Consider the following 72,089-nt stretch of genomic DNA (forward strand, 5'->3'; position numbering starts at 1 on the left):
TATCTTTTCGATTTGAGCATGGAACTAGCCATTCCGATTACCGGCCGCTTTCTCGTGAGTGATAGTGAATAAACACGTATCGAGGATAAAATGCCTAGCATGGAAGATACTGACCGCCCCATGTCACCACATGAGCGGTTCGGGCATACAAAACAGATTATTACTTGAAGGTTTAGAGAGTGGCACATGCAAATTTACTTGGAACAGCAGGTAGATACCGCATATAGGTAGGTATGGTGGACTCATATGGAACAACTTTGGGTTTATGGAAATGGATGCACAAGCAGTATTCCCTCTTAGTACAAGTGAAGGCTAGCAAAAGACTGGGAAGCGACCAACTAGAGAGCGACAACAGTCATCAATATGCATTGAAATTAACCAACATTGAGTGCAAGCATGAGTAGGACATAAATCACCATAAACATGAATATCATAGAGACTATGTTGATTTTGTTTCAACTACACACGTAAACATGCGCCAAGTCAAACCACTTGAGCCATTCAAAGGAGGATACCATCCTATCATACTATATCATAATCATCTTGAAATTCATGTTGGCATCCGAGACAAACCATTATAAGCTCCTAGCTAATTAAGCATGGCATCAGAAACTATGATCTCTAAGTTGTCATTGCAAACGTGTTTCTCTCATAATAATGCTGAATTAGGAACGATGAGCTAGTCATATTTACAAAAACAAAATAGATCGAGTTCATACCAGCTTTTCCAGGCTCAGCCACTTCATCATATATCGTCATTATTTCCTTTCACTTGCACGACCGAATGATGTGAATAATAATGAGAGTGTTCGTGCATTGGACTAAGCTGGAATCTGCAAGCAAACTCATAGAAGAAGACAAAGTAATATGGCTCTTTGACAAATAAACAATAATGCATACGAGAGCCACTAAAAAATGTAACCATGGTCTTCTACCTTGACCCAAAGAAAAAGAAAACTATTTACATGGGAAAGCTCCCAACAAGCAAAAGAATAATGAGAAATCTTTTTGGGTTTTCTTTCTAAATACCACTAAGCAAGCTGGAAAGTATACTTACAACTATTTTTTTTTTGTTGTTCTCAATCTAAACAAACACACGAGAAGAAAGTGAGAAAAAGAAATAAACTAGCATGGATGATACAGTGGCAAGGTGTGAACACCGACTATCAAAGTGAAAGTGTGAGCATGAATGTAAAGTCGGCGAGAAACACGTACTCCCCCAAGCTTAGGCTTTTGGCCTAAGTTGGTCTACTCCCATGGAGGGAAATAACCGTCTCCGGGGTACTCCAGAGTGTACTGAGGGTGCCACTGCTGGGTGAGCTCCTCTGGCTCCCACTGATAAACTGGCGTTTGGTACTCGACTGGTAGCTCGAGCACAGGCGCGTGTGGTGGCGCTATGCCCCAATATGTGTAGATGTCTGAGAGCATAATAATGTACCTGCCTAGATGAAGATTGAACAAAGAACGAGCAAGCAAAGTAATAGTCTCACGAGTACCCTGACTAAATACCAAGTTATAAATCATCCTCTTATTTATATATTTATCAAGAAAGTCATGGCGAACCATGCTATCATAATCTAGATATCTCTCAGGAAGAAGCATCTCTTCTTCCTCGGACAGTCTAATAGGTATCTCAAAATGTTTAGCAAGACGGGTAGCATAGATACCTCCATAAACAGCGCCTTTAGTACGGTTCGTGATCAACCGTTGAGCCACTATAGCTCCCAAGCTATAATTTTTATCATTATAAAGAGCTTCGTGCAAAACCGCAAGATCTGGGGAGCTAAGGGCCCCAGCTTTCCCATGGCCAATCAAACATTTTACCACAAATAATGAGAGATACCGAAGCACGGGAAAATGTACGCTAGCAACTCTAGCGCAAGACACTCGTCTCTCCTCTCCTACAGCAATAGTTTCAATGAAAGCCTCCAAGTCCCGTGGACGAGGTTCATGAATATCCCCAACATAAGGTAATTTGCAAACATTGCAAAAATCCTGAAGTGACATGTGATGGGGGATATCATATAACTTGAACTCATCCATAGGAGGACTCTTCCTTGGATAGAAATTAAAGCTTTGCACGAAAATATTAGTGAGGAGGAGGTATTGTGGATACTTATCTTCAACAAATGCGGTAAGGCCTACGTTCTCCACCAAGTAATGAAAATCCTCATAAATACCGGCGGCACGTAAGAACACAACGCTTGGCCACTATTACGCTCGAACTTCTGCAACTCGGGGGACCGGATACTTGGGTTTCCTCTTCTCATTTTCATCATCCTTGGGGTCACGGCTTGAAGAGCCTCTTAGGAACCTCCTCATATTTTCATTTTTCTTTCTCTGAATATTTCTAAAATTTTAGTGACTCAAAAGAAAAGTGAACAAGGCTCAACGAAACTCATAGCAACTACTCCTACAAGTGCCTAGAGGCCATATCATGCATCAAAACTACTTGGGACCAACTAAAATTAACATGCAAAGCTCAAGAACACGGTCACCAAGGCAGCAAAAATATGCAACGAATAAAACACTAGAGCAAAAACTAATTGGACCAATGGAGGAGTCACATACCAAGGAACAATTCCCCCAAAACAGTTTGGTGAAAGGGGCTTTGCACAAGGAGATCGAAAAACGCAACAAGAAGAGCAAGAACACGGGTTTGAGCTGTGGAATGATTTTCTGGAGGTAGGAGAAGGAGATGGGAGCTGGAATAAGTGGAGGGGGGCCATGTGGGACCCACAAGCCTGGCAAGCGCGGCCAGGGGGTGCCCGTGCCTCCTGGGCTTGTGGCCCACTGGTGCATCCCCCTAACTAGCTCTCTATCTCAGAATTTTTCAAAAATTCCAGAAAAAATCATACTTAATTTTCACGGCATTTGAAGAACTTTTATTTTCGTGACACTTTTCCAACGGACGCAAAACGCAGAAAACAGGGAAAACTAAAGCTAAATCTATCATTTTTCTTCTAAACAGCGCAAAATAAAAGTGCGGAACAAAAGGCTGTGACTCTTAGATTCATCCATCTCATGGTCATCAAAAGAAATCCGTCAATGAGGTTGATCAAGTCTCCTTGACAAACTTTTTTTGAATCACATAAAATCGGAGAATTTTCGAATAATCACTAGGTTAACTCAATGGGGATGTGCATATCCCCAACAAGTAAATCATACTTCATCTTGACAGTAGGTATAGGGCATTCAAAGCTCCCAATAAGGATTGATGAAGTTTTTTCAATAGCATTGATACAATGAACTTGATATTGTTTCTTCGGAAAGTGCACCATATGCTCATTACCATTGACATGGAAAGTGACATTGCCTTTGTTGCAATCAATAACAGCCCCTGCAGTGTTTAAAAATGGTCTTCCAAGGATGACCACCATGGCATCATCCTCGGGAATATCCATAATAACAAAGTCCGTTAAGATAGTAACGTTAGCAACTACAACAGGCACATCCTCGCAAATGCCGATAGGAAAAGCAATTGATTTGTCGGCCATTTGCAAAGACATTTCAGTAGGTGTCTACTTATCCAATTCAAGTCTACCATAAAGAGAGAGAGGCATAACACTAACACCGGCTCCAAGATTGCATAAAGCAGTTCTAACGTAGTTTCCTTTAATGGAGCAAGGTATAGTGGGCACTCCGGGATCACCTAATTTCTTAGGAGTTCCACCCTTGAAGGTGTAATTACCGAGCATGGTGGAAATCTCAACCTCAGGAATCCTCCTTTTATTAGTCACAATATCTTTCATGTACTTAGCATAAGGAGACATTTTGAGCATATCTGTCAAACGCATTTGCAGAAAGACAGGTCTAATCATTTCAACAAAGCGCTCAAAATCCTCATCATCCTTTTTCTTGGATGGTTTGGGAGGAAAGGGCATGGGTTTCTGAACCCATGGTTCCCTTTCTTTACCATACTTCCTAACAATGAAGTTGTTCTTATCATATCTCCTATTCTTAGGTTGTGGGTTATCAAGATCAACAGGTTCAATCTCCACATCCTTATCATTGCTAGGTTGAGCAACAACATGAACACCACTATCAATGTTATCATTAGGCTCATGTTCATCACCAGATTGTGTTTCGGCATCAGAAACAGAGATATCATTTGGATTCTCATGTGTAACAGCAGCAGGTTTGCTAGCATGCAAGTTCCTATCATCTTTCTTTTTCTTCCTATTACTAGGATGACTAGGTGCCTGAGTGCTAAGTCCTTGAGAATCTTGTTCAATTCTCTTAGGATGACCCTCAGGATACAAAGGTTCATAGGTCATTCTACCACCTCTAGTGATAACTCTAACAGACTTGTCATTCAACTCATTGAGCAAGTCATTTTGAGCCTTAAGTACTTGTTCTACTTGAGTAGTGACCATAGAGGCATGTTTACTCAAAAGCTTAAGATCATTGACATTTCTATCCACACAAGCACTTATATGATCAATCATACGAGAATTTTTCCTCAATTGTCTTCTAACATAATCATTGAAACTTCGTTGTTTGGCAACAAAGTTATCAAATTCATCTAAGCATAAGCTAGCAGGTTTATCAAAAGGAATATCACTCTCATTGAATCTACGAAGAGAATTTACCTCTACTACCTGTGTCGGGTTATCAAGACCATGTATTTCTTCTATAGGTGGTAGATTCTTAACATCTTCAGATTTAATACCTTTCTCTTGCATAGATTTCTTGGCTTCTTGCATATCTTCGGGACTGAGGAATAGAATACCTCTTTTCTTCGGAGTTGGCTTCGGAGGTGGTTCGGGAATAGTCCAAGCATTATCATTGCTCAAGATATTATTCAATAGAATCTCAGCTTGTTCCACAGTTTGTTCCCTGAAAACACAACCAACACAACTATCTAGGTGGTCCCTAGACACATCGGTTAGTCCATTATAAAAGATATCAAGTATTTCATTTTTCTCAAGTGGGTGACCAGGCAAAGCATTAATTAGCTGGACAAGCCTCCCCCAAGCTTGTGGGAGACTCTCTTCTTCAACTTGCACAAAGTTATATATATCCTGCAAGGCAGCTTGTTTCTTATGGGTAGGAAAATATTTCTCAGAAAAGTAGTAGATCATATCCTGGGGACTACACACACAACGAGGAACAAGAGAAGTGAACCAAGTCTTAGCATCACCCTTTGGCGAGAAAGCAAACAACTTAAGGATATAGTAGTGGCGGATCTTTTCCTCACTCGTGAATAGGGTGGCTATATCGTGCAGTTTGGTAAGATGTGCTACAACCGTTTCAGACTAATAACCATGAAAAGAATCAGATTCGATCAAAGTGATTAACTCGAGATCGACAGAGAATTCATAATCCTTATGAGTAACAAAGATAGGCGAAGTAACAAACTTAGGATCGTATTTCATCTAGCGTTCAGAGATTTTTATTTCCACTTGCGCGATAAATTCTCAAGATCATAGTTATCCTTACAAGCAAGAAAGTCCTCAGCTACCTCTCCCTCCATAACATAACCCTCAGGTATATCAGGAAATTCATATCTAGGAGAGCTAGTTCTAACAGGTGAAACAGTAGGTTCTACATCAATAATTTCAGCAGTTTCAGAAGTATCATCACATTCAGCAGCAACTCTAGCAATTTGTGCATCAAGGAGTGCACCCAGTGGCAAAGCAGTATCAAGCAAAGCATCATCATAAGCATCATGGACAGCAGAAGCAACATCATCAAGCACAGGCGACACATCAGAATTTCTAGTAGGTGGTGGTATCGCAAACTTACTCATAACTGAAGGTGAATCAAGTGCACAGCTAGATGGCAGTTCCTTACCTGTCCTCGTAGTTGAGGGCAAAACTTTAGTTTTTGGATCTCTCGGATTCCTCATAGTGATCAACAGACGTAAATCCCAAGTGACTCAGAGAATAGAGCTAGGCCTCCCCGACAACGGCGCCAGAAAATAGTCTTGATAACCCACAAGTATAGGGGATCGCAACAATTTTCGAGTGTAGAGTATTCAACCCAAATTTGTTGATTCGACACAAGGGGAAGCCAAATAATATTATCGAGTATTATCAGTTGAGTTGTCAATTCAACCACACCTTAAATACTTAGTATCTGCAGCAAAGTTTCAGTAGAAAAGTAGTGTGATAGCAATGGTAGCAACGGTAACAGTAGCAACAGTAGCAACAGTGACAGCAGTAGCGGTAAAGTAACGCAGCAAGGACCAGTAGGAAAAACTCGTAGGCATTGGATCGGTGATGGATAATTATGTCAGATGACATTCATCATGTATCAGTTATAACATGGGGTGATATGTAACTAGCTCCAGTTCGTCAATGTAATGTAGGCATGGATTCCGTATATTGTCATACGTGCTTATGGAAAAGAACTTGCATGACATCTATTTTCCATCCCTCCCGTGGCAGCGGGGTCCTAATGGAAACTAAGGGATATTAAGGTCTCCTTTTAATAGAGAACCGGAACAAAGCATTAGCACTTAGTGAATACATGAACTCCTCATACTATGGTCATCTCCGGGAGTGGTTCCGGCTATTGTCACTCCGGGGTTGCCGGGTCATAACACATAGTAGGTGACTACAACTTGCAAGATAGGATCAAGAACACACATATATTGATGAAAACATAATAGGTTCAGATCTGAAATCATGGCACTCGGGCCCTAGTGACAAGCAATAAGCATAGCAAAGTAGTAGCAAGATCAATCTCAGAACATAGTGGATACTAGGGATCAAACCCCATCAAAACTAACTCGATTACATGATAGATCTCATCCAACCCATCACCGTCCAGCAAGCCTACGATGAGATTACTCACGAACGGTGAAGAGCATCATGGAATTTTCGATGAAGGATGGTTGATGATGATGACGGCGTCGATCTCCCCTCTCCCGAGCCCAGAACGGACTCCAGATGTGCCCTCCAGAGGAAGAACAGGTGGTGGCGGCGGCTCCGTGTCGTGAAACGCGATGAACTCTTCTCTCTTAATTTTTCTAGGTGAGAGAGACTATATAGAGCTGGAGTTGGAGGCGGCGGAGGCACGAGGGCCTCACAAGCCTACCAAGCGCAACCAGGGGGGCCGCGCCTCCTGTGCTTGTGGGCTTCTGGCTCCGTCCCTCCAGGTAATTCTTGCGCCAGTAATTTTTATATATTCCACAAAAAATCCTCGTAAATTTCCAGGTCATTCCAAGAACTTCTATTTCTGCGTAAAAACAACACCATGGCAATTCTGCTGAAAACAGCGTCACTCCGGGTTAGTTCCATTCAAATCATGCCAATTAGAGTCCAAAACAAGGGCAAAAGAGTTTGGAAAAGTAGATACGATGGAGACGTATGAGTCCCATGTGTTGTTCTTGCTGGGCAGAGGCGGCATCTGGAGGCGTCTCCTGCGAGGAACGCATGACCGGAGACTTTTTGCAATCATCCGTCGGACGTTCCAGCTCCGGCAAATCAGGCATCATCAAGTCATCTGCACGCTCATAATCTGAGTCATACTGCTGAGCATCGTCACAACCGGTATTGATATACTGGTAAGGGTCGTCATCATCACTCTCCTTCATGACATCATCATCATTTGCTTCTTCAACAGGGGCGACGTCATCTCGCACTAATGGAGGCTCTCCGTCACCGCGTCGTCCGCTATCTCCCCCCACGCCAGGTGCAGGTAATAGGGTAGGTGGGGTGGTGTTCATACCTTGTTGAGGAGTTGTCGTTGGTGTGTTACAGGGTGCCTCGACACGAAGGTGACTCTTCGGCCAAGGCAAGACCCACCTCTTGCATGCGCTAATCAGTTGAGGGGGCTCGTCATCACTGGTTGGTACCGGTGGAGCCAAATTCTCGAAGCCCGCGTTGACACTGGCCATGCAAACTTTGAAGACGCCATGGGGCATCTATTTGTTGTGGAGCATGCGGTCCTTCGGCTTGATGATTGTTGCATTTCCCACGTCCACCTTCTGGCCATTGATATCGTACAGTAGGGTGCAAGGGGTTTCGTCGGCCTGCGAAGACATGACTACGATGTCAGACATCCGAAAGGCAACTGAAACGGAAGACTACATAGATATGCTTGTGAAGAGTGTATGACGCGTAATTACCGTGATGGCATCGAGCTCAGCCAAAGACAAAGCCCCGCTGAGCACGCCAGAGACGGAGGACGGGCTGCTATGAACCAGAGCGAGACCAGGTACGGGAGCATTTGCAGTTGCGTGAGCAGGTGCTGGTGGTGCGATGTTCGCCAAATTTCTCCCGACAAAGCTGAGTAGTGGAAAGTATTTTGGCCCTTTTTCCGGATTCCTCCTCACATACTCAAAAACCGTCGGAACCAATTGGCCCAAGGAAGCTGCCCCAGCTGCATTGAACTTATGGTCGACTACCTTGGTCAACTCTTCTTTGGTCTGATCGACCGCCCGCGCGACCTTCTCGTCGATGGTCAGTTGAGTATGCTCCCGTCTCTTCTTTCTTTCCTCCGGCCTCTCGTGGTAGCATTTCTTCCATGAGGCGCCATCTCCAACGCCGTGCACACGTCCACCGGACGGATGTTTGTCCACCGAGACATTTTTCAGTATGTTCAGGGCCCGGTTGAATGGGTTGTCCCACTTGGCCCTCGCCGACGACTGAGACGACTCGTCGCTTTCAGCTGCCTTTTGGTGCTTCTCTTTCTGCAAAGGGAACGTGGAGGGTTTATAAATGTGACAAAACTTGTTGTCGAATTGATTGGAAGCTAATTAATATAAGGTGGTAATAGAACAATTACTAGTAGTCTCATGAACTCCCTCGTGGTCGGGTCTGTGTAAAAGACCTTATTGACAGGGTACCACTGGTGTCGGACCCTGATCTAGTCACGCTCCCGTGGGTCGGTGAACTCCACCAAGGGGTCTAGGATTCCGTGACTTTCATGTTCGGCGTCCTCCTTGGCCCATGTGATCATCTTCCCCTCGTAACCACGGCTTCCGAGGTGGTGGACAGGCGTGTTCCTAGCTTGGAGCACCTTTATTTTCTCCGACTTTTGTTGGGCTTCTTCTGTAGCGCAAGTCTCTTTGAATTTTTCGAAGTCCCCTTCCGTTATTGACAGATTGTGAGCATGAATATTGGACCACAGTTCATTCTTCGGAATGGCTTTTTCCACTTGTACTTTCCAGGCGGACAAGGCATTGGTGAACGTCACCATTGCCTTGCTGTTTATATTTGTCATGTTTTTGTCATTCCACAGAAGTTCTACCTCTTCATCCCGGCCGGTTTACAGGAACCTGTTGTGCAACTTTGTTAGGAGCATGTGCTCCATATATGGTATCTTATTTAACTTTTCGTCGTTGATGTTGGCGGTTTCCCTGAGGATGCATCCAAGTTGATTGTCATAGCACTTGCGCGTTTTCTGTGGTTGTGTTGTCTCTAATTTTGTGGGGTGCATCGTCATGACCATGATTTGTCCGCTTCCGAGCTCGTTTGGTTTTCTTGCCCTCTTCGGCTTCGGTCCTTCACCGACTAAGTCGGCATCGTTGCTCGACTTGTGGGCGGTGTCGGTGCCGGTGCCACTATCGGTGGCGGTGACAGCGTCGATGTCGAGGTTGGTCTCACTGCCACCCTGCGTCCCCAACGTGCATTGGTCCAGGTAATTGAAATAATCATCCGCTTCCTGAAAATAGTCATCTCCGGTGTGACTAGAATCCCCGGCTTTGTCGTGGCTAGATATATTAATTTCCTACGAGTATTTAATTATAATAGTTTAATTCTAGGCCGAATAACATGAATAATAAAAAGGGACCTATATTTGGTCGGAATGTTGATTCATTCCCATTTTCGGCAATTCCCACGCACTCCATATGTCCTAGTTTCTAGCACTAGTCATCCCGAAATACACGGGAATTTTTGGCATGACCTTTGCTAAAAAGTGGACATACGGAACGCCTGAAATTTGCCGGAATGGAAATGATTCAACATTCCGGCAAAACATAGGCCACTCGGACATTCTAACAAAACGGAGAAAAATTCAGAATATATGATCAGATTTATAGTTCACACCTAGAACTGAAATCTCAAGAGAGCACGAGCTGAACTTCACAAAAATATGGCAAGTATGCACAGAAAATGGATATAGAAAAACATCAGGTCAAGATTTCTAGCAAGCCAAGTGTCAACAAGAGTTCATGTCATATATAAACAGAATTAACCTAAATAATTATAAAATGGAATTAACCGAAATAATTCTAAAACAAAATTAACCTAAATAATTCTAAAACGGAATTAACCTAAAACAACACTATTAGTCTCTTCTTCTTTTCCTCCTCTTCTTCCTCTCCTCCTTTTCTTCCCGGGCACTCCATATGTCCTAGTTTCTAGCACTAATCATGCCGAAATTCACGCAAATTTTCGGCATGACCTTTGCTAAAAAGTGGACATATTGAGCGCGTGATATTTGCTGGAACGGAAATGAATCAACATTCGCGCAAAACATAGGCCACTCGTACATTCTGACAATACTTGCCACAAACTTAGCACAAATGGAGCACATTAGATTACCTAATAACAATAGCAATTAAATGACAAAAAAATAAAAAAATAGAAATCCCCTCCCCTCCTCCTCTTCTTCTCCTGATCTTCCTCTCCTCCTCTTCTTCTCCTCCTCATCTTCTTCCTCTCATCCTCCTCTTCTTTTCTTCTCCTCCTCCTCTTCTTTTCTTATCCTCTTCTAATTCTCCTCTTTTTCTTCTACTTCTCCTCTTCTTCTATTTTTCCTCTTCTTCCCCTCTCCTCCTCTTATTATTATCTTTCTTCTTCTTTTCCTCCTTTTCTTCCTCTCCTCCTCTTCCTCTAATAATTCTAAAACAGAATTAACCTAAAACCTAATTCTAAATATTACAAACCCTAATAATTATAACAAAAAAACAAAATTAAAAAAAATCATCTCCTTCCTCATCCTCTTCTTCTTCTCCTTCTTATTCTTCGTTTCCTCCTCTTCTTCCTCTAATGGCAACAGGGAGTATCTACGTCATTGTCCATTATCCCTCTAATGGCAACCGGGAATATCTACGTCATCATTACGTGACAGTCATGAGACTTCATCCCACTGAACCTTTTCTTCTTGGTGTCTAGAAATCTGCTTATCTTCCCACAGTAACCGAAACTGAATTTGATTCCTGTAAGGCACTTGATGAATGGATCGATCTCCTTCGGACTTAAGGTGAAGAAAGAAGGGGGGCAACAATTTTTTTCCTTCTTGTTGACTTTTCTTCCCCTTGGCCCCATCGTCATCTCCGTCTCCGTCTCCTCCATCGACTTTTTACGGGGCATGTGGAGATCCCCCTGATCTCCAAATCCTCGAAGTCTTTCCTTGCCTTCGACCCATCCTTGGTCTTCTCCAGCATGTTCATCAGTGTGCCAAGCAAGCTTTCGAGGACATTCTTCGTTATATGCATTTGATCAAGGCAATGAGGTGTGTCGTGATTGGGCCAGTACTCCAAGTCCTAGAAAACAAACCTCGTTTTCCATACCTTGAGCAGCGAATCCGGCGCCTTTTCCATCTTTCCCGACGCGGGGCACTATTGCGAGTTATTCAACAGCTCGTCAATTTCGGCACCGCTCCTCTTACGTGGAGGTCCTCGATGCTCAGCCAAACCATTGAATAGATCTCCACGTTTTCTCCACGGGTCATCCTTTTCGAGCCATCTACGATGCCCCATGTACATGATTTTCCCAGACCCGCCATCTTTCGTTGACGTAAGATGCTGAGACGTTGTATCATCCATGCACCTCGTGCATCCGCTGTATCCGTGGCACACCTGGCCTGAGGTGTACCCGTAACCGAGATAGTCGTGCACTGTCATCATCAGCGCAGCTCTCATATAGAAATAATATCTTGTGTTGGCGTCCCATGTCTTGACCGACGATTTCCATAACATATCTAGCTCCTCTTTCAGAAGCCCCATATATAGGTTAATATTATTTCCTGGTTGTTTTGGCCCTTGAATCAGCATGCTCATGCATATGTACTTTCTCTTCATGCACTTCCATGGGGGGAGGTTGTACATCCATACAAAGACGCGCCATGTGTTGTGGTTGGTGCTCTGGTTTCCAAACAGATTCATGCCATCGGTAAATGCACCAAACACGATGTTCCTTGCATCTTCTTCGAAAAAATGACATTCGGCATTGAGTACTCTCCACTTGCTACCATCTGCGAGGTGTCTCAGCTTTGGATCATCTCCATCATCGGGCTTCTTCCTCTCTGCATGCCAGCGCATGAGCTTTGCTTCCTTAGGATCTAAAAAATACCGCTGCAGACGGGGAGTGATCGGAAAGTACCATACAACTTTCTGAGGAGATTTCTTTCATGCCTTCTTGTATCGAGAAGCATTGCACACAGGACACGTGGTTTTTTTGTGTGCTCACCCCGATGAATGATGCAATCATTGGTGCATGCGTGGTAATTAATGTGCGGCAGATCCAGAGTGCAAACGATTTTCTTGGCCTCGTCGACACTAGTAGGGAACATGTTCCGTGTGGGAAGAACTTTATTTTGTAGATACTTCAAGTGCTCATCGAGGCTTTTGTTTTTCCATTTGTTTTTGGCCTTCTTCTTTAGAAGCTCGAGCGTGAAACTCAAGCGGGTAACCTCGGGGTCGCAACCGTCATATAATGGAGTCTTCGAGTCTACTTCAAGTTGCGCCATCTTGGCCTCCTCTCTAGAAGCAACCGTGTAACTATTCGTACTCTTGCGAAGGAGGTCTCGAACATGAGGGTCCTGCATGACTGAACTTAGTAGTGTCAAAGGTTGCGACGTTTCCATCGACTCTTCTCCACCATGTCCGGACTCTGCTTCTTCGTCGTGTCTAGAATCTTCTCCGACGCCATGTCCGGACTCTTCCCCGCCGCCGTGTTCGGACTCTTCACTGTCGTCTTGTCCGGCGCCATCGTCTTCGTGTCGATCAGTCATCTCTTCGTCTAGACTCATGTCGTTATTCCCTGCCATGTGGACGTCCTCATCATCATCTTCACTTATCCAAATAGTATAAACATCCATGAAACCATTGATCAGCAAGTGGGCCTTCAAACTGCCATGATCAAAAGGGTCCAAAATTAATTCTTCTTCGCATCTTGTACACGGACATCTAATCCCAGTCCGTTTATTTGCATGCATGCCCATGACCGCAGATTGCAAGTATCGCTCCACCTTCCTACCACTCACCTTCATGATTGCAAGGTATAACAAGCAAAAGGGTCATAAAAATGCATGCATATAAAATTTTGGCATGACCTTGCCTAAAAATAGGAGATATCGAGTTTGCTTGAAATTCGTCGAAACGGAAATAAATCGACATTTCGGCAAAACATAAGCAACTCACGGGTCATGTCACTCACACAAATCCCTTCGTATCGCAAACAGACATATTCCCATTATTGAAATGCACAACTTTTTACTAACCTATATATATCCCGAGAGAGATTGTGCACGGCTAAATAGTGGAGAAGTAGCAATGGTGGAGAAGTAACTTAGAGAGAGGAAAGGAGAAAGGAGGGGATAGGGCAAAGGGGGGAGGAAGGGGAGAGGAGTGTGTGTGGGTGAAATGAGGGCAACTATGGTGGAGGAAAGGAGAAAGGAGGGGATAGGGCAAAGGGGGAGGAAGGGGGAGAGGGTGTGTGTGGATGATAGGTAGAAGGAAGAGAGAAGAAGGGCAAGAATGGTGGAGAAGTAACAATGGAGGAGGAAAGGAGAAAGGAGGGCAAAGGGAGAGGAAGGGGGAGAGGGGCTATGTGTGTGGGTGAAAAGCTGCCCACATCCACGTGTAGCAGTAGCGCTGGTTTCCGAACCAGCGCTACTGCTATTGCACTTAGCAGTAGCGCTTTTCCCTAGCCAGCGTTGCTACTACAGCTGCTGTCCATGGCCTTGTTGGGCCCCTTTTAGCAGTAGCGCTGGTTCCAGGGAAGCGCTACTGCTACGGAACTTAGAAGTAGCGCTTTTTTACAATCCAGCACTACCACTACAGTTACTGTGGGTGGCCCCGTTGGGCCCCGTTTAGCAGTAGCGCTGCAAAGGCATCCATTGCTACTACTACGGACGTTAGCAGTAGCGCATAGTGTTTCCAACGCTACTGCTAAGTAGCAGCAACACGTGATGTTTTCCAGCGCTACTACTAGGCTCCTACCTATAAGGTTTTCCCTACTAGTGAACAATCACATCAAGCATCACAAGCACTCACAAAAAATTTAATTGGCCCTAATTTTTTAGATAAGTTAATTTAGTCAGGAGAGTCAAACGGAGGGTGTGACATACGATCAAATGCTATGCTTACAGTTTGGGTCTTTCCCATCACATCATTCTCCTAATGATGTGACCCCATTATCAAATGAGAACTCATGTCTATGGTTAGGAAACCTTAACCATCTTTGATCAACGAGCTACTATATTAGAGGCTCACTAGGGATGCGATGTTGTCTATGTATCCATACGTGTATGTGAGTTTCCTATCAATACAATTCTAGCATGGATAATAAGCGATTATAATCAACAGGGAAATATGATAATAACCAATTTATTATTGCCTCTAGGGCGTATTCCCAATAGTTTTTCCTAATGGCATCTCTCATGTAGTAGGCATACAGTTGGTAAAAAAATTATTGTTGGGCAATTGATAGAAAAGCGCATAGTTATGCGATATTGACGACAATAATCATGTATATATAGGCATCACGCCCATACGCAAATAGGCCGACTCCTGCCTCCACCTATTACTATTACTCCACCCATCGACCGCTATCAAGCATGCATCTAGAGTATTAAGTAAAAAAAGAGTAATGCTTGGAGAACAACGACATGATGTAGACAAAGAGAACTCAATCAATATGAATTAACCACATCATTTTATCCTTAGTGGCAACAATACAAAGACGTGTCCTTATCCATTTCTTTCACTGGGATACAGAACTCCACCAGATTGAACCCAGTACAATGCACCCCTCTCACTGAAGAAATATCAATCTAGTTGCCAAACTATTTCAATAGATCAGTGAGATTTAAGAAGCTATAATAATCGTGCAACTAAGAATCATGATAGACTTCAGACAAGACAAACTATCTTTATCATGAATAATCTGAACATAAACCCACAATTCATCGAATCCCAACAAACGCATCGCACAAAAGAATTACATCGGATAGATCAAAGCGAAGATGCAATGATCATTGTATTGACGATCAAGAGAGAGAGATAGTCATCTAGGTAATAACTACGGAGCAGTAGGTGTGTGGTAAACTACTGACGCATCACCATGAGAGTAGCAAGGTTGATGTAGAGGTCCTCTGTGAACGATCCCCCTCTGATAGGGCACCGGAACAGGGCTCCAGATGGGCACACGGTGGAACAGGGACATGTGGCGGTGAAAAAGTGTTTCTGGTGCCTCTCTAAGATTTTTTAGATTTATTAGAATTTATAGGACGGTGAGGGACGTCACGAGGCGCCAGGGGGCCACCACGCAACAGGGCGTGCCCTGATGTGAGGTGGCCTCCTCGTGTGGCCACTGGTCTCCTCCTGAAGCTTACAGGTCGTCTTTTTGTCCAGAAAAAATCATCAAAAAGTTTTGGGGCAATTGGACTTCGTTTGGTACTATAAACCTGAAAAATCCAAGACATGGAAAAAACAACAACTCGCACTAGGCACTGGATTAATAGGTTAGTACCCAAAAATAATATTAATTAGTAAATAAATACCCAAAAAGTATCCTAGAATGATAATAACATAGCATGGACAATTAAAAATCATAGATACGTTGGAGACGTATCACAAATCAGAAGCTCGATAATGACATCATTGTGGCATCTCTCTCCACCACGCAGGCGGACCACATCACACGCTAAGCCACTAAAGCAGAGCGTCGTGCCTGCGACGAGTGTTGTGCTGCGCACATGGTGCAATTGCCCCCCCCCCCCACCACCACACACACACAAACAAAAACACGAGATTATCGAACTTTCGTTTGACGATGACGAGAACTGGTCCTACTACAGTTCAGATTAGTGTGCCAGAGTAATCGCTAGCAAGTGCAGTCTTCCTTAACAAATTCAATTATCTTTCATTCAGCTAGTTCAATTAGTGTACGTTCAGTAAGTTCAGTCATCATCAGCTTCAATTATGTCCATTCCAATTTACAATTGAGTTTAATGTATAATGTCTTATCTATGATTTTGTTTTCAAGCATAAATCCAGTTTTAATGTCTGTCATATCCAGGAGGTGTCAAATTGCAAACCGAGTGGCGACAGGGACACGGGAGGGGGAGTAGCAACTGAGAACTACTGGATTTCGTTGGGGCCGCTGTCAGCAGGGACTATTTTGCATAAAAAACAAGTTCAAGGGGGGTCCATGCAAAAAAGCACGCGTGCGACGCTCCACCCCCCCCCCCTCTCAGCCCTATGCTTGAGTGGCATGCCACGCCAGCGGCGGATGCGCGTGCAGTCGACCAGAGTGACCGGATCTGCACCTAAACACAAGTTAATTAGCCAGAAAACTGTATTTTTTAAGTTGTATCACCAAACTGCACATTAGACGTAAGTTTAGTGACTACCAATGATATTACCTCTTTTTTTGCCTAACTCCTTTAATATCAGGATTTTATAGCGGAAAAGGGAGCTGTTGGAGATGCTCTTAGGGCAGGAAGCCTAACACCGTACATCAAACTAGACATTCCAAATGTTTGGGGGCATGTTTGGACGTGTGCGCAGACATCAGTTGTGGACCAGGTTATGAACCTGGTGCACCAATTGTCCGCCCAGGTTCGGCCTCCTTCATTTGACATGCACATGTAGATCAATAGCAAGTGATCATTTGTATAACTAGATACAAACATATGCAGTCACAACCAAAAAGCACCCAAATATCAACAAGTTCTTACATTCCATAGATCAAAAAAAATCGTTGAAACATATCTAACATGTGATCTAGTTTTGACAGTCCCATCCCGATATATTTAATGGTAAAATGGATTTTACATTGCACCGACTGTTTCGGATACAAAACATTTTGTGTTTTCAAAACGGGAAGAAGTTGTGATGACATCAACTTTCGTTAGTGCACGTGGGAAGAAGGTAGGAAAACCCATGTTTATGTCCGATAACTTATGTGTAAACAATATGTGTATCTTATATATTGCATACCCGTTAACTTATGTACTGCATCTTGATAACTTTTGATCCAAAATAAAAATCGTCGAATCATGTCAACATGAGATTTATTTTCGGAGATGTGGTAGCGGCAAATTTAGTTGATGAAAACGGAGTTTTGAGCTAGAAGACATTTTAAAACATCAAAGTAGGGACATGACAATCTAGGACAACATCAACTTTTATCATCTAATACGTGCATGCATCTGCATGTGGAGATGAGTGGTGTTCATATGAATCTCCAAATTCGAAATGTTCCCATACAATCACAGTCCTCTAATCTTATTTGGGATCGTGCCTCCTACACGCTTTCAAAAGGGATCCCTCCGTAAGTAGACTTGGACCAGGCGTGGTTGCACTAGACTAGATCCATATCATGAGCTCACTCACCTCCCGACGCGGGATCAGAATCAGATTAAGTCATCAAGCCATGAACCAGTTCACACCGCCTGTCTCGATCGACAACGATAAGACGACGCCGACGTGGGTGGTGGTACTAACAAAGATAGCCATCGATGTCTAACGTCCCGTCCCTTAATGCCCAAGGAAGACCCGAACGAGTAAGAGTAACCAAGTCCAGGTCTTCAAGTCAGTCTCCCCTTTATATTTTTTGTCATTTCTTGTACGGCACATCAGAGGAGCACGCGCATGCAGGAAACTCAAACTTGTTTAGCGCAGGGAATCGTTGAGGACACGGACGGATTCCATACGTTTTCGAGCCCCGTCAGTTGCTTTCGCTTTGCCTCTTTCACGGATTTTTATTCCTATGCGTTTTATTTATACGGTAGCACAGAAGATTGAGTGGATGGATGGATGAAGATGGTTATCCTGCAATTCTGCCTCGGTGCCCAAAAAGCGATGTGCTGAACCTCACACCGATTTCTACTAATGGTAATCGGAGCGGTGCTTCTTCTCTCTCTAAAAGTTTTAGAGGAAGAAGCTGATCGAAGAAGCTGATCGTGCGTGCCAGCTTTGTTTTTATGCGCACTCGTCCCAGAAAGAATCGGTATCGGTACCTAGGTAGGCAGGGGTTTTATATTCCGGCTGGCGGGCGGGCGGATTTTATTCGGGGAACAAAATATCCTGCATCCATCGTGTCATCCTATCTGATCGAAATGCAAGCCGAGAAATTCCGCACCGATGGATCGCTGCTTCCACGTATAGTGCTCCCAACTGATTAAGGTGCTCTGGGTTTTTTTATTTTCTCGCTGCTGCGGCCGGAGATGTTGATCCGGCATGATGATGCAGTGCAATGGACGAGACCAATGAGCCGTCCTTGTCCCTAGCACCGAATCGTCAATGTCGCTGGTTGTGTCCAACCAGCCGAGGTGGCCGCCATCGGGATCACACGGCAGGACAGATATAAGATGACGGGCGCATGGGCCCCCTCCCCTCATCAGAAAAACGAAAATAAACCAAAGCTTAACTGCAAGTCTTGTCCTCAGTCCACGGTAGCCATTCACATTCATCGCTCCCTCCCTCCCTCCCTCCCTCCCTCTCTTTCTTGGGCCTATATAAATAGGAAGGAGGCCACCTCTTCTCCCTCCCTCTCCTACCCTACCCTACCCCGGCCGTACCTCACGAAAGCTGCCCCTGCAACCATAAACGCCACACCCAGAGAGAAGATGTGAGCGCGTTAATGCCTAGGCTCGTACGCTACGACTACGAGCATCTCCATATCCACTGGTAGATATAAAGCACACCGCGGAGGCCGACCGTCTCACTTCATCCCACTCCCTCCCATCCACCTGCAGCTAGCTAAGCTAGCACCGGCCGCGCGCGCTGCGGATCATAATAAGCTTCCATGGAGCCGCCACCTTCTCCGCTGGGCGCCGGCGCCGTCTGCTGCATGTGCGGCGACCGCGGCCTGCCGCACGAGCTGCTCCGCTGCAAGCTCTGCCGCGTCCGCCTGCAGCACAGGTACGTACGTGCCTTGCGCGCGCGCTCGATCCAGTTTTTTCCCTACTATCGATCGACCTGATTCTGATCTGGGCGTGTGTTTGTCATGCATGTGTATGTGTAGATACTGCAGCGAGCTGTACCCGAGGGCCACGGCGTACAGGAGGTGCAACTGGTGCCTGAGGGAGCCCGCAGAAGCCCACGCCCAACCCCACGCTCAACCGGTGGCTAGCAAGAAGGCGGAGAAGCGGAGGATGGTGGCGTCGACGGAGACGTCGACCTCCGACGAGGAGGAGCGGCGGCACCACAACGAGGCCGGATGCGCCACTGCAACGAGGTCGAGGAGATCGCCCGCGGAGGTCGGTAAGCCGGTCAAGAAGCCCAAGGTCGACGAGAGGCCGCCGCTGCCGCCGTCGCCAGGCGCGGGAGCGAAGGGGAACAGCGGCGACAAGAAGCCGATGCAGGCCGGGAAGCTGGCGCGGCCGGGTAGGGTCAAGGTGAGGAGGTACAAGCTCCTGGCAGAGGTGATTAGCTGCTAGCCAGGATCATAGAATCAAAAGGGGAAGTAGCCAAATAACTAGCTAGGCACCGTCGACATTGGTGTCGATCTAGCATGTAAATATCGTTTGCCCGTCTTGTACGGGGTTTTCCTCTCTTTTTGGGGAGAGAGTCTACTACCGTGCTAGTGCTGTACAAATCTTAAGCCTTGTCGGTTTTAATTATATATCAAGTTGACGTGCATATATAGAAGGGACGGTTTGACTTTACGTCGGGACGGCGGCCCAGATGAGCCGGTACAACTGTTGCATATGGTTGCTTTGTGAAGCATAGATTGGAGGTGGCAGTGAGCGGTGTTATGTCGGGCGACGGCCTCAAGATGAGTTGGTGCAACATTCATGTTTTGCGAACGGTTACCCTGTGTCATATAGGTTGTAGGTGATTAGGCCGTGCGGCGTTGTAACTCAAGTGTGAGTGGTGGTATTTGGGGAGGCGGTCCTTGAAGGTGAGGTCGGTAAACCCGTCAAGAAGCCCAAGGTCGACGAGAAGCCACCATTGCCCTTGCCGCTCGGGATGGCAAAAAAAAGGGGAACAACAGGGATAAGAAGCCGATGTAGGCTAGAAAGTTGGCGCGGCCGGGTAGGGTCAAGGTGAGGAGGTACAAGCTCCTCTTAAAGGTGAGAATAAAAGGTGAATTAGCCAGCCACCATTAACATTGGTGCCGATGAATGTATATATCGTTTACTTGTCATATGCTCCCTTCGTTCGGAATTATTTATCGTTCAAATAAATAAAAATAGATGTATCTATAACTAAAATACGGTTAGTTACATCTATTTCTTTGTCGAGCATTTCTACAAAGGCAGTACATGTTTCCCCTCCTCTTTTCCTTTTTAGAGAGTCCAGTAGGTGCGAGTGGTGTACAAATAATAGAGTTTCTATGTACTTTTTCTCTTTTATACAACATGGGTATGTGTGATAATATTGTTAGCGAGCTTGTCGTCTTAGCGTTTTAGAGAGTGAAAGAGATCTGATTTTATCTCGAGACGGCAACATATCACCATATTCTACGAACGGTTGCCCCATGTAGCATACATTATAGGTGGTAGCGGATGGTGGGATGCCAATGGCGAACCTGAAAGGTGGTATTGGTGCACCATGCCTAGGGGCAGCGGAGCGGAAGGGTGGTGGCCTTGAGAGTTTAACAACGTCGTGGTTGTGTGGACGACGAGGTAGCGCGTAGTGCTGGTCATCGGTGTATCGAGCATCACATTACATACAAATTGTGTCTAGCTTGTGGAGTGCATGCGCCTTCATTGCCGTGAGAGCATCGCGAGTTTGCTCCTTCAGTAGCAGTCATGACTTCTTATATCGTACAATTGTTGAGGGGCTTCGATGGAGTGAGTCGTGTTTGGTTTATGTGTGCTCGGTTGTAGCGTTTTTGTTGTGTTTATTGCACTGCCGATATGCAGCAATTTAGGCCTTATTGGACGTTTGAGGCTTTGAGTGTAGATTGGCCATGCATGTACCAGTTTTTTTACTGTTTCCCCTAATTTTAACTAGATTATATTCCCTTCTTACTTACTAAAAAGTTAAATATTTTAATTGTTTTAAAATGTGGATGGAGGCATGGAAGATTATCGTATGAGTGTATTCACTCCGCATTAAGATCTCTCGCTCATGAACTTACATGTTAACTATTAGGGCTCACATAAACCGCCAAAGTACTACTTCATAGCACTTTAATTACCCTGATTTTCGGCACTCCTTGAGGTAATGTGGATGATGGAATCTTCTTCTTCCTCTAGCCCACCTCAAGGGTTCTTTTGGTGATATAGGTGTTCACCACTGCCCTCTCCATTATATTGTTAGTGATGTTCCCAGAATCAAGCTTTTGAAGCCCTATGTCCTTGATCCATCCTTCTCTGCCAAGGGACAGGGACGGAGCTGGTACAGTAGCACTGGGATCAGTTGACCCCAATGAAATTCTAAGATCCTTTCATCAATTAGTACTAACTACTACTTATTTTAGTAATATGACCCCTTTAAATTATAGATAACTAAAAGATGACCTCAATGAAAAAAAAATCTAGCTTCGTCCCTGCCAAGGGATGATGACTTGAGAGGGGCATGGAGGTGAGGGGGTGGGGAGGTGGTGTATGATGTGCAGCTTAACATAGACAGGCGGGCGTCCTTCCTAGATATAGGGTCACCAAATCAAATGGAAACATGAGGCCTCGGGGATTTACACTGCCAACTCAGCATACAAATCTCAATTCCTAGGACGGACATCGTCGGAAATTAGCAACTTTACATGGAAAACTTGGGCACCGCAAAGGCTCAAGATATTCATATGGCTGCTGACAAAAAATAGGCTTTGGTGCAACAACAGATTGCAGAGGAGGGGCTGGCAAAACAGCTATTTCTGCCGGCTATGCCTCAGAAATCTAGAATCAGCAACTCATCTTTTCTGGGAATGCAACGTGGCAACAACAGTATGGATGGAGGCAGCATCTCGCATCGGATGCGCCTCACTAAGCCCAACAATTTGGACTCACAAAAGAACAACCAGAGAGATCATCTCCAAGATGATATGCAAGGCAAGACCAGAGTACAAAAAAGGAACCAGAACAATGATCGTGTTGATTCTGTCAGAAATCTGGAAAGAAAGAAACGAGTGCATTTTTAGAAACAAAACAGCAAGAGCAGCAAACATATCCACCTCCATCACAACAACTCTTGAGTTTTGGAGGCAAGCAGGAGCAGTTTTTCTAGAGCACCCGTTTGGGGAAATTACGTGAGGAGTCCGGCGCCTGTGCCAGGCTACCTTTTTTCACCCTCTTTTTTGGAAGATTTTCCTGTTATGTCTTTTGGTCTACTGATCAACCCCACCTTTTGTATTTCCGTCATGCTATCTGCTATCTCAATACATGCCAGCCATCAGCTGGATCTTTAAAGAAAAAAAGATATAGGGTCACACTTTGATACTAGAGTTTTTATGTACAAAATATATATAGCTTAAATATGATCACTCATAATCATTCTCCAAAACTATTGACGGGCAAAACTAGTTAGACGATGAAAATTGGTGCCACGCTTGAGGTAGCATTGCTACACTTTCATGAGTCAATGGCATGTGAGGTACAATTTGCATGAAGGAATCTTGTCACGACCATGGCCGCGCATCAACACAGCGGTTAACTCGGTTAAACTTGTCTAATTCGTCAGAGTGACCGAGCTGATCGGTTGCACTGGACTTGGAATCCGATAGAGTGAGCTCATTCGTTTTCATGTGTGCGCATGGACGACAGGGCTGATTTGCCCTTATGGCCAATCTGTCAAGAAGTTGGACACTAGTGCCCGATCAGAAGTTGAACCCCAGATGTCACGTCAGATCAGTCCTGTAGGCACTCCATCAAACGGCATGGGGGGAGCCACGCAAAAAAGAGAGAAAAGGAAAGACAGCATGGGGAGAAGCATTCGATGCCGTGTTGAACCATGAAAGCCGACGTGGTTGGCCGCGGGTTGCCATCAGCCAGGATGACAGGATGCATCCGCGACGGATCTAAGCGATGCCGTGGAACCCGGCGTAGAGGCGCACGTAGTAGGCCTACTTATACGTAGGTTGGTGGTATGGCAAGGCTGTCCTGGTGTCCCACGCGACAAAAGGAACGCGCTGGCGCCGCATGCACTGCAGCGTATCCGATCGCGGATGCTGGGGTGATCGGCCGTGCGCTTCTCCGATCTTTCCCTCCAATCATTTCGATCACGGAAATCGTTCCGCTTCCGCGCTGATCCGTCGCTCGCGTGCTGATTTTCTTTTGGAAAAAAGTTGATTTTAAATCCTGGATTAGTAGTAAAGGTCGCACGAAATGAACCCTCAAGTCAAAATCTCGGTCAATCGTGTTGAGTAAATAGGCAATTTTCCGAATATATTAATCCACGAAATCTTTACCTAATAATAAAGAGGCTACCGGTTTTGTCGGAAAACCCGCCGCCGTCGTTTTAGCAAAAAAGCCCCTGCTGTTTTCTGTATTCAACCCGTAGTCCATTGTTAAGTTAAAAAACGTTTTGTTTTTACATAACGTCCCTTGGCTTATCCATTTCCGTCATCAACCGCTGGGCTGACGGGCAAGGAGACGAAAAAATACCCTGTCCCGTTACCTCCGTCTTCCCCACCCCGCACACCTCCTGCCCCCTCCGTATCCAGATCGAACCAGAGAAAGAAGAAGAGGGGAGCCCCCGCCGCCCCCGCCACAAGCCCCCGGCAAGCGCCGCCCCCCGAGGAGGAGAGGCGAGAGAGGAGAGGGATCCGGCGGGAAGGTTCCGAGAGGTGGGAGTCCCGGCGTTCTACAGGTGGCTGGCGGACCGGTACCCACAGACGGTGTCGGACGTGGAGGAGGAGGAGCCCGTGGAGCTCGAGCCCGGGGCCTTCGTCCCCGTCGACTCCCGCCGCCCCAACCCCAACGGACTCCAGGCCTCCGCCGTCGCGCTGGCCGACCAGCTATGCCGCCTCCACCTCGGGGCAGATGCAGCCCATGCCCATGGCGTGCCTCGCCTCCTCGGACGAGAAGCTCCGCCCCCTCCACGTCGGGCAGACGAAGGCGCAGGTCGTGCCAGCTCCCCCGGTGCTGCCCGCCTCCCCGGCCGAGAAGCACGCGGCGATGCCCAAGAGCATCTACATCCGCTCCAAAGGCTACCTGAAGCATCGCGTGACGAAGCCGGTGAACGTCGGCTCGGTGAGATCATCGAAACCCAACCCCTCCATTCCCCCGACTCAATCCCGCGGCTCTGTGCCAGTCCAATCCATGACGCTCACGTGTTCGACCATTTGCTTGTGTCGACGCAATGACAGCAGCAGCGCGTGTTCGTGGGCGTGGACGGCGCGAAGGCGGAGGAGCACAAGGGCGGAAGCGATGGTCGATTAGGCTGGACAGCGGCCATGCATGTTCCATCCAGGCAGCACGAGCTTGACCTCACGATCCATGACTTCCACGAGGACAATATCCACCACCAGGTATGTTAGTCCTACTAGCGCAACAATTGTTTGCATTATTCTGATGTGCTCTAGCCAGCCCCAACTATCCCTCCCGTATCTAGCTGCTCACCATGTGTTGAACTATTGTCTAAGAAAACACCGATGTAGGTAACTAATTTCTTTTGATGGATTACTCACTAAGTAACAGGAGCATGAACATAATCATCCAGAGTGTCAACCGCCAATATCGTCCGCGCAGTTCCTCACATAAGAATTCATGTATTTGGATTCTTAGAGGTAATATATTGCTTGTGGTCCCTTCACAGGATAGAGGAAAAGTAACTACTTTGAGTTTTTACTCTCTGACCAAGGTTTGTAGATTCTGAAACTTGGTTGGTGCTTTGAGTCTTTACTCCTACTGTGTTTAATCAATTTGTAACTTGTATGTGTTTGAAACAAATGAAGGCACAATTAGATTTTCTTACTGGACATTATTCATATTAACTTTTTTACAAGGATTATTGAGTGGTGCAGAGCATCAGGATGCACCTTTAGTGGCATTGTTAGTGCAATTTCAACATTGTGGGAAAATATGGTGAGTGTGAGATGGGTAATCAAGGGTTCATTCGTTGGCTTTGAGTCAAGATGTAGATATGTCGGCTGTGTGTCCGCAGCTGCTGCATTAGCCACACAAGATGAAAATGCAGGATTAGTGGCCGCCGTGTCCGTGTTTTTATTTACCCACGTTCCTCCACAGCCCGAGGGGACATATGAAGTGTAAGCATGCTCGACAGGATATGCGAACATCCTGCTAGCTGAGTGTGTGTTCGTACATCAGCTTCGACCCCATACCCATGACGGATACCTGTGATAGCTTCGGCCACTCCTGTAGTACACAAGTTTCTTTGGTGAGCGTGTAACCTGCTTCCGTCCAGTTCAATCGGCAATGAAAAGCATGATCATCAAATATGCACAATGATACTACTAATGTATAGGAATTTTCTTACTATGCATTACTGGCACAACCGTATGCCTATGAATAAACTGAAGCATGTGTCAGTTTTTCTAGGGGCCGGGTACATACGACAGCATGTAGAGAAATACATCCATCAATCCAAAGCCGTTTCATGATGGCCAGTGAACCTTTCTACCAGTTATTTAGCTCTATGTTTTGCCAATAGTAATTATTGACTCTAAGGAAATATTCATACTAATTAAGAAAAACATATGAATCTGTGACATATAGGAGCTCTTGGTAAAATAATTACTCTTATCATCAGTCGCGGGTTCGTCGCTTAACCGGGTGCATTTTTATATGCCACAGCTGGAGCGTGGACATATAGTCGCATCGCTGACATCCGTTACTTGATCAACTTTCTTTCTAATGATATACATGACATACTCAGTGAACTTATTGGTTACATCATCAGATGCAGGTTGTCGCTTCACCAGCTGCCTCCACCCACAGATATTACAAACCTTAGTCCATCGAATTGCATGCATGGCAGAAGCCTATATGAAGTAATCCAAATTTGTGCACGACTGCATGCATGTATGGGGTACTCACAGCTGTCTCACTCTCACACTTGGTTTTTTACATTTAAGGTATATATGTATTACATGTGCAAATCACCACTGTAAAATGCAGGAAAGTTTATTGTACTACTCCGCATGCCCTCTTCCGGCGACAAGGTACTCTATTCAAGACCTTGGCCTTCCTGTGACCACTCCATGGCGCCCATGGGTGGCAAAGGGGGAGGTAATTAAATCCCATCATCGAAAACATTATTCATCTACAATGTTTTGGTCACTCTGAAACTGACGGCTTCACTCACTGGTTAGGTGGCAGGATATGTTCAGCAGTACGTCGGAGGATTGACATTTCTATCAGTGAGAGGTGTCGGTCATCTTGTTCCGTCCTTCCAGCCTGAGAGAGCGCTGGTAATGTTGACCTCTTTCCTGAAAGGGATGCTTCCACCTTACATTACATAGAAGGTCGGTGAGTCATGCAGGAGTTGGCAATTGCTACTACGTGAAAATAGAGTTGCCACTTGCTATGAGTTAATTAATGTTTTCCTTTGGAAGGTTTATTTGCTTAATAATGATATAATATGTACCTGTATCCGATAGATTTGAAGAAGGTCCTTGTCCTTTGAGTGGGCGTGTATTTCTTGTTGGATGACTTTATGATATAACTTTGAATAAAGATAACTACGGTTTGGTAGTTACGATTACACTTCTCGCATTCTTAAGAGACAAAACTGGTACACCTTGTAATTTTTTATGATTTTGTGAAGAACCCGCACAAATATTTATTTTTCTCCAAGGAAGAAAAAAATTAAGATCAGAATTCTCTTGTGGCTGGTGATGAGGAGGGAAGCCAAGACCGAGCTATGTCTAAAGCGAGAGAAGATACAGATCATACTATTTTCGGACCTTCTTTACTAAATGCTTGTGTTTGTTGTCATGGTCATAAGAGCTAAAGCCAACCCTTGCCCCTCGAGAATTGAAGGGTATTAACACATGGTGTGGTGTATTCACCAATTTTTAGTTAAACCCGACGGTTCAGTGACATCTAATCATGTATGTTCTTGCTTATTAGGCACATTAGTTCTTTTGTCATATGGCTCATACAATGATCTGCTACTATTTAAATTTGAACCTCAACTTGCAATTCGTGTACTACTACTCATTGCCCAGCACAGGTCCAACTAAGATTTTTTTCAACTTGCTAAATCCTTTGTGCCCTTTCCCCCTCCTTATTTTGTTCCGCTCTCTCGACTAAGTTGACTTTATGTAATATGTAGATGGGACTGATGGTTATTATAGATGCATCCTAGCCAGTGTGTGTCTAATATATTTCGCACTGAGCTCACATACACAGTTCTAAAAAATATGATCTTGATGCATCTGAAGTTGTATTAATTTGTACAGGAGAACGATATGTGCATTCTGAATGTCTGCCTGCACACAACCATGTTCTCTAGATGAGTGTGTGCAGAACACCACAACCTGAAGAATTAGCTCCTTCAAGATAGATATTCCTCTGTCCATAAAGACCCATGTTCTTTGCATATGACTGAGCACATCCAATTTGGTGTCCATCTTCAAGGAATATATGGATTGCCTTGGCATCTCTCTCTGGATCACCGCTGGCAAATCCTTGGTATGCCATGTCAAAAAATGGGAAATGGTTATTCAACTATAGAAACACAAGAGTGAGATATGTAAACCCTTAACCGTTAGCAAGGAACTAAGATTTTATGGCTATTGTAGGATACAAGCTGAATTTTCTTCACAGGTTAATTAGTTAGCATCTCCTCATCTCGCAAGGAAACAATAGATGACATTTCTCATGTTAATATTGTTATTAACAGGAGCTCTCCCCTTTCAAAATTTGTAGACCCACAAAATAGCAAGTTATATATCATTGTGTTTTGCCATCTAACTCTAGCTAATTTTAGATACACATCAATTATATCTCCCGTTGCATCGCACGAGCATTTTTACTAGTAATAACTAGCATGGCATTGACTAGACTAATGACATACTGATCATGAACTAATCTAGCACATACTACGGATATAGTTGATACATCTATGCATGCCAGTAGTATTGCTAGGATTGAAACGAACAAGAGTGGGATAAGCAAGCTATACCCTCCAGTAGGCTAGTTGGCCGTAGCAGCGATATTGGCAGCGGATGCAACGGTAGCATCCTCTGCCCTCTTCTTCTCAGCTTCAAGGGCGAGACGATCGGCCTCGAACGGTTCAGCCATGACGATGACGAGGACGACGTGGACGTAGACGAAGCAGACGGACGGAGGCGAGCAGTCGAGTGATCGCTCCCCAAAAACCTAATCGCCCCTCTCCTGTACAGGAACCGGAGAGGCGGGGTTTCGGAGGCCTGCTCTCCCGTCGACCGTGTACGTGGTGAACGGGTCGGAGTCGTCGACGGCAGCAACAGCAAAGGAATGAGCGCGTGAGGCAGATGCGATCTGATTCTCGTAACGGCTACGGTTGGTGTTAGCCCTGGTTATATAGGCGGCCGGGTGGAGAGACGTGGCTGAACCCACGTCCGAGTCGGTAACAGCCCACGATCCGACGTCTCAGATCGTGGCGCATCCGTTACGTATTCTTTGATCCTGACCGGCAAAAATAAGCGCGTAGGTATGAGCTCGGCTCGGCTCATTCCCGCGGCGCGGCGTGACGAGGCTTGGCGAGGCGGACGGCGAAGGAGGAGTGCGTGACGGCATCTTCTCTTCTCACTCTCCAATAGCATGAAGAAGAGAGATCCTTATAAAGGGGTCCAACTTCTTCTCCACTAGCAGGGTGGGACTAAACTTCCCACCACCACCTTGTCATGCCACCACCTACATGGGCCCTTGGAGATTTCTGAAATTCTCTTATGGGCCTAAGGCCCACTACTAATTTCAACAATCCCCCACCAGATCTCAAGGGCACATCATGTTCCCTCGTTCTAATCACTGTTTTAATATACCAGCATTTCAGTGAAGACCTGTTAAGGTTGAGATTCACCTAGAACAAGTCGCTACACCCCTTTACAACTGAACAATGGACTATGCCTTGAATTGTCAGTTTGGCGTAAAGAAGCTTCACCACAAGTCTTACTAGTACTAGGCTACCGAAGGCTGACCCCTCGGATGGAGCATATAAGTCACACTCCTGCCCTATTCATGAGTTTACTAGAGATAACCCCAATCTCATAGACTGTGACCAGCAGCCAGACTCATATAGGTGTGTTCCTCCAAAGATCACGTTTTAGGATAGCATATTGATTACACATAAGCTTTAGAACATATTAAGACAGAAGTCATCCTACCATACAGTATCCGAGAGCATTGCATCTCCAACGGAGTGGGTTAGTAAAGTTACTCTCCTCAGTTCACCACTGGCTTGTTTTCCCAGGTCCTACTTCACGGGATCTCCGATCATATAGGTTGGGTTACTGCCATGGCAACTCACGTGGGTCTCATACCCATCTCCCTCGATGCACTATCTATGACAACACGTGATAACCCTTTAGTAAAGGGATCTGCCAGATTCTTAGCCGTTTGGATGTAAGCCAACGCTATCACTCCGGAGTTTCTCAAACGTTTGACAGACTTCAATCTCATTCTTATATGTTTGTTGGACTTCATATTATCCTTTGAACTCTTCACTTTGACAATAACTGTCTGATTATCGCAGTTCATAAGAATAGCCGGAACCGGCTTCTCAACCACAGGTAAGTCCATCAAAAGACCTCGAAGAAATTCTAATTCGACACCAGACCTGTCTAATGATGTAAATTCTGCTTCCATTATCGATCTCGTTAAGATCGTTTGCATGCAAGACTTACAGGAAACAGCACCACCCCCAAGAGAAAACATATACCCAGTAGTGGCCTTCATCTCATCAGCATCAGAGATCCAATTCGCATCACTATACCCTTCAACTACCGAAGTGTATCCCGTATAGTGAAGTCCGTGGTTGACAGTACCTTTCAAGTAGCGCATAATTCTTTAAACAGCACGTGTCGCGGGTATAAGTCTGACAGTAGATGTGTAGGGTACGAAAGGACGGGCAGAGCCTTAGCTACGGCGAGGTTGTATGAGTTCAGGCCCCTCTACGGTGGAGGTAAAAGCCCTACGTCTCAGTGCTCTTGGGAGCTTGTTGTCGAGTGGAATATGGATTACAGTGAATTGCCACCCCCTGCACCAGTGGGGAAGGGCGGCTTATATAGAGTGCGCTACCCTTCGTAACGGTTCGGTGCACAGGGGTGGAGTAGTGGCGAATAACTGCATACGTTACAGGTAACGTATGTCTTAAATGCTAATAAAGGTACATGGAAACGCATGACCGTTGCCCTCCAGGGGGGTTACGATGTACAGAGTGGAATCCAGTCGGTAAGTTTGATACGCTCCGAATGCTCATCTCCGACTGGATGATGTAGGAATCGTCACCGACTGGATGATGGGAAGTCCTTAATTCAGTCGGAACTGACTAAGGGCCTTATCCCTTATGAAGGGTAGTCCTTGGGTAGGACCCATTGGGCAGGCCTATGACCCTACCCTAGGACTATAACCCCATCATTAGTCCCCGAATGGATCGGGGTTGGAACGACGAAGCGATGCTCGGAGTACGGATCCGACTGGTACGGATGCGACTTTGGCGTTGTTTGCCTCGATCCATTTTATCCTCTTGACCAGTGATCCGAGTGGATGTATTTGTGAAACGAACCGTCAGGGACCGAGTCTTTCCGTGGAATCTTTTGACGTGACCAGTCAACTGACAGCGGTGGATTTTCTGGGATCCTCAAATTTCGGTTGTCGCGCGCTCGGCGGGGATGACGACATCGTAATCGAGTAGTATCTGCCGCCTCGATTTCCACGCCTTCATCTCCTCCACTAATATCGCAGCGACCGGTCGGGGATAATATCTCGGGGCTACCTGCTAATGACCCAGTTGGAACCTTATTTAAACCTCTACAACGAGGGTTTTTCGTTGCACTCGCCTGACATCTCGCACTTGCCCTGCTTCTCTCGTGACCTCCTGCGCATCCCGAGCTCCTTCCTTCCCTTCCTCCTCCGCGGATCTGCAGCCTCCGCCATGACGAAGGGGCAGACGAGCAAACTCGAGGCGCGGAAGAAGAAGAAGAAGGCGGCGGCTCCTGCTCAGCGGCGGCAGCGAGCACTGCCGGCGGGTTGGATCCAGGGGGATTTCCTCCCCTCCACGGTGACGGAGGAGGACATGCTGGAGCTGGTGGAGCATGGCATGATCGAGCACAAGATGTGGAGGTTGCCGGCGTAGGGCGAGACGGAGCAGACGCCCCAGGAGGGGGAGCGCGTCTTGCTGCTCAGTCACGTGCACCGAGGCTTCTCTCTGCCTCCTCATCCTTTCTTCAGAGGTATAATGAACCACTTCGGGGCGCAGCTCCACCATTTTCCTCCCAACGCAATAGCTCATCTCTCTGCCTTCGTCGTGGTGTGCGAGTGTTTTATCGGCTGTCCTCCCCATTGGGGGCTCTTTAAACACATCTTCTCTGCTAGATCTCAAACCATCAAAAGACTTAGCTAGTCGGACGACAAAACTCACCTCCTCCAGCTCTGCGGAGGCTTAGGCTTCCAAAAGAAAAGCAAAAGTAGCTATCCCGCTCTTTAGTTGTCCGAATCTGTTAGGAACTGGCAGTCGACTTGGTTCTACTGCCAGGACATTGCTTGCCCGAATGCCGCAACTCGTCTGCCACCTTTTAGCTTAGACCGACCGGCTCCGCCTAGGCAGCTTGCGCTCACGAAGATGGAGAAGATCCAGATCCAGCCTCTGGTTGATGCGCTGGTAGAGGTCGTCCGAAAGGGGGTCACCGGCATAGATTTGCTGGAGATTTTTCTGGGTCGGCGTATCCAGCCTTTGCAAGATCGACACCACGCCATGTGGCACTATACGGGGCCTGAGGACTCCACTCGGACTAACCCCGAGTGCGTGACCGGGGAGCTTGTGGCGTCGTGGGTCCTCAACATCACAGGCGCCTGCGATAACCCCAGAGGAGCCCGGTGAGTGAAGCCCTTCCGCGCGGACAACCCTCCTCCGAATGAGGTGAGTATAACTTGTCGAGTGCACACAATTGTCTTAGATTTATCGCTTTTTCTTGTATCACTGTCTGACGTCTGATGTTGTCGACTGTATCTCGTGCAGGCGTGGACCAACTGGTTTTCTCCTGTCTCGAACGGGAATCCAGCTGAGGAAGAGGAAGGTGGCCAGGAGGGCAGCGTGGAGAGCGTCGAGTACGTCTCGGACAGTGGAGATACGGAGGAGGAGTCCGAAGAAGAAGAGGGGGAAGATGAGGAACAGAGCTCGCCACCCCCATCGTCAGTGCCTCGGACTAAACGCCGTCACGAACCTGTGGCTCTGTCGGCTCCCCCAGCGGCCTCGAGTGCCCCACCAGCTCCTCCTGTGGTTCCGAGTGCCTTACCAGCTTCTCCCGTGGTTCCGAGTACTCGGAGCACAAAAAGGACCAGGGACTCTGCTGCTGAACCCGCGGGCCAGCCCTCTAAGGTGGCCAAACCGAGTGGATCCAAGCCTCGGAAGGCTTTGCCGCGGACGAGGATCGCCGTTCCTGTCGCTTCAGTGTAAGTGCATTGTTCCTCTATCTTCTTCCAGTATTTGATTGAACTCATGCTTATTGGTCGAATGAATTTTACTCGACAGAGCTACCACCTCTGCCACTTCTCTGCCACGCCTGGGGGACGATCCCATGGATACGGACAACGTCGTCACATCTCAGCAAGGCACGTCGTGGCGACTCCGAGAGCTTACATTATTGTTTCACGAATTTTGTCTTTGGTCTTGCCTTTTTTCTATGGTCTCACGTCGTTCAGTCGGATTTCCTTCAGATGTGATTCACGTGGAGGAGGACGACCTGAGGAGGTCCGAGCAAGCTGCGGTGCCTGCCCTTGAGGCTGCCATGGACGCGCCACCAGCCGAGACGATGCCGTCGACTGAAACGGCGCTCATCGCTGCAGAGCCGACTGGAGCAGGACTTGGGATGCCCAAGGAGTCCCTTGTGGTGCCAGGTCCGTCGACCGTCCAGTACGACGCCCAACGCCTCCCAGAAGATCAGGTGGGAGATGCTAAGGGGGCCATGGTGCAGGCGGAGTTGATGGCGGGTGATGCCAAGAGAGTGTACGACTCCATCGCATCTGTGTACAAGCGAAGCTTGGAACTCCAGGAAGATATCCGAGTAAGTGGGCTAGTAAGTATTTACTTTCCTCTTGTAACCCACTGGGTGTTTAAGCAATATACTCGGATGCAGTATGATTATTTTGCATTGGGTTCACTCTTAGTGAACCTAGTGGGTGTAGTCCCCGAGACTTCTGTTGAGTGCTTGCACCGGCAGTTGTCTTTATATACATTTTCGTTAAGTTGATCAGATCAAAACTAATCTGTTCGAATGTTACCGGTGGGAGCACTCCGAGTGCACCTACTGGATTAGTCCCCAAGAGTAATTTTACTCAGGTCGGGTAGTAGTAACCTCATAGGCTTGTTTTTGTTATGTATCTCAATAGGGCGGACCTGTTTGAGCTTCATACCAGTGGGGTCACTCTTAGTGAACCCACTGGGTGTAGTCCCCGAGACCGCTGTCGACTGCTTGCGTCGGCAGGGGTCTGAAGAACTTTGAGTTTTTATTGTTTTCCTTGCTGAATTTGTCTGATCGTCTCTTCGCGCTGACTTGCAGAAGACTTGCGAGATGGGATTGGCGTACGACACTTTGAAGGCTGAAAAGATTCAGTTTGCTGTGGAACTGGATGCAGCAATGCTTGCCTTGGCTGGTCTGAAGGGTGTTCTGGTTGAACGAGAGAAGTCCTTGGAGGAGTCCCGTGAGGCAAACAAGTCATTGGTGGCCGAAATGGAGAAAATGGGGAAACAAAGAACCGAGTTGATGGGACAGATGCAGGTGATGAACAGGCGGTGCATAGCACAGGAGAAGTACGTCAATGACTGGGCAAGGAAGATGATTGCGCTTCTCAGAGGTAAGTTCTGTTTTTCCGAGTGCTTCTTGACTGTGTATTTCATTCTGTGCTTACGTTTTGCTCGTCTTGTCTTTGCAGATTTTTGCATGGACGTTGAGGCTGAAGCATCTGACGTTGAGCGGTCGGTTCTTCCGAATGTTCCACTCGGCGAGGACGCCAATCGAGACATGCTCCGAGCGCACATTCGCCTGGGCAAAGTGGGGCCTTTCATCGGTCGACTGAGAGAGGTCGTCGTCCGAATCGACAAGGAGCTGTGGCCCGAAGACGAGTCTCGGCAAGAGATGGAAGGGTTGATGACTCGGCTGGAGGAGGTCCCGAACCGAGTGCAGGCGTGGAAGAAGTCTGTGGCTCGCTGTGGTGCGGACGTGGCGCTGTCGCTGGTCAGAGTGCCCTGCAAGGAGGCTCGCGAAGAGAAGCTGAAGGCGTTGCAAGTCGCCAACACCAAAAAGCTTCGATTTGAAGATTTCATGGAGACCTTCCTTGAGAGCGCCACTCTCATCGCAGACGGGATCGACCTCGACACTTTCATGGAGCCTGCCAGTCCCAGTGCCAGTCCTGACGACGCTTGAGAAAACTTTTACCTCGGTATGTCGAGTGTTGGTTGTATGAAACTTTGGCCACTGCTGTTTGCTGTCACATTCGTGGTTCGGTGTGGATAACCTTGATCTACACCGAACCAACTATCTTTAGACGAACTTTGAATTTGAATCGAAGCTTTTGCTCTTCCTTTGCTAAAGAGTTGTTGACACGATTTTGGCTCGTGGTTTTTGTTTGGCGTTTCTTGGTGAAGCCAATGGAAAACATGCGGAGCATGTAACTGTCAGTTGTCTTGACATCTGCATGAGCCTCACTGAGGGTCTGCTGAGTCTTCGAGTGGATCTGTAAGATACAGTCAAAGGCAATTGTGTACTTAGGCGATTCGTGATCGCGGCTAAGTCTTGGAGTGCGACTGTAAGGTCGTACTCGGAGCGGGTTGTTACTCATGTAATTGTCAGTTGTCTTGACATCTACATGAGCCTCAATGAGGTTGTGCTGAGTCTCCGAGTGGATCTGTAGGATACACTCATAGACAATTGTGTACTTAGGCGATTCGTGATCGCGGCTAGGTCTTGGAGTGTGACTGTAAGGTCGTGCTCGTAGCGAGTTGTTACTCATGTAATTGTCAGTTGTCTTGACATCTACATGAGCCTCAATGAGGTTCTGCTACTCATGTAATTGTCAGTTCTCTTGACATCTACATGAACCTCAATGAGGGTCTGCTAAGCCTCCGAGTGGATCTGTGAGATACACTCGAAGTAAGCTTTCGATTTAGGCGATTCTTGATCGCAGACAAGTCCTCGAGTGCGACGTTTAGTGCACAGTCGGAGAAAGTTTGTACTTAGGCGATTCTGGATCGCAACTAAGTCCCCGAGTGAGACGTTTAGTGCACACTCAGAGAAAGTTTGTACTTAGGCGATTCTTGATCGCAGCTAAGTCCCCGAGTGCGACGCTTAGTGCACACTCGGAGAAATTTTGTACTTAGGCGATTCTTGATCGCAGCTAAGTCCCCGAGTGCGACGTTTAGTGCACACTCGGAGAAAGTTATTGCTAAGGCAATTCTGGATCGCAGCTAAGTCCCGAGTGCAACGTTTAGTGCACACTCGGAGAAAGTTATTGCTTAGGCGATTCTGGATCGCAGCTAAGTCCCCAAGTGCGACGTTTAGTGCACACTCGGAGAAAGTTTATACTTAGGCGATTCTGGATCACAGCTAAGTCCCCGAGTGCGACGTTTAGTGCACACTCGGAGAAAGTTTATACTTAGGCGATTCTGGATCGCAGCTAAGTCCCCGACTGCGACTTTTAGTGCACACTCGGAGAAAGTTTATACTTAGGCGATTCTGGTTCGCAGCTAAGTTTTTTTTTGTTGAGACCGGAGTCTGCGAGCGCGGAAGAATTTTGAATCTTCAAAAGCTCAATCTGCTTTGTATTACTTCAACGATACTTGTTCTTTACATTGCTTCAGTCGACGGTCACGTGTAGAAGCGCTTCAGGAGATCCCCGTTCCATGCTCGCGGCTCGTCCGTTTCCCTGTCGAGGTTGTAGAGTCGATATGCTCCGTTGTTCAGCACCTTGGAGATTATGAAGGGTCCTTCCCAGGCGGGAGCCAACTTGTGAGGTTTCTGCTGATCCACTCGGAGCACCAGGTCGCTTGCTTGGAATGTACGACTCCTGACGTGTCGCGCGTGAAAACGCCCCAGATCTTGTTGATAAATGGTTGAGCGAGTCAGTGCCATCTCGCGTCCTCCTCTTGAAGATCCACTCCGTCTTGCCTTGCTTGCTCTGCTTCAGCTTCGGAGAAGAGTTCAACTCGTGGAGCATTGTGAAGCAAGTCACTCGGAAGGACTGCCTCTGCTCCGTAAACGAGGAAGAACGGGGATCGCCCTGTAGATCTATTTGGGGTTGTGCGGAGACCCCAAAGCACCGAAGGCAGCTCGGTGACCCATGTGCCGACGGCATGTCCCACTTCTCGCAGGAGTCGAGGCTTCAAACCTTGCAGAATAAGTCCATTCGCCCGCTCCGCTTGTCCGTTTGTTTGGGGATGCGCCACAGATGCAAAATCCACTCGGATACCTTGGCCGGTACAGAAACTTTTGAATCTGTCCGAGTCAAAGTTTGTTCCATTGTTAGTGATTATGCTGTGAGGTACCCCGAATCTGGAGATGATGTCCCTAAAAAACTTGATGGCCGTAAGGGCGTCGAGCTTTTTGATGGGCTTGGCTTCAATCCACTTTGTGAACTTGTCGACTGCCACCAACAGATGTGTGAATTCTCCTTGGCCTGTCCTGAATGGACCGACTGTATCTAATCCCCATACTGCAAACGGCCAAACAAGAGGGATTGTCTTCAACGCAGATGTTGGTTTGTGGGACTTGTTAGAGTAGAACTGACAGCCTTCACATCGGTCGATCATATCTTTCGCCATTTCATTTGCCTGCAGCCAGAAGAAGCCAGCTCTGAATGCTTTGGCGACGATTGCCCTTGAGGAGGCGTGATGACCGCAGGTTCCCGAGTGAATTTCTTCCAGGATTAACTGCCCCTCCTTAGGGGAGATGCATCGTTGAAGGACGCCTGAAATGCTTTCTTTGTACAACTGGCCATCAATGACAGTGAACGACTTTGACCTGCAGACGATCTGTCTGGCTTGGACTTCGTCTTCTGGGAATTCTTGCCTCGGGATGTATGCAATAAACGGCACAGTCCAATCGGGGATGATAGCAAAAATCTCCATGATCAAATCAACCACAGCAGGGACTTCGACTTCAGTCGGATTTGTCGAGATCTTTGGTTGTACTGGTTCCTCTGTGAAAGGATCTTCTTTAACTGAAGGAAGGTGGAGGTGCTCGAGGCAGACATCACTCGGGACTGGTCTCCGAGTGGATCCGAGTTTTGCCAACTCATCAGCTGCTTGGTTTTTCAGTCGCGGAACATGGTGGAGTTCCAGACCTTCAAACTTTTTCTCGAGCTTCCTCACTGCATTGCAGTATGTGGTCATGGTGGGGTTCCTGACGTCCCACTCCTTCATCACTTGATTAACCACCAAATCCGAAGCGCCATAGACCATCAGGCGACGGACGCCGCGTGCGAAGGCCATGCGCAGTCCATAAAGGAGAGCTTCATAGTCTGCCTCGTTGTTGGAGGAATCAAAGTGTATCTGCAACACATACTTGAGTTTGTCACCCTTTGGTGATATGATCACAACGCGAGCGCCGGAGCCATTCAGCATCTTGGACCCATCGAAGAACATTGTCCAATGAGCCGAGTAGATGTGGGTCGGTTGCTGTTGTTCTACCCATTCTGCTATGAAGTCAGCCAGAGCTTGAGACTTCTTTCTTGGCCTCGAATTTGATGTCGCGGTATAACATCTCCATTGCCCACTTCGCCACTCGGCCCGATGCGTCCCGATTGTGTAGGATTTCCGACAACGGAGCATCAGAAACGACGGACACCGAGTGGTCTTGAAAATAATGAGCCACCTTCTTCGCAGTCATGTAAATCCCGTAGATAAGTTTTTGATAATGGGGATACCTCTGCTTGGAAGGAGTCAGGACTTCGGAGACATAATACACTGGCCGCTGAACCTTGTATGCTTTGCCTTCTTCTTCCCGTTCGACTGTGAGAATAGTGCTGACGACTTGATTTGTAGCCACGATGTAAAGAAGAAGGGGTTCTTTACTGAGGGGAGCAGTAAGAACCGGCTGGGTGGAAAGTAGGACTTTGAGGTCGTCGAATGCGATTTGGGCTTCGTCTGTCCACTCGAAAGTATCTGATTTCTTCATGATTCGGTACAGAGGAAGTGCCTTCTCGCCGAGTCGACTGATAAACCTGCTCAAAGCCGCTAGGCAACCTGTGAGTCTTTGAACATCGTGTATTCTGACCGGCCGCTCCATTCAGACGATGTTCCCGATCTTTTCGGGGTTGACGTCGATCCCTCGTTCGGAAACGAAGAAACCGAGTAACTTTCCGCTGGGGACGCCGAATGAACACTTGGCTGGGTTGAGCTTGATATCGTACCTACGAAGGTTGGCGAATGTTTCTGCCAAGTCGGTCAGCAGGTCAGGACCTTTGCGTGACTTGACTACGATATCATCCATATACGCCTCCACATTTCGACCGATCTGGTCGAGGAGGCATTTTTGGATCATGCGCATAAAGGTTGCTCATGCATTCTTCAAACCAAATGGCATAGTGATGTAGCAGAAGCACCCGAATGGGGTGATGAAGGCTGTTTTTAATTCATCTGGGCCATACAGACAGATCTGATGATAGTCCGAGTAGGCATCAAGGAATGATAAACGCTCGCAGCCCGCAGTCGAATCGACAATTTGATCGATGCGGGGGAGCGGAAAATGGTCTTTTGGGCATACCTTATTGAGATTCTTGAAGTCGATGCACATTCGGAGCGACTTGTCTTTCTTGGGCACCATGACAACATTGGCGAGCCACTCGGAGTGGTGTACCTCGCGAATGAAGTTGGCTGCCAAAAGCTTAGCCACCTCTTCCCCGATTGCCTTCCTCTTGTGCGCAGCGGACCGACGCAGACGTTCTCGGACAGGCCGAGCGGCGGGATCCACATGCAGTCGATGCTCACCAACTCCCTGGGTACACCTGGCATGTCAGCGGGCTTCCATGCGAAGATGTCCCAGTTCTCACGGAGGAATTGGATGAGCTCGGCTTCCTATTTAGGATCGAGGGTGGTGGAGATGTTCGTCGGGGCAGCGGTGCCGTCCGTCGGGTGGATGTTGACCTTCTTCGTCTCTCCCGCCGACTGGAATGCAGACTCCGAAGCTGGCTTCTTCGAACGCATCAAGTCAGCGGGGTCGACTATTTTCTTGTACTCGTCAAGCTCGAGGACAGCCATCTGCTGATCGGCAATCCTCGATCCTTGCTGCAGACACTCTTCGGCCCGCTGCCGATTGCCGGTGATAGTGATCACACCTTTTGGGCCTGGCATCTTCATCTTCAGGTACATGTAACATGGACAGGCCATGGAACGCGCATACGCCGGGCGGCCCAGAATTGCGTGGTACGCACTCTGGAAGTCCACCACCTCGAACGTCAGCTTCTCCTTGCGGAAGTTCTTGTTGGAGCCGAAGACGACGTCCAACGCGATCTGGCCGAGTGACTTGGCCTTTCATCCACGGACGACTCCATGGAACTGCATGCTACTCTCGCTAAGTTTGGACATCGGAATGCCCATCCCCTTGAGAGTGTCAGCGTACATGATGTTCAAGCCACTACCGCCATCCATGAGGACTTTGCACAGTCGGACTCCTTCCACCACCGGGTCGACGACCAGAGCCTGCCTCCCTGGGGTGGGTACGTGTGCTGGATGATCCGACTGGTCAAAAGTGATCGCAGTGTGAGACCATTTGAGGAACGTAGGGTTGGTCGGCGTGGCCATGTTCACCTCCGTGTTCACCAGCTTCAGTCGACTCTTGCTCTCAACATCAGCAAAAATCATCAGTGTTGCATGGACTTGGGGGAACGGATCCTCCTTGTCTTCCTCATCCTGTTCATTGCCCTTTTCACTCGGTTGCCCTTCGCCGAACCCCTGGATCAGGAGGCGACATTGCCGAGTGGTATGCTTCGGATATATGGCGTTGCCCTCTTCATCCATCTTCGTGTGAATTGGACATGGCTGGTCCAGGATGGGGTTTCCGAACTGCTTCTTCTTGGGGGTGAACTGAGCCTTCCCCTTTCCCTTGAACTTGGCATTGGTAACGGCTGCGGCCTCTGCCTGCAGAGTGGACGGAGCTTTCTGCTTCTGCTTCCGAGTGTTGTTCCCATCTCCATCGGCGACTGTTTTGTGCTTGCCGCTACGAATGTGGTCCTCTTCTTCGCCATTTGCATAGCATGCCGCTATCTCCATCATCTTACTCATGGAGATGTCGCCTGTTTGACTGAACTTCAGGTACAAATCTCTGTACCGCACGCCTGCCTTGAAGGCGCAGACTGCTTGGTGCTCTGTGACGTTCTCCACCGTGTGGTAGAGGGTCGTGCAACGCTGAATGAAATCGCGCAGGGGCTCATTCTGCTTCTAGACACAGTGCCGGAGCTCCACGAGACCAGCAGGGCGTTTGCACGTCCCTTCGAAGGTCTTGATGAAGACTCGGGCCAGATCTGCCCAGCTGTAGATGCTTGAGGGAGCCAACTGGTTCAGCCATGCTCGTGCCCAGCCGTCGAGCATCAGAGGGAGGTGTTTCATGGCGACGTGGTCATCCCCTCCTCCGATCTGGACTGCCACTCGGTAGTCGTCTAGCCACGTTTCTGGCTTGGATTCTCCTGTAAACTTGCTGATCCCCGTCGCCAATCGGAAGTTGGGAGGGATGTCAGCCGAACGGATGGCTCGACTGAAACACTCGGGACCAGAGATGATGGTCCTGCTTCCACTCGGACGGTCCACGTCGTGGCCATCGCGGTGGGCCCGGCCCCTGTCGACCCTCCTCTGGGCAATATACCCCCTCGCGTCGGGCCTTGGATCATAAGTGTCACCGATCGAACGCCGATCATCATGATGTCGGGGCCCGTAGGGCCCACCCCGCGGAGGGGTGCGTGAACGGCGACGATCTTCGGGATTCATGGAACGGTTGCCTCCCCTGTGTCGCTGATGACAACCGGGGCTGTGAACTGACCGATGTGTTTTCGCGCGAACAGAACTATTGTGGATCCTCTTGTGCGACTGGGGGACCGCCGAATTTTGCTGCTGCGCCGTGTGCAGCAGGGCACGGATCTGTTCGATCCCTCTGCCAGCCTCTGAATCAGTCGGCTGGAGGGAATCGGCTATCTTGGCGGCGGCAGCCAGGTTGAGGACGGGTGTGCGGAACACCTCCACGTTGCTCTGACGAGTGCACCGACTGGCTGAACGGCGGGGCTGACGGCGAGCGCCGGAGGTTTCGCCGACCTCATGCTCGTTCCGGCCGGTTTGGCGGGCGCTTTCATGGGAGTTGGCCATGTGCACTTCAGCTGCAGGCCCGCGACACACGTACTCGGAAGGAAACTCAGTCGGAACCGAGTCCGAGCACTGGGACGGCGGCGCAACTACAACCGACTCGAGGACCGCCACTTGTGAAGACGCGCTCTAGCGCGTCCGGGGCGAAGATCGACACCGGAGCCGACTGCTGGAGAAGAAGGATGCCGCGGGCGCCGGCACGGAAGTGCGTAGCCCCGCGACTGGGGAGCGCGTCGACGTCAAGAGGGGCATCCCGAAGCCATGCCGAATCGTCGACGATGAAGGAGAGAGTGCCGAAGAGGATCTCGCGACACATGCTGAAATCACCACCGGACGACATGACGAAAAGATGTAGTCGCAAACTCGCCGGAAGTCGCTTAGATGCCTGCCCCACGGTGGGCGCCAACTGTCGTGGGTATAAGTCTGACAGTAGATATGTAGGGTACGAAAGGACGGGCAGAGCCTTAGCTACGGCGAGGTTGTATGAGTTCAGGCCCCTCTACGGTGGAGGTAAAAGCCCTACGTCTCAGTGCTCTTGGGAGCCTGTTGTCGAGTGGAATATGGATTACAGTGAATTGCCAACCCCTGCACCAGTGGGGAAGGGCGGCTTATATAGAGTGCGCTACCCTTCATAACGGTTTGGTGCACAGGGGTGGAGTAGTGGCGAATAACTGCATACGTTACAGGTAACGTATGTCTTAAATGCTAATAAAGGTACATGGAAACGCATGACCGTTGCCCTCCAGGGATGTTGCGATGTATAGAGTGGAATCCAGCCGGTAAGTTTGATACGCTCCGAATGCTCATCTCCGACTGGATGATGTAGGAATCGTCACCGACTGGATGATGGGAAGTCCTTAATTCAGTCGGAACTGACTAAGGGCCTTATCCCTTATGAAGGGTAGTCCTTGGGTAGGACCCATTGGGCAGGCCTATGATCCTACCCTAGGACTATAACCCCATCAGCACGCCAATGAACATCGCATGGGTTTGCAAAAAACCGGCTAAGTTTGCTCACAGCAAACGCGATGTCAGGCCTCGTTGTGGTAGCTAGGTAAATAAGCGAACCGATAATTTGAGAGAATCTCAATTGATCTATAGTTGTGCCTTTAAACTTTCGAATAAGCACACTAGGATCATATGGTGTTTGAGAAATTTTGAAGTCTGAATATCCAAAGTGACTCAAAATCTTCTCAACATAGTGGGATTGCAGAAGTGTAATCCCACCCTCATCATCTCTCAAAAGCTTGATGTTCAAGATAACATCAGCCACCCGAAGGTCCTTCAGCTCAAAGGTTTGAGACAGAAAATACTTAACCTCCTCAATTACTTTGAGGTTGGTTCCAAATATCAGTATGTGATCAACATACAAGCACAATATAACTCCTTCGCCCCCACCATGGCGATAGTATACACATTTGTCAGCTTCATTAACAACGAAGCCAACAGATGTCAGAGTTGTATTAAACTTCTCATGCCATTGCTTAGGTGCTTGTCTCAGACCATATAAAGATTTCAGCAACTTACACACCTTTCCTTCCTGACCTTCTATCACAAATCCATCTGGCTGTTGCATATAGATTTCCTCATTTAGCTCTCCGTTCAGGAAAGCCGTCTTAACGTTTTGATGGATGAGAAGACCACGTGAGGCCGCCAATGAGAGTAATACCCGAATGGTGGTCAGTCTGGCCACAGGTGAATAAGTGTCAAAGAAATCTTCTTCTTCTTTCTGGGCATAGCCCTTGGCCACAAGCCTAGCCTTGTACTTTTCAATCGTACCATCGCGCCTAAGCTTCCTTTTGAACACCCACTTGCATCCCAATGGTTTGCAACCATAGGGACGATCAGTAATTTCCCATGTCCCATTAGCCATGATGGAATCCATCTCGCTACGGACCGCAGCTTTCCAGTAATCAGCATCTGGAGAAGCATACGCTTCTGAAATAGAAGTGGGATTATCATCCACGAGGTATACGAAGAAGTCATCACCAAAGGTCTTTGCAGTACTTTGTCTCTTTCCTGTACCAAGGGTTTCCTCGTCATCCTCCTCACGATTATCATCATGTGTTTGTTCATAATATTCCATAGGAATGGCGGGCTCAGGAGTTATCTCAGATTCCTATCTAGAAGTGCTTTGCATATCTCTCATGGGAAATATATCCTCAAAGAATGTAGCATCCCTCGACTCCATTATTGTACCGACCATCACGTCAGGTACCTCAGATTTCACTACTAGAAATCTATAGCCTACGCTATTCTTAGCGTATCTCAAATTAATGCAGTCCACAGTCTTTGGTCCAAGGTTACGCTTCTTGGGGATCGACACATTGACTTTCACCAACCAGCCCCAAGTACGTAAGTACGAGAGCGTCGTCCTTCTCTTCGACCACTCCTCATAGGGAGTGACCTCATTATCTTTTGTAGGAACCTTATTCAGGACATGACACGCGGTCAATATAGCCTCCCCCCACCATGCCTTGGATAAACCCGATGTATCTAACATGGCGTTAACCAAATCAGTTAGAGTACGTCTTTTCCGTTCGGCAACCCCATTTGACTGGGGTGAATAGGGAGGTGTCCTTTCATGAATAATGCCATGTTTCGCACAGAGAGAATCAAACTCATTTGAGAAGTACTATCTGATGACCCAAAAGTATGGGGGATCAATCGTAGTCCTTTCGATAAGTAAGAGTGTCGAACCCAACGAGGAGTAGAAGGATCTGACAAGTGGTTTTCAACAAGGTAAAATCTGCACGCACTGAAATTGTCGGTAACAAGTGATTGTGTGGTGAGATGATTCGTAGCGAGCAACAAGTAAAAAAAGTAGCAACGGTGCAGCAAAGTGGCCCAATCCCTTTTGTAGCAAGGGACAAGCCTGGACAAAGTCTTATAGGAGGAAAAACGGTCCCGAGGACACACGAGAATTTCTGTCATGCTAGTTTCATCATGTTCATGTGATTCACGTTTGTTACTTTGATAGTTTGATATGTGGGTGGACCAGCGCTTGGGTAGTGCCCTTAATTGGACGAGCGTCCTACTTATGATTAACCCCTCTCGCAAGCATCCGCAACTACGAAAGAAGAATTAATACAAAGTCTAACCATAGCATTAAACTAGTGGATCTAAATCAGCCCCTTACAAAGTAATGCATAAACTAGGGTTTAAGCTTCTGTCACTCTAGCAACCCATCATCTACTTACTACTTCCCAATGCCTTCCTCTAGGCCCAAATAATGGTGAAGTGTTATGTACTCGACATTCACATAACACCACTAGAGGAAAAACAACATACAACATATGAAATTACTGAACGAATACCAAATTCACATGACTACTATTAGCATGAGTCATCCCATGTCCTCAGGAACAAAAGTAACCACTCACAAAGCATAATCATATTCATGACCAGAGAGGTAATGAGTAGCATCAAGGATCTGAACATAAACTCTTCCACCAAATAATCCAACTAGCATCAACTACAAAGAGTAATCAACACTACTAGCAACCTTACAAGTACCAATCGGAGTCGCGAGACGGAGATTGGTTACAAGTGATGAACTAGGATTTGGAGATGAGATGGTGTTGATGAAGATGTTGATGGTGATGAGTCCCCTCCGATGAGAGGAGTGCTGGTGATGACGATGGCGACGATTTCCCCCTCCGGGAGGGAAGTTTCCCCGGCAGGATCGTCCTACCGGAGCTCTAGATTGGTTCTGCTCAAGTTCCGCCTCGTGGCGGCAGCGAAACCATGAAAAAGCTCCTCCTTGATTTTTTTCCTGGACAAAACCCTTCATATAGCAAAAGAGGGGGGCAAGTGGGCCTGCAGGGTGCCCACAAGCCCTCATGGCGCGGCCTGGGGCGGTGTGGCCGCGTCGTGCAGGCTTGTGGCCACCTGCACGCCCCTGTGGCACTTCTTCGGCCCAGTATTTTTGATAAATTGGTAAAAAAAATCCTTGTTGATTTTTACGGCGTTTGGAGTTGCGCAGAATAGGTATCTCAACTTTGCTCCACTTTCAGGCCAGAATTCCAGTTGCCGGCATTCTCCCTCTTCATGTAAACCTTGCAAAATAAGAGAGAAAAGGCATAAGAATTGTACCGTGAAGTGAAATAACAGCCAAAGAAGCGATAAATATCAACATGAAAACATGATGCAAAATGGACGTATCACTCTCCACCACGATCAGACCGGACTCGTTTAATTTTCTTTTCAAGTTGATTCTCAACTTCTGCCTTATAGATTTTAAAGTAGTGTAGAGCCTCATCTTTAGTATTTAACAGATACACATAGCAATATCTAGTGGAATCATCTATCAATGTCATGAAATATTTCTTTCCACCTTTAGTCAACACACCATTCATCTCACAAAGATCACAATGTATGAGTACTAATGGTGCCAAGTGTCTCTCCTCTGCAGCCTTGTGCGGCTTGCGAGGTTGCTTTGCTTGCACACACGAATGGCACTTAGAACCTTTGGCTAAAATGAAAGTCAGGATTAAATTTAGTTTTGCTAGCCGTGACATAACACCGAAACTTATGTGACAAAGACGTGAATGCCAAACTTCAGATTCATTAACACTCGAATGAATATTGTTCACGATTTTATTACAAAAATCTGCAAGGGAAAGGCGGAACAAACCTTCGCATTCATAACCTTCACCAACAAAAAGTCCATATTTTGTAACTACTACTTTATTAGACTCGAATACCAACTTAAACCCTTCTCTAGACAGAAGGGAGCCACTAACGAGGTTCTACTTGATGGTGGGGACATGCTGCACGTTCTTCAGCTGCACGATCCTTCCCGAAGTAAACTTTAGATCAACCGTGCCAACACCAAGAACAGAAGCACTCGCGCCATTCCCCATCAATACGGACCCGCGACCTGTGGCCTGATAAGAAGAGAACAATGAGATGTCAGAACACACATGAATATTTGCACCCGTGTCCACCCACCAATCGGTGGACTGACAAACTGAAAATACAGTAAATAAATTACCGTACCGAGATGCATCACTTTCATTGTTGCCCACAATCATATTAGCAGACTTAGAGTCCTGCGCCGGCTTCTTGTACTTGTTTGGGCACTTGTTCGCCCAATGTTCCTTTGAACCACAAGTAAAGCAACCCTCTCCCTTCTTATTCTTCTTGAAGGTCTTCTTTCCCTTCTTCTTGAAGTCGGTATTCTGTTGGACATAATTCCTTCCCTTGTGTTTGTGGGAATTGAAGTTCCTCTGATGTACCATATTGGCAACAGAAGAGCTTTCGGCCGTTTTTCCATTGGAGTCCTTTGCTCTCGAATTACGCTCAACACTCAGATGACCGATGATGTCCTCTACTGAGAACTCACGCCTCTGATGTTTCAGAGTAGTAGCAAAGTTCCTCCACGAATTAGGGAGCTTAGCAATTATACAACCCGCGACAAACTTGCCCGGCAAATTGCACTTAAGAACCTCAAGTTCTTAGCTATGCATATTATCTCATGAGCCTGTTCCAATACAGAACGGCTGTCAACCATTTTTTAATCGTGGAACTGCTCCATAACATACATCTCACTCCCAGCATCAGTGGCCCGAATTTAGATTCGAGCGCCTCCCATAGCTCCTTGGCAACATGCATATGTAAATATGCATCAACCATCTTATCTCCGATCACGCTAATAACTGCTCCAAGGAATAGGACGGTGGTGTTAAGGCATATTTATGCCTAAGTAATTTTGGTGATTGATGATAGTACCTTAATGGACTAATCGTATGCATTGAGCATTTCAGATAATACATGACAAAGGCACAAGACAATTCGGCACCCTCCATGGAATAGAAGCACGGTGTCTTCTACGATTCTCTTTGATGGTTTTTGAGTCGTAGGAACGCCGTACTATTAAGAGGGGATCCGTATTGGGAAGGTTTGGGTGGAATCAATCTTGCACGCACACACTTTCTCTCCATCCCCTTTCCCCTGCAACTTTGGAGCTTTTCCCATCTCTGGTATTTCTCCTCTTGCAAAAAGGTCACCTAGCGGTAGTACCGCTAGAGCTGGCGGTAGTACCGCTGGCCCTAGCGGTAGTATCGCTAGAGCTGGCGGTAGTACCGCTGGCCCAGCGGTAGTACCGCCCCTGGTCAGCGATAGTACCGCTCCAGGACTTTAGTACCGTCATCCTTGCGGTTGTACTACGTCGGACTTTTTGCGAAGACTTTCTTGGCAATGGTTGGCCCGGTATTATCTTTGCGCTACCATGGGCTCAGCGGTAGTACCGCTGCAGCCAGCGGTAGTACCGCTGGAGTGCGAGCCGTAATACCGCTGCAGCCAGCGGTAGTACCGCTGGAGTGCGAGCCGTAATACCGCTGCAGCGAGCGGTAGTACCGCTGGGCTCGTGTTGTGAGTGGGAAAACGGTTGGATTCCCCCCCACTATATAATGGGTTCTTCTTGCTCAAGAACCCTACCTTTGACCCTCCCAAACTCCATTGTTGCTCCCTAAGCTCAAAAGTGTCCGATCTCTCTCCCTAGACAATCAAACTTGCTGATTTCCTAGGGATTGGTTGAGAAGGCCTAGATCTACACTTCCACCAAGAGAAAATAGATTCCCCCCACTAATCCCTTGCGGATCTTGTTACTCTTGGGTGTTTGAGCACCCTAGACGGTTGAGGTCACCTCGGAGCCACATTCCATTGTGGTGAAGCTCTGTGGTCTTGTTGGGAGCCTCCAAGCTTTGTGTGGAGTTTGCCCCAACCTTGTTTGTAAAGGTTCGGTCGCCGCCTTCAAGAGCACCTATAGTGAAATCACGGCAACTTGCATTGTGTGAGGGAGTGAGGAGAATACGGTAGCCCTAGTGGCTTATTGGGGAGCATTGTGCCTCCACACCGCTCCAACGGAGACGTACTTCCTGTCAAAGGGAAGAAACTTCGGTAACACATCCTCGTCTTCATTGGTTCCACTTGCGGTTATCTCTAATCTTTACATTGTGTATGTTTTTGTTGTATACTATTTCTTACTTGCCTTAGTGATTATAGTTGGTAGCATCATATAGGTTCATCACCTAGTTGTCATTTTAGAGAACCTTTATGTTGTTAACCCTAACTTGTTAAGAATAATTAAAAACTGGTCGTTGCCTATTCACCCCCCCCCCTCTAGTCAACCATATCGATCCTTTCAGGTGGCCTCCGCGAACATCTTCTGCTGTTCAGCAGAGATCGTTCCCGTGGGAGTGACACCGGCCACCGAGAACACGTTCATAGCCGTGAGCCATAAGGCGGTTTTTGTTTGCTGATACGTCTCCAACGTATCTACTATTTCAAACTCTTTTGCCCTTGTTTTGGACTATAATTTGCATGATTTGAATGGAACTAACCTGGACTGACGCTGTTCTCAGCAGAATTGCCTTGGTGTTATTTTTGTGGAGAAATCAAAGTTCTCCAAACGTCCTGAAAATTTACGGGGAGCAGTTTTGGAAAATATCAAAAATACCTGCGCCAAGTTCCACCTCAGGGGGTGGGCCAGTGGGCCACAAGCCCCTGCTCCGCCTCCACCCACTGGTGGCGGTGGGCAGGCTTGTGGGACCCACAGGCACCTGCCGCCCCCAACTCCAGCTCTATAAGTTGTCTTTCGTCCCAGAAAAAAATAAAAAGAGAAGTTTTCGTCGCGTTTTCGATACAGAGGCGCCGCCACCTCCTGTTCTTCATCTGGAGGGCAGATCTGGAGTTTGTCTTGGGCTCCGGAGAGGGGAAATCATCGTCATCATCATCATCAACCTTCTTCCCTCTCCAATTCCATGAAGCTCTTCGTCGTTCGTAAGTAATATATTCGTAGGCTCACTGGGCGGTGTTGAGTAGGATGAGATCTATCATGTAATCGAGTTAGTTTTGATGGGGATTGATCCCTAGTATCCACTATGTTCTGAGATTTGATGTTGCTACTACTTTGCCATGCTTAATGCTTGTCACTAGGGCCCGAGTGCCATGATTTCAGATCTGCAATTATTATGTTGTCACCAATATATGTGTGTTTTAGATCCAATCTTGCAAGTTGTAGTTACCTACTATGTGTTATGATCCGGCAACCCCGGAGTGACAATAACTGGAACCACTCCCGGTGATGATCATAGTTTGAGGAGTTCATGTGTTCACCAGGTGCTAATGCGTTGGTCCGGTTCTTTATTAAAAGGAGAACCTTAATATCCCGTAGTTTCCTTTTGGACCCCGCTGCCACGGGAGGGATGGACAATAGATGTCATGCAAGTTCTTTTCCCTAAGCACGTATGACGACACACGGAATGCATGCCTACATCACATTGACGAACGGGAGCTAGCCACATATCTCTCCGTGTTATAGCTGTTGCATGATGAATATCATGCAAACAAATCACCGACCCATTGCCTACGAGTTTGTCCTACTGCTCCTGTTACTTGTCTTGCTCTGCTGCTGCTACTACTGTTGCTACTGCTGTTACTTGTCTTGCTCTGCTATTGCTACTACTGTTGCTACTGCTGTTACTTGTCTTCCTCTGCGGCTGCTACTACTGTTGCTACTACTGTCCCTTGCTACTGTTGCTACTTGCGACTGCTGTCACTACTGCTTTTCCTTGCCACTGCTATTGCTTGTTACACTGCCGTTACTCACTACTTTGCTGTTACTACTGTGCTTGCAGATACTAATCTTTCAGGTGTGGTTGAATCTGACAAATTCAGCTGCTAATACTTGAGAGTATACTCTCACCTCCCGACTGGTAAACCAACAAATTGGGTCGAATACTCTACCCTCGAAAACTGCTGCGAAACCACGCGCTGGTGGGCCATCAACAACATTCTTCCAGTCTCATTGCTGGGGAGTGCTATCAACATTCTTCTGGTGCCGTTGCAGGAGAAGGTTTGTTGTTATAAGCATTCGTTTAGCTAACGCCAGAGATTGCATGATCAGCCCTTTTCTGGAGCAATTGCCAGGGAAGCACAACTGACATCATTTGCCAACGCTTGAAATAAGTACCGGTAAACTTATCCGGTTTCAGTGCAGCAACAAAACCATTACTCGAAAAATTCCTACACATATTAGGTTTTTGGATTGTTGAGTAAATAGGCAATTTTTCGAGTATATTAATCCATGAAATAATAACTAGCATGGCATTGACTAGACTAATGACATACTGATCATGAACTAATCTAGCACATACTACGGATATAGTTGATACATCTATGCATGACAGTAGTATTGCTAGGATTGAAACGAACAGGAGTGGGATAAGCGAGCTATACCCTCCAGTAGGCCAGTTGGTCGTAGCAGCGATGTTGGCAGCGGATGCATCCTCTGCCCTCTTCTTCTCAGCTTCAAGGGCGAGAAGATCAGCCTCGAACGGTTCAGCCATGGCGATGACGAGGACGGCGTGGACGTAGACGAAGCAAACGGACGGAGGCGAGCAGTCGCGTGATCGCTTCCCAAAAACCTAATCGCCCCTCTCCCGTATAGGAACCGGAGAGGCGGGGTTTCGGAGGCCTGCTCTCCCGTCAAACGTGTACGCAGTGAACGGGACGGAGTCGCCGACGGAGCAGCAGCAAATCAACGAGCGCGTGAGGCAGATGCGATCTGATTCTCGTGACGGCTAGGGTTGGCGTTAGCCCTGTTTATATAGGCGGCCGGGTGAAGAGGCGTGGGCTGAACCCACGTCCGAGTCGGTTATAGCCCACTATCCGACGTCTCAGATCGTGGCGCATCCGTTACGTATTCTCCGATCCTGACCGGCAAAAATAAGCTCGTAGGTATGAGCTCGGCTCATTTCCGCAACCCGCGGCGAGGCGAGGCGGGCGGCGGAGGAGGAGTGCGCGAGGGCATCTTCTCTTCTCACTCTCCAATAGCATGAAGAAGAGAGACCCTTATAAAGGGGTTCAACTTTTTCTCCACTAGCGGGGTGGGAGTAAAATTTCCCATCACCACCTTGTCATGCCACCACCTACATGGGCCCTTGGAGATTTCTGAAATTCTCTTATGGGCCTAAGGCCCACTACTAATTTCAACAAATCATACCCTAAACTACGTAATCCCGGTTTAAATCGAACCCTAGCAAATTTCAACCGAAATTCATCTGATGGGTTTAGCCCACTTTTGTTTTAACAAGAACAAAAACAGAAGGAGAAAAAGAAAAAGAAAAGGAAAAAACAAAAAGAAAAAACTAAAGCAACAACACGCATCACGCGCTTCCGTGAACTGGGCCGGCCCAATCCCGGTCATCCTGCCACGTCGTCAATCTTTGTTTAGAAAATAACCCAAAGATTTGATTTTGACCGAAATTGCATAGTTCAATGTATAATAAATCGAAATTTTGATTTGAACGTTCATTCCGTTCGACTTCTATGAATTCAGGATTTAAAATAGATTTTTTTCTTCTCTTCGAACAAACATGGCGATCGCGAGATGAACTGGTAACTAGCCCTCCATTCAAAAATACTTATTAAAAATATATGTATATTTAAATGTATTTGAGTTTTAGATAATACATCGTTTTTGTTTCTGTACGACCAGTTCTTTGGGACGGAAGGAATAGTATTGATCAATTTATGGAGCAGGGCGAAGGTGAGGTCTGTGCGGCTGGGTGGCGTCCGGGTAACGCGCCGATCGATTACGCGCACCGAGAGAATAAGACATGTCGATCGGTCCAAGTCGCCGCAGGACGTGCACGTACAGGCGCTAAGGTCCCACCAGCTTGATACAAACAAACATATGATTCGTCCAGTTAGACAATTATATCGTGTACGGAAAATGAGCGACTAACGTACCAATCAAGTAGAGACGCGCGTTGCTTCGTGAGTGGATGGATCCTAGTTCATGACACGAGAAGCTTTGGTCCAGCACATGTGGCGGAGCTTCAACGAGAGTTCTAGAGGAGCGTAAACACGGTTTGAGCAGAGTTGATCATGCTAATCCAGAGCATGTTGCTAAATTCAGACAAGAATAGCCTCTAGCTAAACTCCCCCTCTGAGCATGAATCTGGGTATCATAGCTAGTAACATAGTCTTGGAACTAGCAAATATGGTGATGTGGCAAGTAATTAAAAAAGAGAAAGAGGATTAAAGTAACATAGTTAGATACCGTACATGTTAAATGTTATGCTACTATGTGTCATGCATGTCAATAAATAAGATCATCTATGATACTCCCTCCGTTTCTAAATATAAGTCTTTTAGGCGATTTCACTAGATGTCTACATACGGAGCAAAATGATTGAATGTACACTCTAAAGTATGTCTATATACATCCGTATGTGGTCCACTAGTGAAATCTCTACAAAGACTTATATTTAGGAACGGATGGAATACTAGTTTATGTTACTATGCACTATAAAGATAGTATCATACAATAGTAGCATATGCATGATACTATTATAGTTACTCTCCACTATGAGCAACCTAGATCCTGCACAAGTCGTCGGACCGTGATCCCAGCTTGCCAAGATAGCCTCCCGAAGAAATGAAAAGAACTTGCGAAGGTTGATCATGGCGAGCAAATTTTATGTTTTCAAGGTCGGTCATCGCGCATTTAGAAAATAATAATAATAAAGAACCTGGTCATGGCGTCAAAGTTTATGTTGATTCATCACACACGTGGCATCTTAAATATCCGCTTACACACAGTATGTGACATACACAAAAGGCAGTTCACATGGATTGTATGTGGACGAACAATAGAATCATCCATACGTGTGAACACAACTACTTCGGGCCACACAACCAACAAATACTACTCATTCCCATCCGTACATGTGGCACGAAGCAAATCTACCCACACGTCCGACGCAACTACGTTAGTTGTCCGTGTAATGACACACTAATTTCCCCCGAGGATGACAACTCTATTATCCGGTATGGCAAATATAGTTGTAAAAACATGGCAACTCTTTGTTTTGGTTAACTATAGTTATCCACGAGATGACACTTTAGTTACCGAAGATAGTTGTCATGTGTGTCTATATAGTTGTCGCGTATGGTCTAACCATAGTTGTCATGTATGATTAATCATAGTTGTCATATGTATTTATCTAATTGTCACGAACGCGTAACTGCAGTTGTCATCTAGTAACGGATCATAGTTGCCATGTGTGTCTATATAGTTGCCATGTCTGCGCAACTGCAGTTGCCATCTAGCAACGTACGAGCGTCGTGTGGGCAAAAAACAGTTCGCCCACACACGCGTGAACTAGGTGGTGACTATATGAACAGAAACTGGTTCACCCACACGGTACAGGTGACAACCGCGTGTTGTGGGTTGTGTGGGCGAATTTTCGAATGCCCACACACACGATGATGTCTACATGGCACCAAAATTCTAACAGATTTCTTTAAGATTTGTGCAAAACAAAATCAACATGAATAGACGCGTGTGTGCGAAGTGTAAACCTGTCACACATGTGAGCGTTATTATTTGGGTTAATTAATGACTTCGATGACGCAAGCGAGAAGGAATTTGTGTAGGTCTCCTCTTCTTATACTCATATAAGTATTAGAACAGCTCATCTTATAAGATGATGCAACTTTATTTTAACTTTTTTAAGGAGTAATTCTTTCCTAGAGCATCTCCAACAACAGGACAAAAAATCCGCGTCCAATAAATTTTTTAACGCGCCATTATAGCACTTTTAAAGCGCGGGGACCGGAGCATCTCTAACAGACGCGCGCTAGTGCGGCGCCCAATCCAGTCCGGTCCAGCGGCCCCACCACCAGCAGCTCAGAGTTTGCTGCGCGTGCAAGCCGATGCATCAAATATGCTACGCGCGATAGTGTTTTTAAGCGCGTGTCCAAAAGTTTTTAATGCACGCATTATTTTACAACATGTGTTGAAGCTGTCTGACGCCTAAAAAATAAAATTTTTAACGTGTGGAGTAGTTTTTGAACGTTTGTTAGAGATGCTCTAACTAACTCTATAAGACTAAACATTAGTTCTACTCCACACCACATAACCATCATAAATGGATCATAAAAATTTCAAAACTTTGCTGAACTTTGGGCCAAAGGCCTACTAGCAAATTCCAACATTTCGTACATTAGTTTGGACGAGGCCGATCTGGGTCGGTTGTTGGCAAACATGACATAACTCAATGGATGTCACGAACAGTCGAATGGGCTTTAGTTTCCTCCTAAAAATGTAAAACGGGTTTCCTCAGGAAACACAAGAAATGTATAATTGCGAAAGTACTCTTCTACGGAGCTCAATTGCACCAGTCATGTAAAACAAAAATAAAATAATTAAAAAAACTAAAATGTTTTTTTTGCATCAAACATTGTTTAATCTTTTACTGATGTGTGATTTTTTGTGAAAAAAAATCATAGTGCACTTGAAAAATGAAATAAAATGGTCCTCTTGGAGCATTGATTATAATCCCCCTCCACGCACCTATTATATTAGGAATGTTTTTTTCATGAAAATTTGCTCTTATGTATAAAATTCAACAATATCGGTTGCCAAACAATGCCAGAATTGTTTGAATTTGCTTACTTTTTTAATCTTCATAAGAGTGCATTTTTGCTTGGATTAGAAACTCCATGCCCTGTTTCCCGCAAAAGAAAAAATTCATGTCCTGTATAATAGGCATAAGCCCACAGGCAAAAAAGGTGTGTGTGTGTGTGTCCGACTGTTCACTCTTGGGCCGGCCACTATGCTATGCTAGTTGAGAGTTTTTCTCCTTTCTGCTTTTATGGTTCTTTCTTCTTCTTTCTGGCGCTGTTAGGGTGTGTTTGGTTGGAGGGATATGCTAGGGTGGTTGTGGGTATCCCCAACCAGGTGGCTGGGGATAGCCCTTTTTTTTGGTTGGGAGGGCGGGTTATCCCATTTTTTGTTTGGTTGGGAGGGTGGGGTTATCCCACCGCCACCGGCCCCTCCTGCCGCGCCGGCCGCCCCTGCTGCCGCCCCGGCCTCCTGCCGCCGGCCGCACCTGTCGCCGCCCCGGCCGCCCCTCCTGCCGTCGGCCGCGCCTGTCGCCGCCCCGGCCGCCCCTCCTGCCGTCGGCCGCGCCTGTCGCCGCCCCGGCCGCCCCTCCTGCCGCCGGCCGCGCCTGTCGCCGCCGCGGCCGCCCCGGCCTCTTGCCGCCGCGCCGGCCGCCCCTACTGCCGCCGCCCCGGCCTCCTGCAACTGGTCGCGCCTGCCGCCGCCCCGGCCGCCCCTCCTGCCGCCGCGGCCGCCCCGGCCTCCTGCTGTCGCGCCAGCCGCCCCTACCGCCGCCGCCCCGGCCTCCTGCAGCCGCGCCGCCGCACCGGCCGCCCCTACCGCCGTCGCCCCGGCCTCCTGCAGCCGTGCCGAACGAAGCGCGCGTGGGGTGGTTGCCACCACCCGCTCGTGTTTTGCGGGTCTGGCCATCCCTTTTTTTGGAGAATATTCCCAGCATCTGGTTGACTCTATCCCTCCTCACCCCAGATCCAAACGCATGGCAACCACAGAAAAAAGTGGTTAACCCTTTCCCTAGGAGGATATCCCTCCAACCAAACACACCCTTAGTTCCGGCGTGGACCTAGTTCTTGTTCATCCGAGGAAAATTACTGATGTGATCACGTGCTCTCATGTCGTAACACTCATATACGTGCATCTTCTGAAAACTAGTATATGAAAAACTAGCATAAGTCTTTTTTCATTTAAAAAAATCATTAAATCAAAAGATTTTCAGAGTCTGTAATTGTTTTTGCAAACTAGAAAAACAATGAATTATATATGATTCTTGCTAATTTTAAAACTATTCATGAATTTTAAAAATGTTTGAAAATTGAAATAAATTTAGCTAATTTAAATATGTTCACAAAATTTTAAAATATTAGTGGAATTAAAAAATATTCACAAATTTATAACACTCTTAAAGATGTCCACCCGTCGGTGCTAAAACAAACGGATTTCGGGTAGGGGTCCCGAGCTCGTGATCTTGGACGGTGGTAATAGAATAAAAGGGGGGCACTATGTATTATCCAGGTTCGGGTCCCCTCTAAAAGGTAAAAGTCTACGTCATTATTGTATTGCATTGATTATTGATGGGGTATAAAGTACATAAGATCTACCTCATCATATGAATAATTTCTAGCCTATAAATCTTGCCTCTATTGTCTAGACATCTCATCTTATATAGCCACATGGAGTATTTAGGGTTACAAGAATGCCGGCTACAATTAGGGATAACATGCTCATCGTGTGAATGTGTCATGAAGTGTATGCCAAGTCTTTGAAGGGTTCCAATTTGACCATGCTGTGAAGTTTCCTTTTTGACACTCGGTTATTTTTTTGGCTTGAGATGTTTCAAACCCTCTATTATGTCGAGGTTGTGTTCTGCGAGGTTTCGTGAGATGTCTCGCATATCTGAGGGTTGCGAGGCGAAGATATCCCAACTTTCCCGAAGGAATAAGCGTAGAGTTTCATCAAGCAGCGAGGCCAGTCGTGCCCCAATGGACCTCGTTTTAGAAGGGTCCTCGGGATGTATCTGCAATTTTACTATCTTGTCGGCTGGTTTAAATGAGATAGACTTGGACCTCCTATCGAGGATGATGTTGTCTTTGTTCATGGGTACACGAAGAATTGTCAGTTCTTCGACCGCGAGGGCCCCAACTTCTGCCTCTAGGGCGACTGCGGTCATTTTGTTATTGGCTTTAAGAGATCTATCCGCATTACTAATCACCGTGATCACTCCATTTGGTCCCAACATCTTCAGCTTCATGTATGCAAAGTGGGGTATGGCATCTAACGAACGGATCTCGTCCATATAAAGCATGATAACCAGTTCGGAAGGGTACAATGTTGAAGATTAATTCCTCAACCCAGTAGTTTTCAAGGCGTTTCGAACACTATATCGAGTGTGACCCTACCATTGCATCGTGCCTCCTTTCATGGAATGATTACCTTGAAGGTAGTTTTGCTCTGTGTCGATGCATGATCTATACAATTGCATTTTTTGCACTGTGTCCTCGTAAATGAGGTTCAAACTGATGTTGTCGTCCATGAGAACTTTGGTCAGTCCGTAGCCGTCCACAATGAGGGCGAGGACTAGGGCTGCAACTCCTTGGAAAGGGGGTATATGGTGGTTGGTCATCTTGCCTGAATGTGATCTCAACTTCCATCCATCTACAATCCATGGTGGTTACGTGGCTAATATCGTTGATCTCTCGAAGATATCTTTTTTGCTGGCTCCTTGATGGATGAGTCTCATAGATCATGCGGATCACGTCCCTGTCAGATGACTGCTCATGCTAACTCGACAACTCACCTTGACCCAGGCCCGACCCTGAGGGGGGGCAGGGGGGCGGTCGCCCCGGCTCCCACACCAAGGGGCCCCCAGAAGCTGTGTTGTGTGTACGCTGCCTGCAGCGTACTGGGCCTGACCGAAGCAGTTCCACACAGGCTAACAATCTTAGTTCACTGAGGAAAAAGAATGTCTAGGTTAGCGATCTGGGGCATTGGCGTATACCATATATAGCCGCCGGCAGCAAGGTTTCTCGTACAGAAAGCAAGTCCTCGATTCTTTCTTCTCTAGTACCCCCAAATCTGTAATTTGGTCTTCCAATTCTTCTCCAATACACCCCAGCTGGCCTAAACGACGGTCGATGGATCAAAAGGCACACCCCGGCAGGCCTGTTCCCCAAGTTCTGCTCGTTGGATCCAACCGAAATCGATCTAGGTTTGTTAAAATCAGTCGTTGTTCTTTCTTTTGACTACTTCGTTCCCATGTAATTGTTTCAAACAAAAAACTTTCTTTTCTGTGTACTAATTAAGAACAAGAAAAGCACCATATGAGAATATAAATTATTTCCCAATAAAGAACATGTTTTGTGCCCATTGATAAGTTTGGATTTTATTAGATGCGTGGACATAAACCGATATGCTTTCTTGATCTATATGCTTTCTTGATCTGTTCTTTTAGCTGATCAAAATTTTCTTGCAAAGAGTTAGGTGACTATGGATCAAGCTACGAGTTCAGTAATAGTACTAACAAAATAAAAAGACATGATGCTACTGTTGAAGGTATTTCATCACAAAAACCTTGAGTAGTAAATCTTATTTTGCTGTAGAATACTAAATCTGAATACTTTCTTTGACATGGTATTTTGTCAACAAATTACAGATGTGGAAAACTTATGCTCGTATTATTAAGCAATCGTCCATGTTTTAGTAATTTGTTTCGCGTCACTGTGCAGCAACGTTGCCTTTCCTACGACAACGTGCCCTGTGATTCTCCTATGCGGCCTAACCTGTGATGCGGGCAATACCGTGGATTTGGTTTCAGGCCGGAGACGCCTTGTTGCTAATCCTCACGCTGCCACAAATATTGCCAAAAGACCTCGCAATTCAGAGAAGGTATGCAAGTATCTAACTCTCTATCCGTAAAAACCCAAAGCTATATTCACTATGTGATTTTGCCACGAAGGTTTAAAAAATATATAGATGATGGTCAATATTTAGGCCCCCCTAGTCCTAGTTTCGTCCCGTGCTCCCAAAATCATAGGACCGGCCCTGGTTCGACCCTGTGGGTTTCGAGGTTGTCTGAGAGGTTTATCGCTCCTTTCGCTACCTCCTTGAGGACCCAAAATGCTTTAAGCTTGTGGGTTCGCCTTGATTGAATGAGATGAATGTATTGAGCAAGATTTATCCAAGATCACGTCTAACGTTGATTTAGGTCCTTTCTGTGGATGTTTCTTTTTCCGTGCAGGCTCATCGACTCGCTTGTCAGTTCTAGGGCGTCTTGAGTGTCGATTGAGACATGTGCATTTATCCAATAATATTTGGATCGAGTCCTTTTGTTCCTTCTCTCCTATCAGAGCATCTTCCATTACACAATATCTTCATATGATGTATGATAGCTCTAGAAACTGATACGTCTCCTTGCCAAGAAGTTAGAGATGCCTTCATCATGGCAATTGAAGGAGAAGGCTCTAGTGCTTCTCTAACAACAATCTGGGATTTTGTTTTTGACGAACAAGAATCTCATCCAAAAATGTCAAACAGTTTGATTGGGCTTTGTGTGACGTAATCCAGATCCCATGTGTTTATCGGCCTTGAACTAATGGGGCGGTACACGATGTGGGTGGTGGGTGGGTGAGGAATTTTGGTTCCAGACTGATTCGATATCGGTTCCCCGAGAAGATCCTCCCGATGTTGAGTGATCACGTTAACCGAGTTATCCCAACGGGAGTTTGGATCCGACCTCTAGGCTTGGTCCGACCGGTTGCACCCATGATCCATTGAGTGTTGAACCGACTCTTTGTCCGCGACCGCTTGGGGGTCCTCGGATAGATATGAAGACACCGTGAGGGGTCCGATCACCAGATCTCATTTGTTGGAATTGAAATGAACTCCTCATGAACTCCTAAATACTATGGTCATCTTCGGAAGTGGTTCCGGCTATTGTCACTCCGGGGTTGCCGGGTCATAACACATAGTAGGTGACTACAACTTGCAAGATATATAGGATCTAGAACACACATATATTGACGAGAACATAATATGTTCAGATCTGAAATCATGGCATTCGGGCCCTATTGACAAGCATTAAGCATGCCAAAGTAGTAGCGACATCAATCTCAGAACACAGTGGATACTAGGGATTAATCCCCGTCAAAACTAACTTGATTACATGATAGATCTCATCCAACCCATCACCGTCCAGCAAGCCTACGATGAGATTACTCACGAACGGTGTTGGGGATATTATATGTTGATAACCCGCCCTAGTTGGGCCGGGTCACCAAATCTGGCAATTCATCTAAAACATGGTTCGGGCCTTGGCCTGGAGGGCCGAAGGTTGTATGGCGGTTTACAACTTCCGGAAGGAGTCCATGACAGAGAAGGTTTCCAAGCTTTGGAAAGGTGGCGACTTAGAGGTCGTAAGAGTCACGATTTGTAAAAAGGAAAGGACCCTTGTAAAACCTAGGGACTTGACCTGTATATAAAGGCGAGTCCCAGGGAAGAAGAGGACAGGTTAGAAATCATCGAGTGCTAGGTCTGGCGAGTTACGCCCTCCTTGTAATCGAAACTCCATCAATACAACACAAAGCAGGACGTAGGCTTTTACCTCCTCACGAGGGGCCGAACCTGGGTAAATCACCGTCTCACTCCCGTTGAACCCCTTTGAGTCGCCACCAAGGTGCGATGGCTCCAATACTAAGTCCTTTCACGAGGACATCTGCCGTGACAAAACCACGACAGTTGGCGCCCACCATGGGGCCTACGCACGATGGAGTTGAGTTCTCAAAGGGATCCCTACCAGGGTTTGGGAGCTACGCGACGGGGCTCATGACTCGGAGCCGCCGTGGGAAGTACTACATCAACAACCTGCTATGGGGGCCCCGGGCGGATTCGATCGAATCTGGTTACAGGGTCCCCTTCGGCAAGATCAACGTTTTCATCGGCATGATTGGATCGTCCATGCTTGAGCCGGACATCTCCTCCGACATCGTCGAGCTGGCCAGGTACGTCCGCCCGGCCGTGACTCCAAATCTAACTTGCCCGGTCTTTGTTGGATTCACGCGGGGATCTGAAGAACCAGAATACTCAGCGAGCCAGGAAACCACGCCGGTCAACACTGACGACGAATCGTCCATGGGCGATTCAGATTTAATCCAGTCTCTACATGGGGACTGTGTTGGGGGCTTGTCGCTAGCCATGGACCCCGAAGTTCTTGACCGAACTCGCCGTCAGATCGCCGTTTACATGGCTGGGGCGACTCAACCCTCGCCAAACCCGGCAGGCGGTGATGGAACTGGCGAGACGTCTAGAAGCCCGTCCGCTGTCTTGGTGGAATTAGCAGCGGAAATTACAAGACTCATGGCGACCCCCATCACACCGGAAAACCAGGAGGCAGTAAACACGGAATTGACGAAACTAAGAGAAGCAGTGGCAAAGGCTCAGCGGGATGCCGAGGTGGAGTCCGCCAGGATCGAGACCCGGCAAGCTCAAATTACCGCTGAGATAGCTCGCTTAAATACTAACAACTGGCGGCTCGAAAGGCACCAGCGCGCGTCTGACGCCGTCCATCAGCGGAGGCACCAGGGTCGCCTGCCCCCTAATCTCAACCCGACCCGCCTGTTCGACACTCCGCGAACTCCCAGGCCGGGAGCCGCCCCGGGGGGAGGGCCGGGTCAGCCGACTAACCTGCCGGTCCAGCCAGTTGTGGATCGCGTCCCCCGATTCCGTACACCTCAAGGTCACTTTTCCAACCCGGTGGACAACGTCCTTGCTGCAACTCGCCATTTGGAATCCATTCCGATTCACGGCAACACTCTTGCCGAGATAGAGGCAAGGAACGCCATTGAGATGTTGAAGACGGCGGTGGTTCAAAACGCCCAGTTCTCACATAGCCTATATAGGCTGCATTCCACTCCGCAGGCAAGCCGCACCAGGAGTCGGCCAGAGGACCAGCCCGCTGTAAACAGCGGACCACGGCTCATCCCCCAGGACAACCTGCCTGATCATCAAGACCCACCAGGCCGGGATCATCCGGACATCCAAGTCGCCCCAGCCCCTCTTGTTGGGAGCGGTGGACGAGTGGGGGTGCCGTGCTTGGCCCCCGCCCTTCGCAACGAGCGAATGCCCAAGGATTTTAAAGGGCCAAGAAAGGTGCCTAACTACACTCCGGACCTTGAGCCGGCGTCATGGGTCGAGAGTTACGAAATCGCCATGGACATGCTCGACGTAAACGAAGCAGTTTGTGCCAGATACTTCACAATGATGCTTGAAGGGACAGCGCGTACTTGGTTAAAAAACTTACCTCCCAACTCCATCCAGACCTGGGCTGAATTGAAAGAGCGCTTCATCAAAAACTTCTGAGGAACGTGCAAGCGTCCAATGACGATTGTCGATTTAAAGCACTGCGTTGAGCGCCCCGATGAGTCGGCCCACCACTGGTCATGGAGGGTCGCGGAAATCATTCACTCGTTAGACGGTATTACGGCGGCTCAGGCTGTGTTGATCCTCGAGCATAATTGCCACTACGAACCTCTAGTGCAGAAGTTGGGGCGACTCAAACGAAAGGTCCAAGACATGGGGGAGCTAATGGATACCCTCACTAGGTACGCTGAGGCAGACGACACCAAGGATCCCGGTGAGGATGGTAAAGCTAACTCGCCAAGGAAGGGCGAGTCATCAAAAAATCATACCCGGTTTCAGGGACGCGCCCGCCACAATCAGGGAGCGAATAGCAAGAGAAGTGTTGGGGCCTACGCATGGTGGAGTTGAGTTCTCAAAGGGAGCCCTACCAGGGTTTGGGAGTTGCGCGACGGCGCTCATGACTCGGAGCCTCCGCGGGATAACCTACATCGACAACCAGCGATGGGGACCTGAAGCGAATTCGATTGAATCTGGCTACAGGGTCCCCTTCGGCAAGATCAACATCTTCATCGGCATGATCGGATCATCCGTTCCTGAGCCGTACATCTCCACCGACATCGTCGAGCCGGCCAGGTAGGTCCGCCCAGTCGCAACACAGAATTTAACTCGCCCGGTCTTTGTGGGGTTCACGCAGGGATCGGAGGAACCAGAACACTTGGCAACTCAGGAAGTTACCCCGGTCAACTCTGACGATGAGTCATCCATGGGCGACTTAGATTCCATCCGGTCTCTCCATGGGAACGGTCTCGGAGGCTTGTCGCTGGCCATGGATCCGGAAGTCCTTGACCGAACCCGCCGCGAGATCGCCATCTACATGGCTGGGGCAACTCAACCCGCACAAAACCTACCAGAGGCGATGGGACCGGCGGGACATCCAGAAGTGCATCCGCAGTCCTGGTGGATTTAGCGGCGGAAATCACGAGACTAATGGCGACTCCCCTCACGCCAGAGAACCAAGAGGAGATAAACGCAGAGTTAGCAAAGCTCAGAGAGGCGATGGCAAAGGCCCACCAGGATGCTGAGATGGAGTCAGCTAGGATCGAGACTCGACAAGCCCAAATCACGACCGAAAGGATGCGATTAAACACTGACAACTGGCGGCTCGAAAGACAGCAGCGCGCGTCCGACGCCGTCCATCAGCGGAGACACCAGGGTCGCCTGCCCCATGACCTCAACCCGACCCGTCTGTTCGACACTCCCCGAACCCCCGGGATGGGAGCCACCCCGGCAGGAGGACCGGGCCGCCCACCTAACTCGCCGGTTCAGCCGATTCAGGGTCAAATTCCTCGTTTCCGGACCCCTCAAGGCCACTTCTCCAACCCGGTGGATAACGTGCTTGCCGCAACTCGCCACCTGGAGTCCCTTCCGATTCATGGCAACACCCCAGCTGAGATTGAAGCGAGGAACGCCATCGAGATGTTGAAAACAGCGGTGGTTCAAAACGCCCAGTTCTCGCATAGCCTCGAGAGGTTACACTCCACCCCTCAGGCAAGTTATACCAGGAGCAGGACGGAGGACCAGCCTGCCATAAACAGTGGGCCGCGACCCTTCCCGCAGGACAACCCGCCCGAGCGGAACCCGCCGGGCCAAGATCTCCCGAATATCCAAGACGCTCCGGCCGTTCTCATAGGGGGCGGAGGGCGAGTTGGGGTACCATGCTTATCCCCGGCCCTTCGGAACGAAAGGATGCCCAAGGACTTTAAGGGACCAAGGAAAGTGCCTAATTATACACCAGACCTCGAACCAACGTCAATGGATTGAGGTTTACGAGATTGCCATGGACATGCTCGACGTGAACGAGGCGGTTTGCGCCCGATACTTCACGATGATGCTCGAGGGGTCGGCACGCACCTGGTTGAAAAACTTGCCTCCCAATTCCATCCAGTCCTGGGCCGAGTTAAAAGAGCGTTTCATCAAAAACTTCCGAGGAACCTGCAAACGTCCAATGACGATTGTCGATCTACAACACTGTGTTCAGCGCCCGGACGAATCGGCCCACCATTGGTCGCGGCGGGTGGCAGAAATTATCCATTCGTCAGATGGTATTACGGCGGCTCAAGCTGTGCTCATCCTCGAGCACAATTGTCATTACGAGCCCTTAGTACAGAAGTTGGGGCGACTCAAACGGAAGGTCCAAGACATGGGCGAACTAATGGACACCCTCACTAGGTATGCCGAGGCCGATGATACTAAGGATCCCGGCGAGGATGGCAAGGTTAACTCGCCCGAAAAGGGCGAGTCGTCCAAAAATCATACCCGTTTCCAGGGGCGCAACCGTCACAATCAGGGGACCAATGGCAAGCGTAGACTGCAGGAGGAGCCCTCGGACTTGGTCCCCAACACCAATGCTAATGATGGCAAAAAGAAGAACCGAGGCTTCAGTGGGAAAATGCCGCGTAACTATGAAGAGTTACTCAAAGGCCCTTGCCCGCACCACGCCACGGCTGACGGCCCGGCGAGTCATTTGTGGGAAAACTGTTTCGTGATGCGAGAATTTCGGGCAGAGGCAATCAAGAAGAGCCAAAACGATGATCCAAACCGGCGCCAGGACGAACTCGCCGCGTCCAACCAAAGACAGAACCCCTTCGGCGGCTTTCCCGAAAAGAGGGCTCAGGGAGGCCCGCAACCAGGCGGCGGCCAGTACCCGGTGCACCACCAGCGGTGGTACAACCCGCCGGGAGTTTTCCAGCAGCCGGCCCCACAGGGGGCTCCACAGGACCAGGATGACAATGGGGGCTTCCGCAGCAATCCCAAACAGCTAAGTAATGGGAAGTACCACGTTTTCACCACTAATGCTTCCAGGCGTGATAAAAAGGTAAGTCACCGGGCGTACAGTATAACTGAGCCGGCGATTCCCAGATATCTCCACTGGTCTGAGCAGACCATAACATGGAGCAGGGAGGATCACCCGCCAAGAATAGATAACCCGGGCGACCTGACGTTGGTCGTGGCTCCCCAAGTGGGGGGTTACACCCTATCAAAGGTATTAATGGATGGTGGCAGCAGCATCAATATCCTATACTTCGATACCTTCCAGAGGATGAATCTATTGGAGAAAGACTTGATGCCTTCGACCACAGTTTTCCACGGAATTGTCCCGGGCAAGTCGGCTTATCCCATAGGCCGGGTCAGGCTCTCAGTAGCATTTGGAACTGCGCAGAATTACAGGTTGGAGTCTCTAATCTTCGAGGTGGTCAAGCTGAAAAGCCCATACCATGCGCTGTTCGGGCGACCGGCTTACGCCCGCTTCATGGCCCGCCCGTGCTATGTCTACCTCAAGCTCAAAATGCCTGGTCCTAAAGGACCCATCATGGTTGATGGAGATAGAAGGATCGCAAAGGAATGTGAAGAAGGGGACGCAGCTTATGCGGAAGTCGCCTGTGCGGCGGAAGAGCTCCAGCACCATCGGGCCAATGTTGACCCGGCGAACATGTCACCACTCAAGAAGCCGACTACAGATTCTGAGTCGCCCCTCAAGTTCAAACCGACGGATGACACTAAGACAATCGATTTCGTGCCTGGCGATTCATCCAAGCAGTTCACAATTGGGACGGGTCTGGACCCCAAATAGGAAAGCGCGCTCATCGAATTCATCCGTGAGAATCGGGACATCTTCGCATGGAAACCTTATGACATGCCTGGTGTACCGAGAGAATTCGCTGAGCACCATCTTAACGTTGACCCAAAATGCAAACCTGTCCCGTAGTACCTTCGCAGATTCAACGAGGAACGACGCAAGGCGATTGGAGAAGAAGTCGCCCGCCTTTTAGCCGTCGGTTTCATTGTGGAAGTTTTTTACCCCAAATGGCTGGCTAACCCACTGTTGGTACTCAAGAAGAATGGAACTTTCCATATGTGCATTGACTATACAGACCTCAACAGGGCTTGTCCCAAAGATCCCTTCGCTCTTCCCCGCATCGATCAAATCATTGACTCGGTGGCGGGATGCGAACGATTGTGTTTTCTGGACGCCTATTCAGGATATCACCAGATCAAGATGGCCGTGGAAGATCAGGAGAAGACGGCCTTCATAACCCCCTTCGGGGCCTTTTGCTATGTGTCCATGCCTTTCGGACTCAAAAGCGCAGGGGCGACTTATCAACGCTGTATCCAGAATTCCAAGGCAGTAATTGTGGCCGTGGTCGTTGAAAGAAAGGAAGAAGGGAAGGAATACCCAGTGCAACGCCCAGTATATTTTATCAGCGAGGTGTTAACTCTTTCCAAACAGCGATACCCGCATTGGCAAAAACTGGTCTATGGGGTGTTTATGGCGAGTCAAAAACTTAAGCATTACTTCCAGGAGCACCCCATCACAGTGGTTAGTTCTGCTCCCCTTGGTGACATTATCCAGAATCGGGAGGCAACAGGGCGAATCGCCAAATGGGCGATAGAGCTTGGGTCTCATCACATACAATATACTCCCCGCACAGCTATCAAATCCCAGGCACTAGTTGATTTCGTTAACGACTGGACCGAGCTACAGGCTCCAGAAGACTGGCCTGACCTTACCTACTGGACTATTTACTTTGATGGATCTAGGCAGCTGGAAGGCTCGGGGGCTGGTGTGGTGTTAGTATCCCCTCAAGGAGATAAGTTCTGTTACGTTCTCCGACTCATGTTTCCCTGCACTAATAATGCGGTGGAATATGAAGCTTTGCTTCATGGCTTGCGACTCGCAAAAGAGATGAACCTAACACGAGTCAGGTGTTTTGGCGACTCCGATTTGGTGGCGCAACAAGTTTCGGGTACCTGGGACTCTTGGGATCCAATGATGGCGGCTTACAGACGAGCTGTGTCTGACGTGGCGGGTTATTTTCATGGCTATCAGGTGGACCATATTGACCGGCGCCTCAACGAGGCAACTGATGCCCTCTCGCGACTCGGCTCACAGAGAAAACCGGTTCCCCCTAATGTTTTTCTGGATATCTTGCATAAACCATCCGTGGTTTTACCCTTAGAGGAGGAATTGGCGATACCAGATCCCGAGTCTCAGCTCGTGGCAGCTCTCCATGTCATTCCGGATTGGGTTCTCCCTTATCTGGCTTATCTCACTCGCGGCGAGTTACCCACCGACGAAGTTTTGGCTCGCCAGATCGTTCGGCGCAGCAAATCCATGGTCATCATTAATGGCGAGTTGTATAAACGAACCACTTCTGGGGTTTTTCAGCGATGTGTTTCCCCCGAAGAAGGATGCGCGATCCTAAATGACATTCATTCCGGAGACTGTGGACATCACGCCGGGTCACGTTCTTTGGTATCAAAGGCTTTTCGTCATGGTTTCTTTTGGCTGACGGCTCATGCAGATGCAGAAGACATAGTTCGTCGGTGCGAAGGGTGCCAACGTTATGGGAGGCAGGCTCATGTGCCGGCTCAAGAATTGAGAATGATTCCCATTACTTGGCCTTTTGCAGTCTGGGGGCTGGACATGGTTGGTCCCTTTAAAATGTCCTCCAACAAGAAGACCCATCTATTGGTGGCGGTTGATAAATTCACCAAGTGGATTGAGGCAGAACCTGTTGGAGCTTGCGATGCGGAGACAACGGTCAAATTTTTGAAGAAGCTGATTTTCCGGTTTGGATATCCGCACAGTATTATTACTGATAATGGTACTAACTTGTCCCAAGGGGCGATGCAGGATTTTTGTCGTCGAGAACATATCCGACTGGATATTTCTGCGGTCGCTCACCCGCAATCTAACGGGCAAGCAGAACGGGCGAATCAGGAGGTCTTGCAAGGGATCAAGCCCCGACTCATGGTTCCCCTGGAAAGGACTCCAGGGTGTTGGGTTGAAGAGTTACCTTCGGTACTGTGGAGTATTCGGACCACCCTGAACCGGTCCATGGGATTCACCCCTTTCTTTTTGGTCTATGGAGCAGAGGCTGTTCTTCCTACGGACATAAGGCATGACTCCCTTAGAGTCGCCGCATATGTGGAGCAAGATAATGAGCTGGCGCGTCAAGATTGTTTGGATGCCTTGGAGGAGGCGCGTGACCTGGCTGCGGCCCGTTCGGCTATTTACCAGCAAGATCTGCGGTGTTGTCATAGTCGCCGAGTTAAGAGTCGGACCTTTGAGGAAGGCGACTTAGTGCTTCGTCTAATACAAGATCGAGCAGGCGTGCACAAGTTGTCACCCCCTTGGGAAGGGCCGTTCGTCGTCAGCAAGAACCTCCGCAATGGCTCTTACTATTTGGTGGATCTTCGGCCTAATCGACCGACCACGGAGGCTGAGTCAACTCGCCCCTGGAATATTGCCCATTTGCGGCCTTACTACACTTAAGCTCTTAAGCTTTACACTTTGTAAGTTTTTCAGTTTCATTATGAAGTAATAAAATATTCCCCGACTTGGGGGCTTCTCTATTAAAAAGCAAATTGTGTCATCCTGTTGCGACCTTATGAGCCGACGAAACCTGCATTTAGGGTGGGTGCACGAGCTTTCTGACTCGCCTCCCCCTGTCGCGACCTTATGAGCCGACGAAACCTGCATTTAGGGTGGGTGCACGAGCTTTCTGACTCGCCTCCCCCTGTCGCGACCTTATGAGCCGACGAAACCTGCATTTAGGGTGGGTGCACGAGCTTTCTGACTCGCCTCCCCCTGTCGCGACCTTATGAGCCGACGAAACCTGCATTTATGGTGGGTGCACGAGCTTTCTGACTCGCCTCCCCCTGTCGCGACCTTATGAGCCGACGAAACCTGCATTTAGGGTGGGTGCACGAGCTTTCTGACTCGCCTCCCCCTGTCGCGACCTTATGAGCCGACGAACCTGCATTTAGGGTGGGTGCACGAGCTTTCTGACTCGCCTCCCCCTGTCGCGACCTTATGAGCCGACGAAACCTGCATTTAGGGTGGGTGCACGAGCTTTCTGACTCGCCTCCCCCTGTCGTGACCTTATGAGCCGACGAAACCTGCATTTAGGGTGGGTGCATGAGCTTTCTGACTCGCCTCCCCCCGTCGCGACCTTATGAGCCGACGAAACCTGCATTTAGGGTGGGTGCGCGAGCTTTCTGACTCGCCTCCCCCTGTCGCGACCTTATGAGCCGACGAAACCTGCATTTAGGGTGGGTGCACGAGCTTTCTGACTCGCCTCCCCCTGTCGCGACCTTATGAGCCGACGAAACCTGCATTTAGGGTGGGTGCACGAGCTTTCTGACTCGCCTCCTCCCGTCGCGACCTTATGAGCCGACGAAACCTGCATTTAGGGTGGGTGCACGAGCTTTCTGACTCGCCTCCCCCTGTTGCGACCTTATGAGCCGACGAAACCTACATTTAGGGTGGGTGCACGAGCTTTCTGACTCGCCTCCCCCTGTCGCGACCTTATGAGCCGACGAAACCTGCATTTAGAGTGGGTGCACGAGCTTTCTGACTCGCCTCCCCCTGTCGCGACCTTATGAGCCGACGAAACCTGCATTTAGGGTGGGGTCACGAGCTTTCTGACTCGCCTCCCCCCTGTCGCGACCTTATGAGCCGACGAAATTACTGCTGCTATTTTTCGTTGTGGCATAGCCCTAAAGATTTTAAGCCTTTTCTTTTTGATGCTTGTTGAAAATATCTATAGTTTGTTTGTTTTCACATATGCTATTCTCAAGGCTTAAGACAGGAGGGTGATAAGAATTGTTTCATCCATGGCGAATTAAGCGCTATAAAAGACTTTTATAAAAAGGCGGGTCAAATATTTCAAGTCGCCTTCAGGGCAATATAAAGGTTCTTGCAAGAGGTATCATCAAAAACAGTACTGACTTATGGAAAAGGGGCCTATTACATGGCTCTCAGGCCAAACTCAAAAAAATTTACTTTGCTGGCGCCTCGGGATCATCCTGATGTGAGCTCTGGCCGACTTCGGTTTGCAAGTCTCCCAATACCCAATTGCACTTGGCCAAAGCAGCAAAATCATCTTCATCAGTCAGAATTGATGCCAGGTCTGCTTCCAAGTCGAAAGGATTCTTGGGTCGCCGAGGAGTTAGACTGGTTGTCACGAAGGTTGGCGGGCTGACCTTCTTGTTTCTGCTATCATAAGCCGCCTGGTATTTTGTTAAGTCAAGGCTTGCGGCAAGTTGAGTCGTAGCCAGCCGAGAGTCCTTGACGACTCGCTGATAGTCCTCTTCAACAAATTCGGACCCATCGTCCTTGAGCTGAGGAAAGCCTGCGACTACTTCTTCTACGTTGATTTTTGGGGCATATGCCAAACAGCGACTCAGGGCAGTCAGAATACCTCTCCGGGCGGCTGACCGAGTTAACTCACTAATCTGAGGGGGAAGTGTGGATAAGCAGCCAAGCACCTTCTTGATGGAAGTGATAGGTTCTTTGGCACCCATCACAGCTTTAACTGTCAAGACACTGCATGTGTATAATTGCTCTGTCAGCGTGTAAATCGCATTCAACATCAACACACAGTCTTCTTGAAGGTTGGCGGCTCTTGGACCTGAATCATGATGATTAGCGACTTATCATAAGTAAAACAAAAAAAGAGAGGAGGAGATCAAAGGTTTAAGTAAAGCTTACCAAAGACGGCTTGCGTCATGTTGGAGATATGACGGTTTAAGCCGGACAATTCGTGTTGTACAGTGGCCAGCCTAGCTTCAGCTTTCTCTCCCCTCTTCAAAGTGGCATTTTGTTCAGCCTGAGCTTCTTTCAACTCGGCCTTGAGTTTTACCAGTTCGGCCAAGGCCAATTGACATTTTTCCTCCGACTTAGCTCGGGCATCTTGTTGTCCAGCTAAGTTTTTCCTTAAATCGCCCAGCGTCGATTCGATCTGAGCAAGGTTTTCCTATTGAAAGTTTAAAATAAGGGCAAGTCTCAGAATTACTGCAAAGCAATATCCCTGACACTTGGGGGCTAATGTATAATTTTTTTCAGGTGAAATTATACAAAAATCGAGACCCGGCTCATCTTTTTACTCATGACCCGGCCCTTGGGGGTTACTGGTCGCGAAGTTTTTTCTAAATTTTCAAGACCCGACTCATCTTTTTACTGATGACCCGGCCCTTGGGGGTTTACTGGTCGCAAAGGTTTTTCTAAATTCTCAAAGACCCGGCTCATCTTTTTACTGATGACCCGACCCTTGGGGGTTAATGGGAATAATATAAGTATAACAAAATTTACCTCATGTTTGTTGTTTAACATCTTCAGCAGGTTTTTCTCCATCTCATAGCTCGCCTCCAAGCGACTTGCAAAGCTAGAGCAGAGTTCCTTAAACTCCAAATTTGCATAGCCGGAAAGTTTTGCCTTGGAGAGCCCAGACTCGGGAATGGCCTGAGAGGAGGATGCTACATGTTTGGACAAAATTGTCGCCGCCGGCTTAGAAAAGCCAGAGCCAGTAATAACTACAGCATCTGGGTCTTCTGTTGTCATCAATGGGTTCGGCGACTTAAAGGCATCTATTGTTTCCTTCGGCGACTCAGGAAGATCCACTTGAATCGCAGGCTCAGTCTGATCCGGATTGTCTTGAGTCGGAGTTGATTCTTTCGTGGGTTCTGAAGTTGCATCAGGAGTTGATCCACTGGTTTTTCTCTTCTTGGCTTGTGCCCTGACAAAAGGGAATAAGCACGTTAAGGAATTGAAAAGATCATCATTCTCAAAAGTCGAGACAAGGTTATCAAAAGACTTACCCCGAAACTCGAATCATTGGTGGAAGTGTTGACATCACTGAGTCGCCGGAAGTGGGAGGAGAGTTCTGCAAGAATTATACGTCAATAATATAGGCGGGTTACAAATGTGATCCAAAGAAGCATGAATAATGGTTA

The 72,089-nt window shown here is 47.8% G+C and overlaps 1 protein-coding gene and 1 pseudogene across 1 annotated transcript; both read left to right on the plus strand.

The window, feature by feature from the left end:
* The first annotated feature begins 18,668 nt into the window (after positions 1-18,668).
* On the plus strand, positions 18,669-19,797 carry LOC123430348. The gene is made up of 2 exons (XM_045114215.1): positions 18,669-19,051; positions 19,155-19,797. The coding sequence occupies exons 1-2, from the start codon at positions 18,936-18,938 to the stop codon at positions 19,567-19,569; spliced, it is 531 nt and encodes a 176-aa protein (XP_044970150.1). The 5' UTR covers positions 18,669-18,935; the 3' UTR covers positions 19,570-19,797.
* A 4,070-nt stretch (positions 19,798-23,867) lies between these two features.
* On the plus strand, positions 23,868-25,031 carry LOC123428531 (annotated as a pseudogene).
* Positions 25,032-72,089: the final 47,058 nt, after the last annotated feature.

Source organism: Hordeum vulgare, chromosome 2H, assembly GCF_904849725.1.
Source record: "Hordeum vulgare subsp. vulgare chromosome 2H, MorexV3_pseudomolecules_assembly, whole genome shotgun sequence".
In the NCBI taxonomy this organism is placed as follows: Eukaryota; Viridiplantae; Streptophyta; class Magnoliopsida; order Poales; family Poaceae; genus Hordeum; species Hordeum vulgare.

What these genes read in the sequence shown, in the direction of transcription:
- LOC123430348 (XM_045114215.1), top strand. Translation starts at nt 18,936, where the DNA reads ATGGAGCCGCCACCTTCTCCGCTGGGCGCCGGCGCCGTCTGCTGCATG. An exon ending in CGCGTCCGCCTGCAGCACAG is followed by an intron (nt 19,052 to 19,154) that starts GTACGTACGTGC and finishes GTGTATGTGTAG; the next exon opens with ATACTGCAGCGAGCTGTACC.